At 35.0% G+C, this 72,089-nt stretch overlaps 1 protein-coding gene and 1 pseudogene across 1 annotated transcript; one reads left to right on the forward strand and one right to left on the reverse strand.

Annotated features, from left to right (window-relative positions):
* Positions 1 to 23,856: 23,856 nt before the first annotated feature.
* Positions 23,857 to 23,952, forward strand: LOC145573417 (small nucleolar RNA R71; annotated as a pseudogene).
* A 17,454-nt stretch (positions 23,953 to 41,406) lies between these two features.
* On the reverse strand, positions 41,407 to 50,806 carry LOC145572249 (uncharacterized). Its single transcript, XM_081631244.1, has 3 exons — positions 50,627 to 50,806; positions 49,969 to 50,194; positions 41,407 to 41,968 (listed from the first exon to the last, which is right to left on the reverse strand). Exons 1-3 carry the CDS (start codon positions 50,671 to 50,673, stop codon positions 41,675 to 41,677), a joined length of 567 nt encoding a protein of 188 aa, XP_081487370.1. The 5' UTR covers positions 50,674 to 50,806; the 3' UTR covers positions 41,407 to 41,674.
* Between the last annotated feature and the right edge of the window lie 21,283 nt (positions 50,807 to 72,089).

Below are 72,089 nucleotides of genomic sequence, written 5' to 3' on the forward strand. Positions count from 1 at the left end.
GGAAATGGTGTGGAAATGAAGGAAAACCACATCCCTTTATATAGGGGTGGTGGTGGTAATGGTGCCAAGAAGAAAAAGCTAAAGGAATTTGTCTTTCCGCAAACTCAGTATAAACCACCTTATGTTTTTGCATCCGAAATCCATAGATTATGACTTTTAAGAATAATTGTCTTTGTTCCTCAAATTCATGAAACATGGAATTTTAATCTTTGCCCTAGAGGATCCAATAAACATCCATTTAAATTTGATCGGTGCAAGGTTGAGCTGGTGTTTTTCAACTGCACCCGAGCCAACGTTAGTGCTGCAATTAAAAAAAAATATCAGTCTTTTTTAAGCCAGATTTTCAACTGCACCCAAGCCAACATTAGTGTTGCAAGTGAATAAGGTTCATCTTCTTTTAAGCTAGTTTTGAAACTGCACCCAAACCAATATTAGTGTTGCAATTGAGAAAAAATTCATTATTTTTTTAAACCAGTTTTTCAACTGCACCCAAGCCAACATTAGTGTTGCAAGTTAAAGAATTTCATTTTCTTTTAAGCCAGTTTTTCAACTACACCCAGGCAAACATTTGTGTTGCAAATGAGTGAGAAGTTCGCTCTCTTATTAAGTCAGTTTTTCAACTGCACCTAAACCAATGTTTAAGTGACCATTTAATTGAAAATCAATTAGGATTTTCATCCTTTTTAAAAAAAAGGGTATATGCATCTCATTGATCAAAATTTTGTGTCTTTTTTCAACACTGATTATCGTTTTACTTAAACTCAATCAATGTGGGGCAATCTGTAGACACCAAATTTTGATCTTATTGTTGTGGTTTATTATTATTATTATTATTATTATTATTATTATTATTATTATTATTATTATACCATTAATATTATTCTTTATAATTTTTATCATTATAATTGTTATTTTTACAACAATTATCATTATTTTGCTTCTTGTTTTTTTTAATTAAGTGGTAAGTATATGCTAAAATATTTTTTATAACTTAATAACATTTTTTTAAAAAAAGAATGAAAAAAATGAGTAATAATAATGATTTTATTTCATAAGTTCCAAAATACATGTTACAATTTGTACTTCTAAACCACTAAATTACAAAACTTTGAAGTACAGCTAACACTACATGTATCTTTACCCTGCTACTCCGAAGTAATTTCGAGCTTCACTTGTGGATTAGCAAGTAAATTAATGCAGCCATTAGGAGGATTAGTAACCCCACAATGTACATAAAGTACACCCGTATCATCCTCATGTCTTCCTCGAAGGAGAAGACTGACTGATCTTCCTGGTTTTCAGCTGATCTTCCTGGTTGTCTTGAAACATGGTGGCCGAAATTAATGGTGGTTTTGTTTGGTTTTTTCGAGTAAGGAGGGAGATAGAAGAAGATAAGAAATAAGTAGTGAATTGAGATTTGGATAAGGGTAATCTTCTTTTTATAGAAAAAGTGGGTATTTTATATCGTATTTTTTTGTATACGTATAACAATTGTATAGTATAAAGTACAATATTTTTGTCTCGTCAGGGGAATACATTAATTTTTTTTTATAAACAAGTATTGTTTAACCCTTTAAAGTATAATAATTATATTGGTATGTTCACTTAGAGTATTAGAGTACTTTTTTATTTTATCTAGTGATTTTTACGATTGCACAACCCCATTATTTGGTCCACTTACCTATAAAAAGCCCACTAGTTCAAAGACTCGTGCCCAACCAAGGTAGGGAAAGGACAAACATTCCTTTTCCTGCAATCAAGTTTGTCACACCTAAAAAAGTATTACATGTCTCAGTATTAAAGGGAGCTCCTTTTATATACACTTGTTTTACCGCAGACTAAAATAACATTGTCTTTTTGTCCCGCAGTTAATACTTGATCCGATAAGTACAAGTTCGTATCAAACACATCGATATTTATTTAAGGATAGTTGAGTATTGTATGGACGAGAGTAAAATAAAAATACTTGTGGGATGTATGAATAAAACGCGTAGAAGAATAATAATAAGTATATGGGAATAGTAAAATCAGCGCAAAAATCGGATCTTGCGCCTACTCATGATCATTTACATTTTGTTATCTTTGGTGAAAGAAGTTATTGGTTCTGGCATTTTGTTTCTTTTTTGTTGTTTTGTTTTTTTATTTAACTTTTTTTTATCTTATTTATTTTTTAAGACTTTCTTATTTTGGTCTAGTTTTTGTAACCTTTCATCAATTTTGATAAAACAATTTTCAATAGTGAAATAATGTTACCTTTTTTTTATCTCCCACGGTTAATATTGTATCCAATAAATTTCAATTTGAACCAATTGTATCAAAAATTATCCAACAGTAATTGGGACAGCTGGATTTCATACACATCACATACTGCATATTACTATTTAAAACACTATTGAAACACTATTTGACACTATTCGAACACTATTTAACACTATTCAAATAAGTATTTTCACTGTTACGTTTGTTTATGTTGCCGACGTTGTGAATTTAGGCCTCTGTTTTATTTGTTTTCCTGTTGTTTTGATCTAGTTTTGTATCTTTTTTTTACGACTGTGATACATATAAATTTGTGTTTTAGTAGAGTAAGACAAGATAAGAGTTCACTTTTTTTTTAAAAAAAAAAAAAAAAAAAGGCGTTCGGTTAAGGGAGTATATTTTACTTTTAACCACGTTAACTTAATATCGTATGACTTAATAACATAATAATTTTTTACTCTTAATCATGTCGACTTTTTTTTTCCTTGTATGATTTTTTTACATAATATATTTTTACTATGACCACGTCAATTTTATGTTGTATGACTTAGTATGATTTTACCTTATTTTATACTTTTTTAGTAAGGGTCATTGTTTGTAATGCTCGTGCGTATGAAATTTTGTCGTATGGTTAGATGTTCTTTGGTAAATTTATATGTACTGTCTAATAAGGACATAGGTTAATTTTTATTTTTATATATAAGCTTTGAAAATATTTGTCTGACCCTACGAGTATTGTAACCTTTTGTCTTTGAGTAACTTTCAGAGCTGAAATCTTAGAGAGTTATTTATTTTATAAGTGTTGTTTTTAGTACCTTGGTGAGTATAATAATCACTTAGTAGGTTTAGGTACTCTGTCATACGTATACCATGTGTGTATTTTTGAGTTTTAACATGACTTAGTTATATACATCCTTCTTTTTGTAATGTCGTGGCATTTTAGAACCTTTTTTTTTAATATCATTATTAGAGTATGTTTTAGTTATGGTTTTCTTTGTTTTATCAGTTTAAGTGTTGTAAAACTGATTAATTAGTTTGTTACATAAAAAACAAAAGAATTTAATATCAAGATCTTCATTATTACCAAAATCTTGATATTTACCATTTAAATCCTTGAATTACCTTTTTAATTTATTTTATTCTATTTTACAAAATTAACCCCTTTATTTTCCTATAAATACCCCCCTAATAATTATATTTATCAATCCTAATTCCTTTAGAACTCAAAATAACATTCTAGATAATTCTAGAAGATTAAGATAAATCCTAATGACTTTAGGAATGCAATTAATGGACCTTCCTCATGATCATTGCGTCCGCATATAAAACTCGATTTAGGCACAGTTTAGTATTTTGGCCATAACTTCCTCATTATAACTCAGAATTGGGCTTATAATATATCGTTGGAAAGCTCTTTTCATGCCCCATCCAACTACACAATTATTGGACCCATAAAATGGACCAAAATAAAATTTATTGGACGTTTTGCATAAATAGGATACGAAATGAATAAAAAACATGAATTGAATTATTTTATTAAAACATTTTAGAAAACAGGAAATTCATGAGACTCTTCAACATTTCACCTTACTTGATAATCAATGAGGTGAAAAGTACTCATCAGTTGGTATGGTTTTTAAGGAGACACAATCAGGTGTCTATAGGTATGGTGTCTCATTTCTTTTTTTCCATACGTTTTTTTTTCGAATTCTTAAATGTTTTTTGGATGAATTTTTATGGGTTTTTTTTGGTGTATTCAGGTCAATTTTGTTGGTATTTTGTTACATTTTTAAATTTATTTTAATGCTTTTTTTTTCGTTCTTCAATTTGTTTTTAAACATGTTTGTGTTGTAGTGGTGGTGTTGAAGTTGTGGTGCGAAGGGAGCAATAGGGTTAGGTTTGGGATATAGGTCGTTTTCTTGTGGTACACCTTTGTTTGCTTCCTCAAAGCACTTGATTTATGAGGCTGAGTTGTCTCTTTAGTTGGCTCCACTTTAACTTGATTTGGTTTTTTCGGACCGACTTCCTTCTCCTTAGTGGGCTTTGTTACACCCAAATTTAAAATTTTGTTGACTTTTGTTTACTTTGATTTTCAAAGGAAGTTGATCAAAGCTTGACTCGATGTAGGGAGATTTGACATGTTAATATTGAAGAGTCTTGCGCCATATGGACAATATCATAAAAGGATAATAAGTGCAATATCGGACCCAGTTAAGTAGCCCACGATCAAGGAAATATGTGGCATTTGCCTATTAAAGTTAAATTCAAAAGTGATGGTTGGCACCAAGGAGAAAAACCGTGTAGCGGTTGAAAGATGATCATGAGCATTTTTTCAAAAGTCCTTCTCTTATAAAAAGAGGAAGAATCTCAAAAGAAAAGAGTCAACTAACAAAAGCATTTCATTTTCTTTAAGCTTACTTTAGCCCTTTCTTAGTTTTTCCTTAACTTAGTAGCCAAGCGATAGTTTAGAATTACTTAGTATGTATTAAAGATCGATCGATCATTCCAACTGTATAGTACAAATTGTAGCCCTGATTTTATCTTTTAACTAATGAAAAGAATTTACCTCTTTTGTCAATGTTAACCTATTAGTTCTTTAGTAATTCAACTCAAGTTTATCTACTTTAAGGATAACCTCTTTACTTTATTGTTGTGTTACGTTAGCGAGGTTATCAAAGTATAACTAGTGATAGTAGGGGCACCCCTTTAATATCTTCGAACAAGAAAGGGTATTTGACTTGTTGGTAAATAAAAATATTTACCTCAATAAGTTTTTTGGCAACCACATACAGTGGGAGATCCTTAAACTAAATCCATGTTACTTTATGTATTTGAAAGTTAACCTAGGGCTCCTAAGTGTTCTGCACATAAGGGAACAAATTAGGAAGATACTAATACCATAACTGAGGATCATCAAGATCTAGAAAATCCACTTCAAACTAATGATACCATACACTATTCTAAACTACTCAAGCCTCACACACAAAGGCAAGAGGAATTACATCTCAACTAAGAGAAAATCATTCCTCCACTTGAAATTTACTCAATACTATATATACAAAATACGTCAATATTGTACAAAATCTAATGGAGGATTTAAAAGAAAACCAATTATTGGTCGGACGGTGCCCTTAAGCACTATAACTTTTTAATTTTGATCAAAATTAAACTTAAAAGGGAGTTAAGATCATAATTGGGCCCTCAATTCTTCATTTTTTCACCTTTTAGGTACTCAAATCTTTTTTTTCACCGTTTGGGTACTCTGACCCATTTTCCGGCAAAAAAAAATTTAATCCCCCAAACAAATGAGTACCCAAGGTTAAGAATTGAGTACCTTGGGTTAAGTCATGTGGGGCCCACCCAAAAAAAAAATCTCCACCGTTGATCTCCAACTCCGACCCCACTTTCCTCTTTCTCTCTCCTACTTCGACAACTATAGCCCACCTCCCAATTCCTTCCTTCTTCATACACACACATTTACTCTCTCTCCCCTCTTCCCTTCCACCCTACTCAAGATCCAAACACCCATTTAAAGCAATCAATTCAATTCCCCTGTTAATCCATCATTTTCTCTCTCTTCCTTTTTAATTCATCTATCCAACCTCACAACTTATTGTATTGCTGTTAGCGAAGATGTCGGCATGGAAGGTGTGGGCGGTGGTGTTAATGGTAGTGTTAATGGCGGGGTTAGCGATGGCGGATATGTCCGAAGAGATGAAGGTGAAGGGGAAGAAGGTTTGTACAAGAGGGTGGGAGTGGGCGATTGATTATAGTTTTGTTGCGAGTTAGGGTTTTGGTTTTGTGGGTTAATAACGAAATTGAAATGGTGATTTGTTGTTGTTTTGTCGAATAATTTGTGCTTGTGTTGTTGTTTGAATAATCTGTTGCGAGTAATGTCGAATTATAACACAGAACATAAACTGCAATTTCAAAAGTACTAAATTAAATCAAATCCAGAAATCAACATTAAATATATAGTAGTTAAAGAGAAGAAGGAAGGATTACATTGAGACGAGAAGATGAGTTGAAGATTTTGCCAAGACCAGCAAACACAAGAAGAAAATGATGCAGAGAATTAATATGAGGATGGGAATGAAGCAATTAATATGGGCAAAATCGCTGCTAACCATGCCATTCTTAGTAATCTTTCAATTTCTAACTCCATTTTCTAGATTTTTTTTTTTTATTTTGGGCAAATCGTGGATGATGATTTTAGCCTTAGAAAACTGAATATGTTTTCTGTTTTGCAAGGATGTATTCATGGCTTTTTTTGGCTGCTTTACAGTTAAATTAATTAACATTTTTTTTAATTTAATTAATTTTTAATTATGTATGGTTAGTGGTAAGTTAGTGGTGAGTTAGATGGCTTGAAATTTGGTTAGAGTACCTAAAGGGTGAAAAAAAATTGAGTACCTAAAAGGTTAAAAAATGAAGAATTGAGGGCCTATTTGTAGTCTTAACTCCTTAAAAGGTATTCAACAATATTAATAAGTGAATAAAAATATAATAATAAATATAATCAATGCTGGCTAAAGACCTGTGCAAACAGACCCTTAGCATAGGGCCTTGAGGCTCCATTTTGTGGAAGCCTAACTTTTAACGTTAAATTTTTTTTTTTTTAAAATAAAAAAAAATAAATAAAACCAACTTTGTCTTACTATCCTAATGGATTCAATTACCTTCCATCTTCTTCCTCCATTTACTTCCTCTAATTCAAATTCCTAGACTATTCTCCACCGTAAAGTGATCCTAATTTTCTTAAAAACTCTAAAATTTTCCAACTTCTTTCATTCAGTTCTATTTTGTAATTAATTTTCTTATTCTACCTAAAAATTTAATTTATCAATAAGGTTTTTGCCTTCTTCTATTAATTACAATGGTTATGAGAGGATTTTCTCATTCCTTTTGAATCATTTTAAGGGAGGAATTTGTTTGTAGTTTTTACTATTAAATACTTAATTTTCGTATATCAACAACATCAAATTTTTACTGCCATATATCTTCTTTCAATATGATATCATACTCAAATAAATTTTGAGAACAAATAAAAAAAATAATTAAGATTCATAATACGAAGTAATAGTAAATTGGATTTAAGGGGTTAAAAAGTAAAATCAGGGGAATTGCCATAGCCATTATTTTCTCAAGGGAATTTTTAATGGTACAACATCAGGTATGCATACTATAGAGTACAACTTTTTATTGCTTTATTTTTTTTTATATATATGAACTAATTGCAATTTGCAATTTTTGGAAATTAAGAAAATGTTTGAAGGCTACTTTCAAGTAAATCTTTATTTATTTTGATTTAGACGTTGTTAATATCTATATACCAAAATGTTCAATATGTTTATACAAAGTATATTGAATTACTAAATTTGCACAAAAATTATTAAAAATGTTCTAATCTTTATCTTTTCATTATTAAAATAATTTCTTATAAAATTTTGTACTTTAGATTAGGGCCCAATATTTAAGGTTAGAACAGGGCCCCTAAAACATTTAAAACGACCCTGAATATAAGATTAATGGGTGCTAATTTTATTCATTTTACTTTACATAATACTATCTCCGCATATGCGGAGATATAAGAGAGTTATTTGCTTTATTACCATTATGTTATGCAAGTAGGTGATTGATTATTTTGATAAATGTATAATGTGGACTATGAAAAAGATACCATGTGAGAGAGAATAATTTCTTTTTTAATCATAGAAGTGGGGAACATGAAAGAGAAAGAGAGAGAAATGGTACTCCATCTGTTTCATAATATTAGTCCCATTTAAAATCTTTTTACTATTAAAAATTTGAGAGAATTTGTAAAATTTCTCTCTATATATGAGAACAAACATAGTCATATGAGATTTAGTTTTATTCGTCTTCATGTGTACATTAGTAATATCTAATTTTTATAATTTTTGTTAGTGTGAGATTAAAGATATTTGCGATCAAAGATTTCATCGTTATACGTAAATGGGACTAACATTATAAAACGGAGGGAGTAAAATATTTTAATTGGGGTTTTAGGGAAGTGAGAGAAATAATAAAATATAGTATAAAATTACCAAATACGGAAGTGATCAATGCATTAAAAAAAATAATGGAAGGGATGATTTAAAAAAATGGAGAGAGTAATATAATTACTTATGTAAATATACTCAAACTTTGTTACTTAACTTATGTAGAAATTAGCATCCAAAGGAATCAACAACCATTAGTGTGTGATTTATGTCTTAAAATTAAATTGTAGATTATTATGCAATTATTTAGGAATTATTTTTTATGGGAAATTGAATATCAAGGTTACATAATTACACATATCAAGAGTTTTAGGGTGTTAAGTGATGACACATAAGGCAACACATAGTGCTTATGTGGCTCCAAATCATACAGAAAGAATGATGACACATGGCGGTAGCATGTTGTCCGTTTGAATTTTAATAATATTATAGATAATAAAGAGTTGTTTGTTAAGTACAAAATATAAAAAGACAAACAAGAAATGAGAAACTACCATTTTGGTTTGTCAAAAAAAAAAAAAAAAAATAAATAAATAATAATAACCTACCATTATGAACTTGATTTTTTTTTTTTTTAAAGAGAGTAATGATGAACTGACATGTGTCATTAATTATGCCAACTTTAATTTTAGTAACAAATTGAAAAATCATATCTTATATTTAAGGAAATAATCGATCTTTTATAAATATTTCAATTTGAATTGACCACATTATTGACAAAATAAATGTATCTTCTTAATTTATTTCTAAAAATAAGCTAAAAAGTTGAGTAAAAAAAATGCTTTTGATTTTTTTTTTTATTATAAGCTCACATCAATACTAAATTTTATTTTATTGTGGTTTGGGGATCACAATATAAAAATAGGTACATTATATGTAATGTTACTCTATCATAAAACTTTAAGCATTTTGAAGGGAAAAAACTTTTGATAAATGGCCAATTTTTTTACGAAATATTCAATTTTCTTAGCATTGTTAATTTTCACCTTGCTTGTCCACCTTGCACATCTATCTAAGTCTTTTATCGAAAGTGATCGCCAAAAGACACTAACTGCTAAAGGCTGGTGTAAGTATGATCGTGAAACAATCGTTTCCATTGTGAATTACTTGGCAACAAATGAGTCACTCACCATACATTGCCAATCGAAGAACGATGATCTTGGTATTCATGTCCTAAGTTATGGACAAGTTTATAGTTTTAACTTCAGGCCTAATATTTGGGGAACTACTCTTTATTTATGTGGTTTTACATGGAGTGATAGCTCTAAAGTTTGTAATGTTTTCAAGTATAGAAGAGATAGGTTGAGGTGTTGTGGAGATGTTCGTTGGAAGTTGAACGTAGGGGCATATCTAGTCCTAGTACCTTTGGTAAAGGTAATGAGGTTTTTTATCCTTGGGATTGATTGTTTTGAATTAATGGCTTGGCCTTGGTGTACCAAAGTTTAACGCTTTTGCTCATAAATCATATGCCTGCCTTATCTGGTAAACAAATGAATAAATTCTTAGCTATTCTATATTTGGCTTACAAGAATAATTTTGCTTTATTATGATATAATATTATGAGGTATTTGACTCGTAATTTCTCTCCTTAATTATAATGCCAACTAACGAATGATTGTTTAGTCTTATTGTATATATAACAATATATTTATCTCTAAGAGCATTCATAATGATTATAGTCAGGGACTTGTTTCCAATTTTCAAACTTCCTTAACTACTAGCTTGATCATTAGGAGATAAATTATATACTTAATTAGCTTCACTAATCAATGTAATACCTTAGAAATTTCCTCCTTTAAAACTCCCTTTTTACTCTTAATATAACTCATTTTAAAAAATAACAAAAATATTACCGCCACCATGGTAACAGTACAGCTAAGGATTTTCAAAGTCACATAATAATAATAATAATAATAATAATAATAATAATAATAATAATAATAGTAATTGTAATAGTAATTGTAGTAGTAGTAGTACTAGTAGTAGTAGTAATAATAATAATAATAATAATAATAATAATAATAATAATAATAATAATAATATGGGACGCGTTGTAGAGCTATTGGTTATGGTTTTCTTTCCTTCTCCTTTTCTCTTAAGGGGGATTAGAAAAGGATATTGTTGCGTTGCTGAAGCGGGTTCAAGCATTTGTAAGGACTCTGGATATAGATGCTCGTGCAGCTGCTCACATCTTTAGCAGGATCGGATTCGCTATATCTAGAGGAGTGGGGGCCCAGATTGTTTTTCGGCTCCCCACTAATTTCTTGTAAATTGATTGACTTTGTAAGTTTTTGGTAATAATAATAATAGGAAATCTACATGCAGCAACCAGAGTAAGGAGGAGCATGTATGCTCGTTAAAGAAGTCCTTGTATAGTTTCAAACAATCACCTCGACAATGGTACAAACTGTTTGACCAATGTATGTTGGGGCATGGTTTTTCTAGAAGTGACTATGATAGTTGTGTATACTTGAAGTTTTTTCTATAATCTAATTTTTTTTAATCATTACTACAATGTGCTCTTTTTTTCCATCTTTCTGAGCTCCGATCTGATATAATAACAGAGACTAGATGTGAGAAGAAAATTACTCTATTTCACATTTTATACTTGCACATAGATCGAATAACATCATATCCAACATACAAGTTACATGAAATTTAACATTACACTGCTATAGATATGGAATAAGATCACAAATGAAGATATATTCAAAGAGTCACAAATAGCAAAATAAAGGCAAATCATAGACACATCAAATCCCTAAAACATAAATTCATTATTATATGTCCGGGTGGACAAGTGGGAGATTGAAAGGAATGGTTTCCTTCGAACAAGTGTATTATTCCAACACAGGGTTCATAATTAATCACAGAGTTAATTATTTAGTGAAGTCAAGTGATTGGAAAGTCGGGCTCAAGGCCACCTCCAATCAGTGAGATTAATTATATTAATCTCACAGCCTTCCTTTGATAGAACCCAACGGGTCACACCCAAGTGTGCAACCGAACTAAGGCGAAGAATTAAGCTGAAGGTCTTAATGCATCAATTACGATAATTCGTACAATGACATCGGATTTCGAGCTAAGAGCATCGAAGCCGAACGTCAAACGTCGAGAGGATTCTTGGAATTGACGAGACGAAAAAATAATGAAACAACAAGCCATGCTAGGCTCCAAGCCTAGCACGAGGCTTTGATGTACCACATATGTGGGGCAAAATGTAATACCCCGTATTTTTATACGTATTTTCCTAATTAATGAATTAATTATTATTTTCTAAAAAGGGTATTTTAGTAATTCAACTTACTATTTAAATCTTGGAGCCAAAATGATATTTGAATTTTGGCGCCAAAAGTATTTTAAAAACAAATTATTATATTGGATAAGATTTATTATCCATTTATCCTATTTTTAAAACTAGATTATTTACATATTTCGGATATTTTAATTAAAGAAAAATAATTTTTTTAATTAATTAATTAATTATTATGGCCTAAATTACCTAATAACTAGCTAGGATTTCGTGGTTATTTATTGGTAAATAATTGGTATTTAATTAATTAATTATTTAATTATTATTCCATATTATTTATACAATTATTTTATTCCTTAAAACCCGAGCAAAATATTCCTAAATATATCTAGAGGAATCCGAAAATTAGAGCTATGGTAAGCTCCATATTTTCGGCCCTCATGAAATATTTTGGGGGAATTTAATTGGTAAAATTATATTTTTAATTATCTCCCAAAATCTACTATTTTCCTTAATTCTAATTCTCCATCTTTTTAATATCCAATCATCATATTTTCTTGCCATTCATTCTTCTTAATTATTTCCCAAGTAATTCCAATTTCCTTAATATTTTTCATGACATACATACCTTCCATCTTCAATTATACACAATCTCTTTAATATCAAAACTTTCCTTAAATCTTTACTCACTTCTCCAAGTAATCCCTTAAACCCTACTTACCATAATTCATCCTACATTTTCCTACCATAATTCATACACATGCTAGCCTATAAATACCCCTTTAATTCATGATCAAACCTCACACTAATTCTCTTCTTTTCTTCTCCTCTTTTTACACAAATCATCCTGTTTATCTTTGAAGCCAATTTTCGGGAACTTCTGGTTAGTTTTTGGGGTATTTTTGTTTCACAGAAGATTGTTCCTCTCGAAAAAATCCTTGAGGTTAGGCTCAAGAATCACCCAATTCGGAGTTATATCGAAGAAGTTATAGCCTCTGCAAGTTCTGCCTATTCTTTCCAACGAAAATCCAATTCTTCTCTTTTCCTTGGTTTCTTATCTTTTCTTCTTCTCTTCTCTTATTCAATTATTATTATTATTATTATTATTATTATTATTATTATTATTATTATTATTATTATTATTATTATTATGGGGGATTTATAAAAATTATTATGAGAAGTTTTAATTATATAAAATTAGATTTTTAATGATGTTTATGAAAATTAATTTAAAAGGTTCATGTACATATAGTTGGGAGGTTTTAATTTAAATATTTGTGATTATTTGTTAACCTTATATTGATTAAGGTTATATTTATTTGTAGGGTGTGTTCGATCAAGAATCTTGAGGTTCCTTTTGTGTGTTTTTGCTAAGCGAGGATCAATGTACGTTAGGTGATTAGATACCTTGAAAAAGATTGGTTTGAATGAGCATGTTTGAATGATTTCTTGTGATGATTGAATTAAATTGAATTGAATTATGATTATGAAATAAAAGTATGTTTAAATAAATTGGTTTTGATGAATAAATTGGAGTATTGATTTTATATCATGTTTTAAATTATTAAAATTATTATTCATGTTTAAAAGGTTTGATTTTAAAAGCATGTGGAATTAAATAAAAAGGAGTTTGAATTATTATTATTAAAAGTTGGAATTATTGGATTTAAAGAGGATTTATTGAATTATTATTATTTATGCTTTATAAGCATGTTAGTAATCCCACTATGCGGATTTGGTTTATTGTTAAGGCCTTGGACTTTTGATGACCGGGTTTTTCCTCAAGAATAGCCTTGTAACATAAGGAGACTAGCTTGGGGGGTGTGCACACTTGGGAGAGGAATTGGTTTTATTGGTTTATTATTGAGGAATTGGTTTTAAAATAATTGGAATTGGTTTTATTGATTATTGAGATCGGAATATTGAGAATTGGTTTTGAATCATGAGTTTGGAATTATAGGATTAACTATTGGAATTGATTTCAAAAGCATGTTTGCAAATAAATTGAGTTTAATTATCTTGCACTTATCGTAATGAGCATATTTGCTAACCTGTATTTCTTATGTGTTTTGGTTCGCCCTGTTTACCGTAATGGTAAGCAGTGTTGTTTCAGGTGGAGTGAATAATTGATGCATGGGAGTCCCGGGATTTGGTTTCATCTAAATTAGGAGTTTTGGTATTTAATTTGAGTACTCATGACATTGGTTTCTATTTATAGTTATTACTAATAAAGAAGAGTTTTGAAGTTTCCGCTGTAAAGTATTGGTTTTGTTTAGTAAGTTTGAGTAGCCTTGCTTAATCACGTGGCGGTAATATGCCTAAGTCTATCTCTACGGTGTAATTATACGTATTATACTAGTATTTCGGTAAAGGGAGATTTGGAGGTGTCACACAAAAGCCAAAGACGAATGCAATCAGCCACCAACAGTTCTCACAAGGCACGACGTGCTGTTGGCCTTGCTTGCGAGCTGGGCAGCCTAGTGCTACCGCAAGCAATAGCAGCGAGCAGCTGCATGGCGCGCCAAGCAAGCCCGCATGCTGGCAGCTCGCAGCAGGCCTACTAGCATCACGCGCCAGCTTGATCAAAGGAAAGAAGCAAGCTAAGGCAACATACTCCACACTTAGGCCGTGGCTCTGAGACAGTTTTTATTTTCGATGTTTTTTCCGATTTTTCGCAACGTCTTTTCGATTTTAGTTGTGAAAAATATTTCCGGCCTTTCCTACGCATATTTCCTATGTTTTGTCGGATTGTGGATGATCTTTCCGATGCGTACCTTTTTATGCTTATGCCACAATGTCAATCAAAATTACTCACATGAATATCAAGAATCTTTCAAGTCCCATCCACTCATTCTAATTAATTGCTAAACAAATTAGGAATTTATAATACATAATCATTAATCAAAGCTCGTATTGAATTGGGGTTTGAGGAAGAAAGATGAAAAGGGTGCACACGATTTTCACTTGTTCTCTTAATTTTTCAATGGAATGTCAAATATTAACACCATGTGCACACGTATCTCAAGGTTGCTAACTATTTTTTAACACCCTTTCAATGACTATAAATTTAATGTGTGTCAATCTGATCACAATATCCATTTTATTCATATTCTATCATACAACATTCAGTTAAATTCATTTAAACAAAAACAAAAAACATAGACATCAAATGTTATGAAAATGAACAAAACATTGAGTAGAAGAACATACTTGCCAAATCGAAAAAACTGATCTTGCCTACCAGTTAAGCACATAGTTTCAATTTGAGGTGGCACAACATGGAAAATGCATTCTATTTGGTATCGATGAGGAGGCTCAGTCGTCTTCTGCAATTCTATCTTTGTGAGCATTTTGCTGCCTGTAAATACAATCTTTGAAATTTTAAGGTAGAATTCACCTTCTCCAATGATTGAATGGTTTGATGTAGTATACTATACTGTTTTCTTTAATTCTTTTCTTTTAGTATGATCTATAAGATGTTTTTTATTATATTCTATTAATAAGTAAGCAATGACAAATTTAGCATTTTTTATAAGTGAGTTCAAATAACATAAATAAATAATATAGAAATTATTCATAAATTAACATATTACATGAAACTATATATATCCTTAGCACTTTGTCTTGAGAGCACAAAGTTAAAAGAGGCGAGGAAAGTGCAATTAAAAAAAATGTTTTGAAAAAGTAAAAAAGAAATCCCAAAAAGATTTTGATGTAGTAACGTCTTCCCTAGTTTATAGCATTGAGGACAATTCTCCATTTAAGCTTAGGGAAGTGTGTCTACACTTTTTGTATATAAATTTGTGGTGTTGTGTTGAATAACCTTGGGGGTGTTGGTATTTTTGTTTGAGAATTGGTGAATTTATTTTTATGTTGAGAACTGACCATTCTTAATTATGCTTTACAATTAGGTTTACTGCCAATTTTCAAATTTTAACCTACCTATACCTTTTTGCCTTTTACGTTACAACCCTTCAAAGACCTTTAGACCCTAATGGTTAAGGCACTAATAGGTGGAGAGAGATCAAGTGAAACCTATTGAGAGGCTTAGAATGCCAAGATGTCGAGTAGCTTAAATTCTTTTTATTGTTTGATTTTCTTTTGCTTCCTTCAACAAATCATGAGTTGTCACTTTGAAAGGTGGAAACGAAGCTAGAGAGAACACGGATGTTTGGTTGGAGTGAAAGAGGATTGTAAGTCCCTCATTTTTCTTTATTTTGGCAATAATTAAAATGTTTACCAACCTTTTGATATCCTTTTGCTTGCTTACCATAAAATAACTTATATTCTTGTACTCCTAGCTTGGTGATTTACTTAGTTTGAATTAGTCTGACTTAAGTTTTTTTTATTGAGGTCTTCCTCAAATTTCATATGTTAGAGGTATGGGTAAAGCTCTTGGAAAACCCTTATGAGAGCATACTCGTCCTCAAGACCTATATAGGGGGCCGGGTTTACATGGCTTGTCACTAGCTAATAGGTGACCGTGATTCCTACGGTAGTGAGTTAGTGTAAATTCTTAGCAGCTCTTCTACTTTTCTATGCTTTAATAAGTTCATCATTCTTCCTTGATTGGTTTGGTTTTGCTCGAGGACGAGCAAAAGTTTAGCTTGGGGCAGTTTGAAGAGTGTCATTCATGGAACTCATATAATAGTTTTTAGGCTATTTTTCCTAGCTTTTTATAGCTTTTCTTTTAAAATAATAGTTTTGTTTTGTTCATTTACGCTTTAGTTTCATCATTTCCTTTATTTCTTGATTTCTTGCTTTTTAGGGTTATTTTCGTCTTTTCTCCTTTACTCATTTCTCTCTTGTTGTTTGTAGGTATTAGACAAGACTCAGGACTTGATCTTGCTGGTAAGTTAGAAGAGACCTTTGGAGCAAGCTCATGGCATTCGAAAAGCTAAAGAAGAGAGAAAATGACAAATTCTAAGTTTAAGCTCTTGCGCTCTCATGTTGCGCTCTCAAGACAAAGTGGTGTTGAATAATTTGTTGAAACTATATCCCCAAATCCCTAGCACTTTGATATTTAAAATCTTTCTCAATTTTGTTGCTTGTTTTGTTTAGCTTAGTTCACACAACAACCTTGCTCGCGCTTCAAAATAGCTTGACCTTGGACTAAGACAATTGATCTCCCATTCCTCATGGTTTGACTCGAGCTTACCCTATCATTAGGTTTAAGTTTGAATTTCTAAATTGTTGACTTAGGAGGGCTAAGGATGACAATTTCTCCCTTTATTAGTCATTTTTGTCAAAATTACGCGATTACGAGAAAAGCTGAGGTCGTGCCTTGTTTTTATCGAAAACCAAGTGCTTATGGTGCTTGAGTGGCATCGGCCCACTCGCATAAGCACAAGCTAGTGCTTGGCGCACTATTAGTGTGCTCCACCAAGCGCGCATAGTAGAAGTGATCAACATTGGCCTGACCCGCTTGCCCTGTCCGATTCGGCGTGAAAATAGGCCGGGTTTAGGCAAGCATAAAAACGCATTTTTAGTTAAAAACCCGACCCCGACCCGAAAATAACCTGAAAAGCCCGCTTTAGCCCAACAAGCTCGCTACTTTTTTACAGGTTTGGACACGAGGAAATATATTAAGGCCCTACCCGACCCAATTTTTTATCACCTCTAGCACATAGCAGCTGTTGGTGCTGCCTAGCAGCCCACCAGCCATATACGCTGGTGCTAGCTAGGTGTTTAGGATAAAAATACCCCCAACACGTGGTCCAATCCCATAGAGACACGTGGCCCAATTAAAGGGCGAAACGTGTCCTTATAAGAAGATGACGCATGTCAAACACAAAGAGCACTTGAATGAGAGAAGGCCTCCTTACATCAGGAGGCCCAAATCCCGAGAAAGCCGCAAAACGGCGGCCCCATGGGACACGTGCCAACACCTGATTGCGCCGCCAATCTGAGCATGAAATTCTAGGGTAATAACCCTAAAGGAACACAATTCCCCACCCCTATAAATACCCCAATCATTTATGATGGGAGGGGTGGATTGTGACATAACATTAAAAAAGAGCATTAAGAGCTCCAACCTCTTTCTCTACTTTATTTCTCTAGCTTTTTCGTTTCCTGTCACTAACTTGATCGTCGGAGCGAATATTCTGGTAAACGGAATATTCGTTGTTTTGTAGGTGTTTGCGTCCGTCCGGCTAAGAGTTCGACTAGTATCCCAAGGGAATCACAAAAACCCCGAAACATACTCGTCCATTATGGCAAAAGATGGTCAAACACCCAATACGGGTCTCGGTTTTGGTCAGGACGGACACGTTGAGAATCTCATTGCTACAATCAATACTAGTTATCCTCTGACCGCTTCATTCCATAAGGCCAAGGATCCTCCGATAACTGCTGGTTCCTTGTAGGTCACTCTGAACAAGTTTCGAAAGGAACTTGAGAGTAAGATGCCTTCTGTTTCTAGGCAGCTTCCCAGAAGAGAAGGAGAAGGTGCTCAGAAAAAAGTTCAGAGCGAGGAGGCCAATGCTGAAGACGGTCACCAAGGGTGCCACGGACGAATTTGTCTAGGCTCCTTGAGAAAACACAGTTGGCTGGGGGGTAAACCAGACAGCCTTATAAGGAAGTAACTGAGCAATCTCGGCGTTGGTAGGATGCAAGAGAATACTTCTGCACAAGTAGTGAGACTGAGCAGCCTACTCGGACATAGCTTCCACTTCCACTATGCAGGATGATTTCTCCAACTACACCCTTTCCAAACATACCAGCTCGGCCAAGTGCAGCAGAAGTCAATCTCACTAATTCACTATACTCCAACTCTAATAGTTCAACCACTTCAGTATCAAATGCCCTAGCATTTTAATGCAATTATGCCGCCTAATCCCCCTGTCTACGGACAATACGGGAATATGGCCAGCCGTACGACCAGGCAGCATACCTGACAGGCTAAAGTCGTATCACCTAATCAAAAGAATTACCTAAGTCCTCTAACTAAAGTAGATAGGGAAGTAGGGTCGAACCACAGGGAAACACGTCAATTTATTCCAAATTAATTAATATAATCTAAATTATTAAGTAACTAAGTTATAGATATGACAAATTAAACTAAGGGAGATAAAAGTAGGGAGAAATCAATAAATAAAAGCCTAGGTTATAGGTTCACCAATAAACAATATTCCAGTGTAAAACATAATAATCAATCACCAATGCAATAACTAATCAGATCATAAAGGGCTTTCGCTACGTATTACAATCACAGAATTAGTCTACCGGTATTAAATCGCATCTCTCGAATCTTGACTTAACCATTTATAAATTAACCTGCCTATTGAAACTAAGCCTAAACATCAATTCTCATTTTTCGAATCTCGAATCAACATTGCATAACTCATACAATTAAACCAGGCCTAATCTAATTGCATAGCATTAAATCAATCAATAGGAAATTAATCAAGCATTGACAATCAACAATAATAAATTACCCATTCATATTATTTATAGATCCCTACAACCCTAGAAAATAAACTACTCACACATAATTAAAACTAAACTAATTAAAGCGATTAAAGAAAGCATGTTTAAAATCAAAGCAAAAATATTAAGCTAAATATGAAAACAATAAACTAAAATTAAACAAAACCAATAAATAATACCAAAACTAAAGCAACGAAAATTACACTAATAAAATCTAAAAGAGTCTGACAATTGAAAACTCACTAAAAACTAATCTAAAAAGCTAAGCTAAGAAAACTTACGTAAAGAACTAAAAACAATCATGAAAACTAATGGCTAAAAGAATTAATCCCCAAAAGCTGCAGGAACAAAACTAAAAGCTAAAGAAAAGTCTGACCTCCTATGATACTGCTACCCTCCTTTTATATAATTCAAGCCCACCGACTTAAATCTAAACTTCAAGACACTCGCCCGATCCGGCATTGGGCCGCCCGATCGAGCCCGCTTCCTTCACGCCCAAGATGCTGACTTTGGTTCTGGGCTTCTTTCAACTTTGGGCCTATAGCTGAAGTTGCATATTGATCGGTGGCCTAATTACTTGGTCCATATTTTCCTTCTTTATGATATCCCAATATTGGACTTATAATAAAATTAATACTCCCAACGAACCGAGCCCTTAGTCACCGAACTAAATACCTTTAACTTGGTCTTGGGCTTTAAATATATAGTCATAAAATACGCTCCGACTCTAATATCTTCGAAGTGGCTCAATAAGCTCGGGAATTATCATAATTCTACAAATTCCTACAAAATAATACCAACTCTACAAAAACACTAGAAAACGTATATTAGTAATAAAAATAACTGCGCAAAGCTCAAATAAGCACAAATATGACCCTGGGACGGGGAATAAAAATATATATAAAATAGACTCATCAAACTCTCCCAAGCTAAACTTTTGTTTGTCCCTAAGAAAAGCAATGAATAAATAAATCAATACTTCATCCCCAAATACAATTTAAATCAATAAATACGATTCAAGGTAAATTTGACAAAAATGTATCAAAGTCAATCAATCAAATCCATCCAACTACCAATCTTCCCTCACAATTGTCAAATAGAGCGAACCACAAGAGCATGTAGACTTCAAGACTAGTGCTCACACACTTTACTCTCATATATGTGGCGAGTAAAAGATATACTCGATCACTCTCCAACCACCCCTTTATTGTGAATAATGCCCTCCCAACTCACAACACTCGTGTGTTTAAAAAGACAAACACTTAACCTAATAGTCGACTCGAAATATGTCAAATCATTCTTTGCATTGATAAACAACTACTTTCACATTCACACAACTCTATGCACAGAAGTCGGAAGGTCTTCAAAGCTTGTAATGTAAGGCTAGGGTAAAGGGTAGGAAATTTGGGAAAATGTGATAGCAAAGCTATGCTTAAGGGAGCCAAAATCCTAATAAAACCAAGGTCAAAAGTAAATAATGACTAATCAATCTCCAACTCAACTCTACAAAAATTCACCAAATAAACCAACTAATATTAACAATATTTGCAACTCTTACAATAAATCACTCATAAAAAATATAATATTATAGAACTAGAGTAAACAAACAAACTTTGAACTATTTCTTTCTTTTCTTCAAACTTGAATTTTTTTCTTTCTTGATTTTTTTTTTTTAGCAACCTTCACATAGAACATTTGAACATTGAAACAATTTTTTTCTCTTTTGCTCCTTTTTTTTCTTTTTATTTTACATTGGAATTTTTGTTTTCAACTTTGAACACCTTTCAATTTTTTCCAATCAACATATAAGAACAAATAACTCCTCATATCCACCCATATTGTGCAAATAAATAAGCACACTACAAACTCCCTCACCTCACTCACTATTAGCTCCCCTAAACCAAGCTTGGGACTAGTAACTAATGGGGCTAAAATAGGCTTATAATGTGGCTAAATAAACAATAAAAAGTCAAGGTAACAACATGGGTAGCAAGAAGGGGACAAACGTATCTAAGTTCATCTGAAGGCTACCTAAAAGAACAAATGCCTTTGTCCTCCTCAATGTGCATAATAATGAGTCATACAAACATTACTCAAAGTTAAAAAACAATACTCAAATTCATTGACATACCAGGAACTAACACACAATTCCTAACCAAATCACTAGTCAAGCACTATATTCACAAGTAGTTGGGCAAAATTGACGCATGTTAAGAAATCAAGGCAATAAAACATCAAATCATGATCAACTAATCCTCAATATTTATCATCATATACCAAGAATCAAAACAATTTCAAAAAATTTTCATCAAGGGACACAGAGAAGCATGATTTATTAATCATTGGAACGTATTTTTAGTTTTTTTTTTAAGCAATAAATCTAACCTAGAAAACAATAAATCTAAACTAATAAAGCAATAAAATCTAGACTATGAAAGCATTAAAACTAAACTAGGCACACCAAAAAAATAAAAAGAAAAGGGAAAGAATAAGTACCTATATATACAAGAAATTCCCCCCAAGCTAAATCAGACAATGTCCTCATTGGCTTAAAGGGAAGCTAGTAACCCAAGTGACTACCTCTCATCATCAAACTCGTATCCACCACCATCCCAAACATTGTAATTCATCACTTTGGTTTAATTTTGACAAAAAAGAAACAAAGTGTTAGTAAGAGAAGAGGCAAAAACGAGTCATGTTCACTATTTTGCTCATAACGTTTTTTATACAAATGATAATGCAATTATTTCAATTACATTGGAAAGTAGACTTGAATATCTTTCCAACAATAGGTCACACGCAAAATTTCGTTAAGAAACGCAAAATTTATAGCGTTTTGAAGTTGGCCAGTTTTGCTGCCGCGCTCTCGTACCCGACCGGGCGAGCGTGGCCCGACCGGGCCTGACTCCCAAGTCCGACCAGGTGTCTTCGTGCTAATTAATGCTCAAAATTTCTTCTTACACTCAATTTTCTTCCTTTTTTCCCTTGATTGAGCAAATATCACTCGATCGGGTGGAACTTTCACTACAGGCTCAAACTCTACAACTTGTTTCTCAATCTCCACTTGTTCATCTTCAAACCTGAGCCCTACGCAATTTAGAGCTCTTTCTATAGCATCCACTTCATCTTTTCAAGTACTAGTTTTTCCTGCGGAAGATGCAACGCAAGATACCGCCTCCAAGGGATCTCTAACGAGAGCTTGGGGCTTATTAGAAAAATTATTTACATCAACCACACCAATACTAAAACACCTTTTCTCCAACATGGGGCTTTTAGGGTTATTATCTAAATTAAAAGTGATATTATCATCCCCTACATATAATGTAAGTTTACCACTTTTCAAATCTATTACTGCCCTTGCAGTATGAAGGAATGGTCTACCCAAAATAATCGGAATTTGCAAATCTTCCTCCATATCAAGAACAACAAAATCAACAGGTATATAAAATTTACCTACTCTAACAGGAACATCCTCTAAAACACCTAAAGGGTATTTCACAGAATGATCGGCCATTTACAGAGTAATATTGGTAGCTTTTAATTTACCCTTATTTAATTTAGAGCTCACAGAGAATGGCATAACACTTACACTAGCACCCAAATCACATAAAGCTTTATCAATCAACAGATTATCAATATGACATGGAATAGAAAAACTACCCGAATCTTTTATTTTAGGAGGAGATTTATTCTGTAATATAGCACTACATTCTGCAATAAAATCAACTGTCTCTACCTCACTAATAGATCTTTTTCTAGTTAAAATTTCTTTCATAAATTTAGAATATGCAAGAACTTGAGTAATTAAATCTGTGAAAGGAACTATTTCCTGCAAATTCTTCACAACCTCCAGAAACCTACCAAATTGCTTATCCAACTTACTCTTTAAATGTCTATTAGGGAATGGAAGTTTGATAGCAAGACCCTGCACATCTCCACTCTTATCCTGGGGTTTACTCTGCAAAGAATTATTAGAAGAGTTAGCTTTACCCTAGAGCCCTGCAGGGCTAGTAACAACATTGTTTGGTTTAACAGAATCAAGATTAGCAGTTTTTGTTGTAACAGGTTCATCATATTTAGGCATAGGAGGCCCATCATAGTGTGAACCACTCCTCAAGGTAATTGCATTTGCGTATTCTGTTGTTTGTACTGGCTATAATGGTAGGGTTCCCTGCTGACGAGTTTGCAGAGTAGAGGAAAGTTGCGCAATCTGAGTATTTATCATTTTATTATGTGCTATTAATGAGTCAATTTGCGCATCTCTACTCTGCATCTGCTTCTGCATATTGGCTAACATCGTTTTGATTTCTAATAGGAAAGAATCAGATGGAGGAGTAACAACCTGTTGTGGTCTCTGATGTGGAGGTTGGTAGTACCTCTTCTGTGGTTGTTGTACCTGTGGTGGAGGGTTAAACACATTCGTACCATTGTACGACATATTTTGATTATTTTTCAACCCTGCATTGTAGGTGTTAGAGTATGGACTAATTTGCTTATAGGTCTGAAAAGCATTAATCCCTCAAATGAACTCTTACAGTCATGTGCCCAATGACCTACAAGACCACAATTTTCACAAAATATTGCAGAGTTAGTACCAATAGCAGAAACATTAGCAACGGAAGATGAATTAGAATTATTAATATTGTCTAGTTTCTGGCTAATAGAGGTCAATTGTGCTTGCAAAAAGGATATAGAATCGACTTGGTGTTTTCCCTTATTTGCAATTCCTCTTTGATTCCCATATTGGGAATTGTTAATAGCCATCTCTTCGACAACATTGCTCGATATATTCACATCCAAATTCATAAATCTCCCGTTAGCTGCAGAGTCCAAAATCATTCTTCAATTATATCCAAGCCCATTGTAGAAAGCTTGGATTATCTGCCACTACACTAGCCCATGATGGGGGCATTCTTTATGCAAATTCTTAAATCTTTCCCAAGCTTCATATAAACTTTCATCAGCTTCTTGGGCAAAATTTAGGATCGAACTCCTTAACAAAGCTGTCCTCTCTGCAAGGTAATATTTATTATAGAATTCAAAGCAAGAGTACTCCAGTCAGTAATACCAAGCGCAGTTCTATTCAATCCATTATACCATAATTTAGCTTTTCTACATAAAGAAAAGGGAAAAAGAATCTCCCTGATTTTGTCCTGTGTGACCCTAGTTTGCCTAATAGTGTTGCAATATTGGCAGACCAAAATATGAAGATTTGGATCTTCACCCTTAGCTCCGCTAAATTGCTTCATTTCAATCATAGTAATAAACTGGGGTGGGAGCAAGATGTGGAAAATCTGTCAAGGATGGCTGCGAATAATCTAAGCTTGCGAACAGGAGGAGGTGGTGGTGCAGTCATCTCTGATTCTTGATCTGTACAAAACAAATAAATATGAGAAATTGTACCAAAGAACTTACGTTCTCTGAGACGAAAAAAATAAATAAAAAAAATAATCTAGACTCTAATAACAACTAGAAATTAAATAAAACTGTTTCCCTGGCAACGACACCAAATTTTGATAGGCAAAAGTCGTATCACCTAATCAAAAGAATTACCAAATTCCTCTAAGTAGAGTAGATAGGGAAGTAGGGTCGAACCACAGGGAAACACGTCAATTTATTCCTAATAAATTAATGTAATCTAAATTATTAAGTAACTAAATTATAGATATGAAAAATTAAACTAAGGGAGATAATAGTAGGGAGAAATCAATAAATAAAAGCCTAGGGTATAGGTTCACAATAAACAATATTTCAGGGTAAAACATAATAATCAATCACCAATGCAATAATTAATCAGATCATAAAGGGCTTTCGCTAAGTATTACAATCACAGAATTAATCTACCGGTATTAAATCACATCTCTTAAATCTTGAATTAACCATTTATAAATTAACCTGCCTATTGAAACTAAGCCTAAACATCAATTCTCATCTTTCGAATCTCGAATCAACATTGCATAACTCATACAATTAAACCGGGCCTAATCTAATTGCATAGCATTAAATCAATCAATAGGAAATTAATCAAGCATTGACAATCAACAATAATAAATTACCCCTTCATATTATTTATAGATCTCTACAACCCTAGAAAATAAACTACTCACACATAATTAAAACTAAACTAATTAAAGCGATTAAAGAAAGCATGTTTAAAATCAAAGCAAAATTATTAAACTAAATATTAAAACAATAAACTAAAATTAAACAAAACAAGAAATAATACCAAAACTAAAGCAACGAAAATTACACTAATAAAATCTAAAAGAGTCTGACAATTGAAAACTCACTAAACACTAATCTAAAAAGCTAAGCTAAGAAAACTTACATAAAGAACTAAAAACAATCATGAAAACTAAAAACTAAAAGAATTAATCCCCAAAAGCTGCGGGAACAAAACTAAAAGATAAAGAAAAAGTCTGACCTCCTATGATACTTGTAGACACCAAATGTGTCTCCCCAAAACCAAACCCAGTGATGAATACCCTTCACGTCATTTGATTATCGAACAAGGTGAAAGTGTGAAAAGTCTAGTGATGTGGATATTTTTATTAAAAATATCTCTCTTTCTATTTTTGAAAACATTTCTTTTCATACTCTATTTATGAAAATAGCCAGTCTAATTTAGTTCGGTCCATAATGTAGGGTCCAACAATAGTGTAGTTGGATCGGGCTCGGAAAGAGCTTTCCAGCGATATATTATAAGCCTAATTCCGATAAATAATGAGGAAGTTATGGCTTAAACTAAATTTGGCCCGAAATGAATTTTATATGCGGCTCAATGATCTAGAGGAGGGCCTATTAATTATTATTCCTAAAGTTATTAGAATTGATTTTAATCTTCTAGAATATTTGGAAGGTTCTTTAAATTCTAATAAGATTAGGATTAATAATTATATTTTAAAGAGTTTTACTTGGAATAAGTGTTTTATGATAAACCTGATTTTAACCTGATAAACACGGAATTTGCTGCTTAATCATGTTAAGAGGAGGATTCCGTGTACAAACGCGTTTTATCTTTTAATTAGCGCCAAACGACAGAGCCTGTCACCTGGCGCTAACATCTGTAGCCTGGCGCTAATCCTGTCGCTTGGCGCTGATGTCTGTCGCTTGGCGACAGATGCCAGTTTTATTCCGAATAGGACTTGATTTGTTTCCGGACTATTTTTCTATAAATAGGGGTCGTATCACCCCGTTTTTGAGAATCAACAATTCACAACAATCATCTCTTCTTTCTCTCCCTAAAAGCTAGAAGCTTATTCTCTCTCTATTCTTTTTCTAAACCTTCCCCTCTAACAAACTTCCACATTCACAAGTTCTAGACACACCTAGCCAAGTTCAAAGTTGCCTTCGCCCTGGACGTGAAAGGTTGATAATTTTTGAGGGTTTGGTCCCAAATCCCTATTTCAATTATTTGATTTAATTGTTTTATTTATTATTTTCCTTGAAGTTACTAACGTGTGTATTTTGTTATTAGAAAGAGATACGAGGCATCGAAGTAAGTAAATGCTTTAATTGTTATTTTGATATAGAAAGCATGCTTTGATTATTTTAATTCCTAGTGTCATGTTAGGATGCTTTTATTGATTTTTAATATCATGCATGTTTCTACAATGTTTCCTATTCTTTTCTAATATCATGATAGTGTCATGTTAGGAATAAAGCTTTGATCTTTATTGTTTAGTGGCATGCTAGGATTTGTTATTAATCTTGTTAGTATCATGCCTAGGATCTTGCTAATATTATTATGCTTTATTGAGAATATTATTTTGATGATGATTATTGATTATTATTTATTATTGCTTGATCACGCCTTCTCTTGCAGGATTAAAGGGAATTTGTACTTGTAATCACGCTAAATAAGATAATTAATAATCTTGTTTAGGCTAACATGATTATAATTCAAGTGATCGCCAATAATAGTTTTGTTCGTGCATTTATATTCAACCAACATAGATTAAACAAGTTTCGGGTTAATCTATTGATTGCATGTTAGTCAGAAGCGCACATGAATACGAGAAGAATAAAGTAGAGGCCCATTTTTAGGGCAGGTTTAATCTCTTTTAGGTTGGATTTGTACCTTCATCCCCGAACTTCCAATCATGGTTCCAGACCTATTGGAATTAACGATCTCCTGGATCGTTAAAGGGTGTAACCTTCACCTTGTGAATGGTTTACAAGTTCCTAAAACTTGTTGACGACTCTTTTGCTCTAGCTTCCTTCCCTTTGGACGCCACCATGCTTAAGTGTATGATCACAGTGGGGCTCAAGTGTGTGATGCTTGAAATATTCCCTACAATACTACTACCTCCTTTTATATAATTCAAGCCCACCGACTTAAATCTAAACTTCAAGACACTCGCCCGATCGGGCATTGGGCCGCCCGATCGGGCCCGCTTCCTTCACGCCCAAGATGCTGACTTTGATTCTGGGCTTCTTTCAACTTTGGGCCTATAGCTAAAGTTGCATATTGATCCATGGCCTAATTACTTGGTCCATATTTTCCTTCTTTATGATATCCCAATATTGGACTTATAATAAAATTAATACTCCCAACGAAGCGAGCCCTTAGTCACTGAACTAAATAACTTTAACTCAGTCTTGAGCTTAAAATATATAGTCATAAAATACGCTCCGACTCTAATATCTTCGTAGTGGCTAAATAAGCTCGGGAATTATCATAATTCTGCAAATTCCTACAAAATAATACCAACTCTACAAAAATACTAGAAAACGTATATTAGTAATAAAAATAGCTCCGCAAAGCTCAAATAAGCACAAATATGACCCTGGAACGGGGAATAAAAATATATATAAAATAGACTCATCAATACCTGGCCGGACCGGCCGCACAACCTCAGCCTATTGATTGGCAAATGCACTTTTTGAATCTTGGTGGCAAGACATCTCCGTTTTTTCAAGAAATTCTCAACTTTCCTCAACCAGCGAAGGTAAAGAGTGTACTTGTGGGTAAGGGTGTGCAGAAATGGACCTGGACCAGAAAACCAACCGGTACCGGACCGGGGATTCCGGGTCAGTCTTCGGTCCTCATAAATTGGCGATTCCAAGTTTTCGGTCCAGCCCGAATATAAACCGGAATGGACCAAAAAGTGTATTTTTGTAATTTTTTGGGTTAAAATTTTAAATTTTATGTTTAAATTTCTAAAATATTTAGGTACAAAACTTGTAATTTATTAATTCTAGGTGCAAAATAGGAAAGCACGCAAAAAAACATGACGTTAAAAATGTATGTATATAAGATACTAAAATGCAGAAAAAAAAAATATAACCGGTCCATTTCGGTCCAAAACCGGACAGGCCCGGAATAAAAAGGTCTGGACCGGAACTTAGATCGGTTGATTACGGTCCGATCCCTGTCCCCAAAAAAAGGCGATTCTGGGTTCCAGTCCCGGTCCGATTTTAGACCAATGCATAGCCCTACTTGTGGGCGCCTATGATGGTACGGGCAACCTAGAAGAGCACGTCACCTCGTACAGAAATCTGATGTACAGCAAAGTGTGGATGATGCCACCTAGTGCAAATGCTTCCCGCCACCCTCAAGGCCGTGGCTCAGGACTGGTTCAACAGTCTGCCGGCTGGATGCATCAATTGTTTTACTACTCTCAGTCTGTTATTTGTGGGAAACTTTTCTTAATACATTCCTCCACGGAAGACCAGCCTTAATTTGGAAACCATAGTTCAAGGAAAGAACGAGGGGTTGCGTTTGTACATCCAAAGGTTCAACCAGGAGATACACCAAATTCAAAATCTGCCGGATGAAATGGCCTGCTCGAAGTTCCTCCAAGGATTAAGGCATAATGGCTTCAAGTTTAACTTGGTCAGAAAAAATATTCGGACATACGCAGGTTTTCTGCAGGAGGCCGAATCCTATATTGAGGCAGCTGATTTTTGTTCGCTTACTAAAGTGGAAGCACCAGCCAAGGGGGCTGAGAAGAAACAATCTACTCAGCAAGACTCGACCGGTAAAAAGAATGAAGGGAACAACAGAACAAAAGAAGTATAGGTGGCCGACTACCAATAGACAAAGTCAAAGAAATCCACTTCGTACGAGCCCCATTATGAATACAACAAGGATTGCTATTCAATTCTGATGGAAATCAAAGACAAGTTCGATTTGAGAAGCCTCAGCCTTTGAGAGGGCCAATCTAGTACAAAAACAAGAACAAGTACTATCATTACCACAAATATGTGGGGGCATGACACGAACAACTGCAATAATCTAAAGAGGTTAATTGACAAACTGGTCGAGAAGGGCATGCTCAACTCGTACGTTCTGAAGTCTAAATTTACCTACTCTCAGACTCTCAGACAGATAACAAATCTAAGAAGAAGAAGAATAGAGAAAAAGAAACAGATGATGGAATAGCACTGATTTAGGGTTTGTGGCCGTTATATCAAGCGGCTTTGCCGCAGGCGGCCCGACCATGAAAGTAATTTAGCAAGATGCATGGAAGCTTGAGAATGTGATGCATACTGAAGGTATGAAGGACGAACCTTCCTAGAGGTAACGGTTTGCGAGGGAGACCGAGGCGAGATCAAAGCTCCTCACAATGATCCCATGGTGTTCATCTTGAAAGTCGCAAATTTGAAGGTCGACCGAGTGCTGGTAGACTGGTAGTTTGTCCGACATAATCAGTATGCTTAAAAAATTTGAATTTTCCAGAAGATTCCCTTAAGAATATCTCTCATCCGTTAGTTGGTTTTAAAGGGAGTATTACTCACCCGGTCGGATGAATTGACTTGCCTGTCTGGATCGGGAAGAAGGGAAAGGGAAGGGACATGGTCGTCTGCTTCCTAGTTGTCAAAGAGCTTACGGGCAACAATGACATCCTTGGCCGCCCTACTTTAACAGCAACAAAGGCGGTAATCGTCCCTCACTTAATGCTAATGAAGTTTGAGCGGACAGATGGAAAGATAGGATCCATTCAAGGAAATCAAAAAATGGCTTACGAATGTAATCAACTGGCTATGAAGCCAACAACGCGCAGACATGGGAAAGCGTCCGAGCGAAATTCCAAAGAAGGGTCTCTCCAATCATACCAGGTTGGCCAGAAGCGTAAGTCGATAAAAAAAGAGCAAGCATAGCAGCTAATGATCGTCGGTCAACCAAAAGAGCTAAGACTACAGCCGACCGGCGATCATAAAGACATAGTGCTCGACCCAGACCAGCCTGAACGAACGGAAAAAGTATGCATTGTGGCTATGGGCTTGCTTGGATATGACTTAGTAAATTGTCTAAAGAATTCAGAGATGTGTTTTCTTTTGAAGTTCATGAAATGCCGGGCATCAGTTCAGACCTGGCCGTTCACAAACTGGCTATGAATTTGGCTATAAAGACTATCCGGTAGAAAAAGAGAAATTATGGAGAAGAGAGGAATTAGGCGGCCGTAGTACAAGTTAAAAAGTTGTTGGACGCTAGTTTCATTCGGCAATGTTTCTACCCTGATTGGGTAGCCAATTCTTGTGAAAAAGCCGAATTAAACTTGGAGAATGTGTGTAGATTACACCGATCTCAACAAGGCATGCCCTAAGGATAGCTTTTCCTTGCCTAAAATCAACCGACCGGTTGATTCAACAGCTGGGCATGCCTTGTTGAGTTTTACGGATGCATACTCCGGATTCCATTAGGTCCTTCAATAGGTAGAAGATTAAGAGAAAACAGCGTTTGTAACCGAGCAGGGTTATATTGTTACAAGCTTATGCCATTCGGCTTGAAGAATTCCCCTAGTACTTTTCAAAGACATGTAAATACGGTCTATAGAGATTAGATCGGCCAGAACATGGAAGCTTATATTGACGATATGATTGTTAAGTCAAAAAGGCCGGCCGACCATCTGAAGGACCTCCGAGAAACATTTACCGAACTCAAGCGGCATAGGATGATGTTAAATCCCAAGAAATGTGTTTTTGGTGCTGAGTCCGACAAATTTCTCGAATTTTTTATTGACCAACGCGGCATTGAGGGCAACCCCGAAAATATCCAGGCAGTCTTAGACATGAAATCGCCGAGAACCATAAAAGAAGTTCAAAGGTTAACCGGCTGCTTAGCCGCACTCGGATGATTTCTGTTAAGATTAGGGGATAAGTGTTGTTATTTTTTCCAAACTACCAAGAAGAAATCCATGTTCGAGTGGACAAAGGTGGCCAAGAAAGCCTTCGTATAGTTGAAAAACCATTTGCATACCCTTCCTTGGCTCGTCAGTCCTCTCAAAGATGAGAAGTTATACATGTACCTTGCAATTTCAGATCAATCATTAAGTGTCGTCATGCTTACTAAAAGGGACAGCCATCAGATCCCCGTGTATTTCATTAGTCATGTTGTGCATAATGCTGAGCTCAGGTTTCCACCTATTGAGAAATTCGGCTTGGCATTGTTCATGGAATCAAAGAAGCTACGAGCATACTTTCTTACTCATTCAATTTTGGTCTATATGGACCAACAGCTAAAGAAGTCGTTCACAACATTGGAGGCCAGTGGTTGTATGCTTAAATGGGCCTTAGAGTTGAAAGGTTTTGATATCACGTTTGAGCCTAAAAAAGCAATCCAAGGGCAAGCCTTCGTAGACTTCTTGGCCAAAATGACACGGCTAGATCTACAACTGGCAAGGGATCAAATTTGGAAATTTTTGTGGATGGAAGTGCAACAGCAACCGGATGTGACGCTGGTATCAGATCATTTATCAATCTCCGAAAAGAAACGATTTTGAGTATGCTTTGAGATTTTAGTTTCAAGCCTCTAATAACAAGGTCGAGTATGAAGCCCTTCAGGCCGGCCTCAGAATATGTAAGGCAACCGCGGCAACCAAGATTGATGCTAGTTCGGATTCCCAGCTGATAGATAGTCAAGGGAATGGTGACTATGAAGCCAAGCAGCCGGCCATGATGAAGTATCTTCAGATGGTGAAGGATGAGGCCGAGAGCCTAGAACACTACACTCTACAACAAGTCCCCCAATCGGAAAATCACCTGGCGGACGAACTCTCCTATCTTAAGGACGAAATTCTTTCAAATGATCCGAGAGAGAGTTGGTCGATGAAGAGAAGGGCTGGCCTGGTTTGAAATGAAAGAAGGGAAGTTGTTCAAAAAAGATTTTTTGAAACCATACTTGAAGTGTATTACGCCAGAAAGGGGGCATGATGTACTGGACGACCTTCATCAAGGACAATGCGGATCACACATAGGCGGATGAGCCTTAGCTGAAAAAGTTACTAATCTGGGGTATTACTGGCCGAGTAAGAATTCGGACGCTATAAAAATGGTGAAAAAATGTGATAAGTGCCAGAGATTTGCAACCCTCATCCACCGCCCGGCAAATAGCTTGTCGGCCATAATTAGTCCACTTCCCTTTGCAAAATAGGGCATGGACATCTTGGGGCCATATACTCCTGCATCTGGACAGAGGCGGTATGTGTTAGTAGATATAGACTACTTCACAAAGTGGATTGAAGCTGAGGTCGTCCGAGGAATCAAATGGACAGATGTGTCAGCCTTTATTTGGAAAAACATCATCACTTATTTCGGTGTGCCACAATCAATAGTGTTCGACAATGGACCACAATTTGAAACCGTCCAACTCAAAAATTGGTAAAGTGACCAAGGGCATCACACACTGTTTTGCCTCGATCGAACACCCAAAGGCCAATGGCCAAGTTGAAGCGTACAACAAGCTGATCTACATTGGTATCAAGTGCAAGCTTGAGCAAGCAGGCAGCCTATCGGCAGATGAGTTGGTCAATGTGTTATGGTCCATTCATATGACAGCAAAAAGTTTAACAGGGGAAACCCCATTTTTATTGTCTAAGGTGCAGAAGTCGTGCTCCCAATTAAGATGTATGAGCCTACTCTCTGAGTAATGTTATATGATGAATTGGCCAATTAGGGGGCCATGAATACCGTTCTAGACTTCCTTCTAGAAGCTAGGGGCAATGCGGCACTTAGACATGAAATTTATCGTCTAAAGATGACGAGGGCATATAATCGCAAAGTGTCTAAGTGGCCGCTGAAGATGGGAGATTTGGTCTTGAGAAAGATGGAAGCGGTAGGCCGAGCCAATGAGGATGGAAAGTTAACCCCAAGTTGGGAAGGGCCTTACCGAATCAGAAAAGAAGTCCAAAATGGTACTTTCATCTCGAAGCCTTAGATGGTCATCCTATTCCACGTACTTGGAGTATGGACAATTTGAAAAAATTACCATGTTTAAATTTTGTACTTAACCAAAAGTTGTATATACAACTAGGTCTAGACGACCGAGCCATGTAATTAAATTCGTACGGCCCCAAAAATGTAATTTTGAAAATATTATTGAATTAGTCAAACATTGTTACTAATTGCTTGCAGTTTATTTTTGTACGCCTATTTATTTTGTATGAAATGTCGATTGAAAAGAAAAACGAAGTTTCTTGCAATATAGCAACTCGTCCTTAAAGAAGGGCACAATAATGAGGTCGAGTAAGAAGCTTGGCATGGGCATCCCTAGTCAAGCTACTACTCAGCCAAATAGCTTACAAAGCTAATCACTCTACCCGGCCTTAGAATGGTCGGACGGAAGAAAAACAAGAAGCGCAAAACTGCATAAGGTTTTCTTCCCAAAAAGGGGCAAGGGCATGGCCAGGCGTCCAAGCCCAGCCAACTCTAAGAAATAATCAAGTTGAGAAATTACTTGAAATTTCATGAGTACATTTGAGAGATAGTATCAAAGGACGACTGAATACAAGCCAATAAAACATCCGTCTAACCAAAGTTGATTCGGCATTTACCTAGCCCAAGGGCAATCATTGTTATGTGGACGACCTCTATTGGGTTAGGCGGTCGAGGTGCCTTCAACTTTTCAAACAAGTCTGCAATGGACTTGTTCAGATTCTCAACCTCAAGCTTGAAGGAGTCCACTTGATCCAAGGCTATTTGAAGAGCATGCTGGGATGAGAATAATTCCTCTCTCGGTTTCTGGGAGGCTTCAATGCCCTCCTTCCACTGATCGGTGTTTGCGACCTCCTCGTCTCGCTCCTGTTGGAGCGTCTGCCTAGCCACCTCTTCTCTTTCAAGAGTTCTGCCCATCTTGACAATGTCCTCTGTCTTCCGAGCAGCCTTGTCGGACAGAGCCTTGAGGGTCGTCTCATAGTGAATCTTCTGCAGAGCAACAGTACCCGTGTTCTCGTCGTACATACGAGTGATTTAGGCCCGGGCCTTCCTGATTTTCTCATTCTCCTTGTCCTTCCATTCTGGGAAGGCAATGAGTCTAAAAAAGAGCTGCATTCGAACAGATTTAAGTTAGTAAAAATAAAGTGAGAAAAATATGCCAAGTATAGAAACTCAAGCGGCCAAGTAAAGCCAGGGAAGGTTACCTCGGCACTGCAGTTGATCATGGAGATAAACGCTAAAGAACTTTATTTATAGCCGCTTACTCTCCCACGCGGCTAATGAGCGAGAGCGATATGGCGCTACGAGTTCGTAGCCTTCTCCCAGAGGGAGGAATCTCTTGAACTCCTCGAACCCACCATGCAAGAAGCCCAAGGCAGTTTCGTTAACAGTGCAGGCGTACGGATTTTTAAAATTGTCCACATTAGCCTCTTCGTCCGCCTGCTCAACCTTAGGGTTCTCCACCTCCCCTTCCTCAGGTTTAGGGGCCACCCCAAATTCGGAGGACAGCACTGTGTCCAATTCTGCAGCTTCAGCCAAGCTCCTTCCCCTGGAGCCCTAACCACTTTCAGAAATTGTGATGCCCTCAAGCACCAAGGAGCATTTACCCTTATCTTTCTTTCCTCTAGCGCCCGCCTTATTTCCCGAAGGAGGAGCGCTGTGAGGGGGCAGGTTGGCTGGTTCAACAATAACAACGCCAGTTCTAGTTCTGGCCGACCTGGTAGTTTGTGATGGGAGTTGTTCAAAAATTCGAATGGACGCCCCAGCGTCCTCCTGAGAAAAGGAGTGATGCCTCACGGAAGATGGCAACTCGGGCGGCATCATGACCGAGTTGATGAATTGGGGAAAGCGTAGTTCTGGAGTCTGTTCGGACGCTTCCCTGGTAGAAGAAACGTCTTGCCTCCTTTGGCACTCTTCGAATGAGACAGTCACTTCGACCACCGAACATTCGCTACCACTAACAGTGGTGGTGTTCGTGTTTGTGTTTGTGGTCTCCCCATTAGTGTCATTGGGATCATAGGAACTCGAGGATTTACCAGACTGTCGTCTAGATTTCTAGCAGCATATCGGTCGTATGTCTACATTGTGCACGCCATTTTTTACTGCAGGGACAAGGAACAATAGGTGGGGGTGAGTTGGTACGCACTAGAAATGAACCTACTCCACAAAGAAGACGGCTCGTCCTCGTCCACTCTAAACTCCTCAGACCTAGAGGAACGGTCGATCTCATGAGGAGAAACGGACGAAGCCGAGTGTTGAGCCAGGGTGAAAATGAAAAATAAAAGCAAGCAAAAGAAAAGGGAAGAAGTAAAAAGAGCAGGCGGTTACCTCTATCCGTGTAGAAAACTTGGAAAGTCCTTGAAAGTCTTGAAGGTTGACCGAAAAACTCAAAAGTCTGACCAGAAACCTCAAACACACGACTGAGCTCTCGAAGATTCAAAGAAAAATCACTTTCTCTCTCTGAAAAGCTCTGACGTCTCTCTAGAAATTCTCAAAGTTCCAAAGTGCCAAAATAAGGTGAAACCCCTTCTATATAAAGGCAAAATGGTAAAATCATCTTTCCCGCCTAAGAATTTAAACGGTTATTTTAGAAAAAGTTTAACCTAGAAGTTGAACGGTTAAAAAACCAATTCCGTCATTTCAGATGGAGAAGGATACAGACACTCTAATGGTGCGTCAAAATAGACGGCCAGGTCAGCAAACTTCGAACCGCCATCTCGAAATTTCGGGTGACAGGTGTCCTACCTCAAATGTCCTCTAAGGGAAGTCAGGCAAACCAAATAGACATCCAGCCCAAAAGAAAAATCCCCTTGATATACGGACGACATCGTCCGCCTACTAAAAAGAGTGCTCAGACTCCTGAGTACTCGGACGAGTAGAAGATTAAAGGAGGCGGCCTATAAGGAACGAGTCACCCCCTCTGAGGGGCAAGTGTTTAAGGTAAAAATACCCCCAACACGTTGTCCAATCCCATAGAGACACGTGGCCCAATTAAAGGGCGACACATGTCCTTATAAGAAGATGACACGTGTCAAACACAAAGAGCACTTGAATGAGAGAAGGCCTCCTTACATCAGGAGGCCCAAATCCCGAGAAAGCCGCAAAACGACGCCCCTATGGGACACGCGCCAACACCTGTTTGCGCCGCCAATCAGAGCACGGAATTCTAGGGTAATAGCCTTAAAGGAGCACAATTCTCCACCCCTATAAATACCCCAATCATTTATGATGGGAGGGGTGGATTGTGACATAAAATAAAAAAAAGAACATTAAGAGCTCCAACTTCTCTCTACTTTCTCTCTCTAGATTTTCCGTTTCCGGTCACTAACTTGATCGTCGGAGGTGAATATTTCGGTAAACGGAATATTCGTTGTTTTGCAAGTGCCTGCGTCCGTCCGGGTAAGAGTGCAACCAATATCCCTAGGGAATCACAAAAAACCCCGAAACACTAGGTGTTGAGCGTTGTTAGCATCACTACACGCACACGCATACAATGCGTTGTTGCTAGAGTTGGGCACTGCCTAACATCCCTAAGCCCGGCATGCTCTACATTTTTCGCACACATCCGTGCCATAGATACCCCTTATCTCACACACTCTCGCACACACCAACATACCCGGGCAGCAGCATTAATGTGAGCTGTGTGAGTAGCCTCTACTGTCCGAGACTTGTGGCTTGGCTCCAAGCTTTACCATGTAGTATATGCCCCAAGAATTTTTAATCTTGAAAATTTGTGTGACGATTTTAATTCCAAATATAATTTTTCAGAGGAATAAAAAAATTTGCATTTCGAATTAATTTCAAGTCAAACTAAAATTAATCTAAATAGGTGCAACATTAAAAATTATTGTCAAGAACTAATCTTTAATAATTTTAAGGCGATAATCACAATTAGGGTATGCTTCATAATTAAAATAACTCATTCCATGATTAAAATAATTATGATTTTTGATAAACCAACCAAATAAATCAATTAGCCATCTGCCATCCAATGTAAAATAATTTTTGGACCATACAAGTCTGAATTTTTCAAGCATCCAATCAATCATTCAAATTCAAACTTTGTTCATTTTAGGGTTTTAGTCATCAAGATTAAACTACTTATTCAATAAAGTTTCAATCTTTAAACAAAATGGAGGTCAATAATCATGTTCCAACAATAACCAAATTACTCAACACAATCCAATTGCAACATTCAATCTTTATTAATCACCCAAAATTTACCAAATTTCATGCATTAATTAGAGCATAAGTGCAGTAGATTAAATATGTAAATCATTCACATAATCAACATATACATGCCATAATTAATTAAGGTCCAAAGATTTAAAAATGAGAAACCCTATGGATTTTGGCCTTTGAAAGGCGTTTTCTAAACACTATTGGATAGAGATCGATGTAGAATGCATTTTTGCCAATAAAAAACTACTTTTTTGTCGACATATAAGTTCGTACCAGCATTAATCCAATTTTCATCCAATGAAAAACCGAAATCCTAATCTATTAGGTGCTAAACCAGAATTTTAATCCAATTTTAAATCCCTTTTAATTAATTATAATCGTAAAAATTAAATACAAGATGCTCGTGATACCACTGTTGGGGTTTCCGGTGTTCTAAACACTGTGCGGAAACCAAAACCCACCCCAGACCCATGTATAATAAAACAATTAAACACATAAATGGATCAACACATAAATAAGACGAGGCATTATATTGAATTACTAATTTTGCACAAAAAGTATTAAAAATGTTCAAATCTTTATCTTTTTATTATTAAAATAATTTCTTCTAAAATTTTTTACTTTAGATTAGGGCCCAATTTCTAAGGTTAGAACAGGGCCCCTAAAACGTTTGAAATAGGATATAAGATTATAATGGGTGCTAATTTTATTCATTTTACTTTACATAATACTCCCTCCGCCTACGCGAAGATTTAGAAGAGAAGGATTTCATTAATGTATAGGCCTTAATCCAAGTTCACCAAGGGATCGAGAGAGAGAGATAGTGAAGGGGGTAAAGAGAGGGAGAAAGAGAGGAGGATAGAGAGAGAGAGAGAATGGTTAAAATTAGGGGCTTAAGGAGGGAATTAGAGGGGAATTATAAAATAAGGGTGGGAATAGTAAAAAAAAATGGCACGTGACATGCACATAATAGGTCAACGCCGGAAAATCGCAAGTCAACATCGAAAAGTGTCATTTGGTTGTCTTCAACAATATATATATATATATATATATACACACACACTTGTGCCCCGTGCGATGCCTGGGTTGTTTATTGAATTTTAAGATAAATTTTTAATCTATATGTCAAATTTTAAAATATATCATTAATACAAAATTAGTTAGAAATTGATGTGCTTTTGTGACGATTTGCTATCTAGTAGGTATGTAATGACTAATAATAATGTTGGTGAAAATGTTTGATTTAATACATTAAAAAAAAAATTAAAATTAGCAAAAAATAAATTAAATAAAATAAATGTTCAAAGCCCATTAGGTTGACCCGAACCCAAAACTTTGGGCAAGGGTTGAACATTTCTTGACTCGTAGCCTGAAGTGACCCAATCTGAGATGACTCATGACCCGACTCTAATTGTCAGGTCTACATAATAATAAAATTCTACTCCCTCCAAAAAAGAACGACCCTTTTGACCAAATTTTAGTCCCAAAATGTTCATCCTATTTGCATTAATATACCATTTAATTTGTAATGATATTTGTGCAAAATTAGTTTCCCCATGTAAATTTGTTTTTTCTATGTACTTTTATTACTTTTTCTCTCTATTTTTTTACAAATCCTATGTAAATTTACCTTTTCAAGGTACTCTTATTAGCTTTCTCATACATTTGTATTTCCCACTTAAGTTTCTTAACATCTGTAAAAAATGTCTAAAAGGGTCGTTCTTTTCGGAACGGAGGGGGTATTAGATTGTAAAGTATATTATTTTAACCGATTAGTATATATTATAAATGGATGTTTTACGCTTTGAACTACTTCCTTCGCTCCAAAAAATATAATGATATAAAAAATAAATTTATATGATAACTTTTTAGAATTATAATCTAATAAATTTTTAAAATAAAATTATAATTCAATTTATACATCTGAAATATTGGTTTTTTATTGAAAATAAAACTCTAAACTAACAATTTATCCTAAAATTCTATTCAACTAATTTTTTTATCTTATGAAATATATTTAAATCTATCCAACGTGCTGCGACACTTGGCGAAAAGTTGGAACGTCAAGTGTTGCTGTCTCGTGGCCTGACTGAAAGTTATGGTCATATGAATATATATATATATATATATATATATATATATATATATATATATATATATATATATATATATATATATATATATATATATATGGCCATAAAATTTTTAAAAGGTCTTTTCTAATAAACTTTTTTTTTTATTTTTTTTTCGGGGCGGCTTCGAGTCGAGTCGATCGGGTAGGTTTTTCACACCCCTAATTGTAAGTATAATGGTGCATGTGGGATAGAGAGATAAAGAGAGAAAAACAATAAGTAGTTGAAAATTAATGAAATGAGAGAAAGAGAAAAAAAAAATATGATTGAGAATTAATGACAAAAGATATCAATAGTACAAAAGAAAAGAAATAGGACAACAACTCATCAATTAAAAAATAAAGAGGTAAAAGGAATTAAATAAGTTTTATGAGGGTAGTAGTGTCAAAAAGTACAACCTTTAAATAAAAAGATTTTAAAACAGACAAAATATTTTGGACACCACTAAAAGGAATACAGGCACGCATTTAAGGGACGGAGAGAAGACTGAACTTTGGTAAAAGATACAGATAAGGTATTAAAGTTTTCAAAGTTGCAGTTGGAGTACTCAAATAGGCCTGGTAAACCCCCTTTTTACCTTGTATAACCGATTTTCTTTGAAAAAAAAATGAAGGGAAATAAAGTCCTTTAATTTCTCTCACTTTCTATTACCCTTCTTACTTTTTTAGGTTTCTATCACCATCTCCTTCATCATCAACTTCAAATTTTATCTCCTTTAAAAATTTTAAAAATTCCCCCTCCCACTGTGGAACAAATTTCACCCTCTGTTGCCCATAGCACACTAGTTAGCTACTTCAGATCACCTCCTACCCACTGTCGATCCCTCTCTCTCTCCCCTCCCACTATTGCCCTCCCCTCTCAATTTTTTTTACTGATAGAAATATGGTGATATTTTAGTAGTTAGGATGAGAATTTGAGGTGGATATGGTAGTTTTTATGTGAATTCTAGTTTGGGTTGGACTCGGTTGATGAAGGCCGGCGTTTAGGGAGAAGGAAGAGAAAAGGATCGGATAGGGAAGAAACTAACAAGGGAGAAGAGAAAGGGGTGAGGGAAGGCTATTGTTGGGATGTGCTTTGTTAGATGGTCGAAGGTGGCCGGGGGTGTTTTTTTTTTGAAAAAAAAATAAAATAAAATAAATAAAGAAGTAAAGGTAAAAAGTAGTAAACTTTGCTCAAATTGTTAAAATTGAGTTATATTATTGTATAAATTTTCTTTGTGTTGAATTGTGAGACTATGGGCTATAGTGTTAGGAAGGGCTAGCCCACCATAGAAATAAGGAGAGTGAAAGGGTTTTTTTTTTTTTTTTTTTAATGGAATAGAGAGGGGTTATTTCATTAAATATAATAGTCATTTGACATTTACAACCATCCCTAAATGGATCTAAATTCTCAATAAAGTATCAAAAACCCCTTAACTAATGGCATCGCTTCTGAACTACTCCTAATAATTTTAGATATCTTTGCACCGTTCTTGACAAAGCTTCATTGATGTATGGTCGCAAAGTTATAAAACTTGAATGGTCATCAAGATCGGCAAATTTACAAAATGAATCTGCTAAATCTGTATCCTTATACCAACAAAACCGCAATTCCACAAATTTGCAAAACGAATCTTCCAAATTTGTATCCCTGGACACACGAAAAACAAACAAACAAACAATACTAAAAATCCCACCATTAGAGAACTGACTAAACCCTACAAGAAGTGACTGGCTATAATCACGATAGTGTTGGTGATCTTTATTGGCTAAAAACATTAAATTGAAGAAGAATTTGGGACTTACCATCAATTCTTACCATCGATAAAATCAATGGCAATCCCTAAGTCTTACTATGGAGGCTAGGTTTGAAGAGAGAGAACAAAGAATTACAATTATCCAACAAGTAGATTAAACTTAGGAAAGTGAATGTTTAAGGGATGGGGAAAAGAGAAAAAAAAAATAAAAAAAAAATTTAATAAATTAATATTTTTTTAAGAAAATAACGTATAACCGGTTACGTGTAATGGCCGGAAATATTACCTTTGGTCACCAGCTAAATACCTTATTTGCAACGAATAAAACTTCAGTACCTTAATTGCTACTATCACCTAAGTTCAGTACCTTGTAGTGCTATTAACTCAACTTTTCATCACTATTCTGATTCATCATTCATATGGATAAATATTTCGCAAATACACTTTTGAACTGATTGTATCAAAAAGCAATCAGTCATTCTGAACTACTATTACCACTAGGAAAGGGAAATCAGTCTCCAAGCTCATGTTTTTTCCTGTTAGTATTATCCTCAGGTGGCAAGGATACATACTGGAATATCTTTTCAAGCTGTACAGCATCCACCTGAAATCTCTCAGCAACCTCTTTTAGACCTAGAGGCCCATCATGCTCATCAGCCTTGCCTTGATGAAGACGGATTATGTGGCGAAATTGAGCCACATTTAATGTCCCTGCAGCAACAGGCCTTTCCTCATAACGTCCAGTCTCAGGAGTCGTATTTCTTACTTTTGGCAAGGGTCTTTTAGGCTTCTGTACCACATGAGCCTGCACCATATGAGCAGACAAGCTTTACGTTAAGTAACATCAACTAAAAACAGTTCTTTTAGGAAGCAACACCAAGTGGGTTGATCAAGATAAACTGAGAGCTTTTAAGTCATCAGGATCATCCCAATCACTCAAAAAGGATAACACTAGCAAACCCTCCTCCCCAACAAGCACAAAGAAGGAAAATAGGCAACAAAAGCATTCTCTAAAGAAAATAAAGAAAATTTTTCTGTTCCCTTGGGTGTTCTACAATACTCGATAATTTATACATATAATTTATATCATCAATCACCCAAAGTCCAGAACTAGTTTTGCAATTCACGAAGAAAAAAAAATCTGACAAGGTACATAAAATTTCAATGCCATTTCCATTAATCCTTTGGCAAGTCAACCTAGTCATGTGCCCAAAACATCTACACTAAAATGAGAAAGGTATGCAGAAAATTCACACATTGCAATCTACTCTAGCTTGTTGCTGGGACAGTTAGCCTACTTTTGCTTCAGTCAAATACCTGATATACTCTACAGGCTAGAGTCACAATAAACCAGATGTAATTAATGTATTACGAAAATTCTACCATGTCAAAGGTAAATCCTTGATTAGTTAGCCTTGTGGTATTGGAACTAATTTGGTACACTGAAGAGCCATGATCACTAGCTAAGTCGGGCAATGTGGAGAGCATGTCATTTGCGGTATACCATAAAAGCATTGATTGTTATAGCGCAATTTCATACTTCCTCAAGGATGCAAAAGTATTAAGAAAGCAGGAAAGAGTGTGATTGGACCAAAAAAACCACGTGAATTACAAACAAAACTTAAGAAAAAGTTACAAAATGTAGCAAGGATAATTGGGTATTAAAAGTGTGAAAGGAGAAATTAGATTTCTTTTTAAAATGTTTAACTTTTTTAAAAGGCAAACATTGCAATATTTTTCAACAGGTGGAAGTATAGATTACATTACTCTTTTCTTCTATTATCAAGCTTGTATAACCAATGTGACAACTTTCAAGTGTAGGGAAAACATTAAATTGTATAATAGGCTAAAATAATGGAAACCCATACCACCAGGGTATGGATTTGAAACCCCATAACAATGTGAAATTTAATGCCATCCTTTTTTTTTTTTTAGAAAATATGTAAGCCGAATTTTATTCGTTCTTTATTAAATACTTTTCACATATCTATACTATTATTTTAAAACAGGAAAATTTAAGGAAATTTAAAGTGTACATGTGTCCTTTTTTTCATGTTTTTTTTTTTTTTTTTTTTTTTGGTAAAAAAATAAATAATTAAAGTTAAAAAAAAAAAAAAAAAAAAAAAAAAAAAAAAAAAACTTTGATGTTCAGTTTATTCCCCAAACAACACTTCATTTAATTATTAGTTTTCGGTAAATTTATACTCGAAGGGTTGCATTTGTTTTTTATTTAATTTCTTTTCATGAAGGGTTGCATTAATTTTTAATTTTATATTTTTTAATCAAACTCCCATTTTCATTAACTATTCAAATCAAAATGCATTTTACTTTCTTCCCAAATTAAATTTCAATTATGAATGTAATCACTCTTCCCTTCTTTCTACCCCAAATCATTTTTATTCATCCCAATTTTCAATAACTAAAGCACTAATTATTACTCTAATAATAGATACTTTCTTTTTTACAAAGGAAAAATTGCTGGGAATAATCCTACCTTTTGAGCGTCCGCGATAAATAATCCCATTTTTGGGATTTTTTTTAATAATCCCACCTTTATACCCAATCCGCTGAAAATGGTCCCGGATGACCAGTAACCGGTGAAAGAGGTAATTTTTTCTTTTATTAAGTTTAATGTACACGTGTCTCAATTTGATTCGTCTAAAACTTCTAAAAAAAATTAACAAAAAAAAAAATTAACAAAAAAAAAAAGTAAAAAAAAAAACCAACACCACTTAAGTTTCAGCCACCACCATCCCCACACACCACCCAAACCCACCGGAACCACCACCCCATCCAACCCCGAAACCACCGTCACCAAGAAACCACCGCGCCGACGACCAAGATCCCCCCCCAGCCAACCCCAAAGGTGGGATTTCGAAAAATCGAAACCCACCAAACTAGACCCTAGAAGAAGAAGGCCGGAATTGTGACAGAAATCGGGACGGGGAAGGGGCGAGGTGCCGAAATCGGGAAGGGGAGGGAGGCGTGGTGGTGGTTTTGGCGGCAGGAATCGCGATGGTGGTTTAATTGATGGCTGGTTTCGTGGGTGAGGGAGGCGAGTTCGTTGGTGGTTTGGGCGGCTGGAATCGGGGTTTAAACGTGCGTGGGTTTCGTGGGAGGGAAGGGGTTGGTGGTCAGGTAGTAATGGTGTCGCCAGCGTCGTGTCTGAGGGCTGGGTGGTCAGAGACGGCGAGGCAGGGGATTGGATTCAGGGGCGGGGATGGTGGCTTGAATTGGTGGGTTCGGTTTTTTAATTATTTTTTTTTTAAATATTTTATTTTATTTTTATTTTTTTGACCAATCACAAGCCACCACGTGTCATGTAACTTGTTACAACAGGTTACATGACCGGTTGGGACCATTTTCAGCGGATTGGGTATAAAGGTGGAATTATTAAAAAAAATCCCAAAAGTGGGATTATTTATCGCGGACGCTCAAAAGGTGGGATTATTCCCAACAATTTTTCCTTTTACAGACCAAGTTAGCAAAAAAGGTACAGTGCAATTCATGAGTTTTTATATATTTTTTTAACTTATTTTTGCTTATTCATTCTAGGTTTATGTCAACTTGTGAAGTTTTTGGTTTAAATTGAATATTTTTTGTTGAAATATTTTCGCAACCATCAAAGTATGTTTTTTTTAAAATTTTTTTTTTTTTTTTTTTCTTTTTTTTTTTGGGAATAAATTATCAAAATTATAATCATGTGTCAAATTCAATATTAATATTGTATCTGTGATCATTCTTCTTTTTTATAATTTTTTTTTTAAGTTTTTAGTTTGCATTTTTCCGTTCCTTCTCAATCTAAGTATATATACTGTAAATCAATTTTTAATGCACTTTTTTTGGGCATTCTACCATTAAATTTCATTAAACAAAGTAGATCTTTTTTTTTCGGTTTTTCCTCATTTTGCCTCTTAGTCAAATAGTTTAGTCACTAATTAAATTTAAATCCAAGATCTTCCAAAATGTTGATTTCCTATTTTGCTTCATGAAATTGGCATATCAAATGTTGAATTGACTGATATTTTGAAAACTACGAAGAGCAGTAGCATGGCTAGCTTTCAATGTTGTTCAAGAGTTTCAATCCAATTTTTTGCTAGGATAATTTTTCATACATATGTTTGTTATTAAATTCCCCCCCCCCCCTCTATTTTCACTTCTGAAGGCATACATAACTTGATCAATCCTTCCATTAAAAAAATTATAGATAAAAATTATCTGAGCATCGCACGGGATGAATACTAGTTTTTAGTCTACAAAATAGAGGCTCAAAAGCGAAACAAAATAAGGAAAAAAAAAAAAAAGCCAAAAGAAACTAAACAAAACAATACCAAACCTAAACCAAAAACAATTCCAGAACATTAAACAAAAGCAAAATTACAATTACAATGTCTTCACACCATAGTTATTCAACTAAAACTATGTAACCTACAGAATATTCAGTTCATGAAAGAACCTCATTTACAAACAAATCCTCGTGAAGTCCAAACGTTTACAAAGCAATTATGCTCTAGCTGATCGACTACTACACTGGAGAAGAAGGAAACTTTAAACTGTGATGAGTTGCCAACCCACCGTATATAGGTGGTAGTCGTTCTTTTGCAACTTCTATATCCACTTTTGTGGGGGTTATTAGGGTTTGTATCTATATTAAAAAGGAATGTGAATCTTATGTACTGACGTGGGTATGGAATTCTAGGGCGATTAGGTGGAGTTGGAATCTCCCTAGTATGAGGTTCCATGACAAAAGTGCCGTACCAAAGAATGGAATGGATTTTAACTCCAAAAATCCATTCCACCCCAATCCAATTTGTCCAACCAAAAGCCCCTAAAGGCATAATCAATAAATATTATGCACTATCTTATGTTTCAAAAGGCATTCTCCATATATCTATTTTTCTGCTTTTACTACAAAAGTAGCCACTCCTGGGCAATCTTGAAAAGTAATTCTACATAAAATAACTCATTAGCAAGTCAGCAAATCTCAAATATAACTAATGCTATTTGTTGGTCTAGTAATCAGCTATAGTGAGACTATAAAAGGAAAAATGAAGTTGGACGTCCTTTAATTAGCCCCTTGGCTAAAAGTTCATCAACATGTAAGTGGCTTATTAGTCGTGCAGTTTTAATGAATACGTGACATGGTTGTATAATGTTAGTGTTGATACCTCTTATTGGCCCCTTCACAAAACCCCTAGGAAAACATCCTCAATGTATCAATTTTTTAACTATAACTTCCTTAAAACACTCCCCTGGCTTAAAATATCTATTGTATATGGAATGTAGATGCAAATATATGCAACAATATTCATTCCTTCTCCTTATCCTTTAGACTTCATGCTTTCATTCATCCTGATACAGTCCTCTTCTTAAAAGGAGGGTTTCCATAGAAAGACTGAGAAACATTACCTCATTTTAACAATTTGTTAGGCTTCAGTACAATAGCATGCATGATCGAAGCAATGATGCACAGACAATAAATAAGGGGATGCAATCACACAGCTCAGGCTGTTTTGCAAAACAAGTAATGGGATGGATCTAACATTTTACAAAGCAAATTCATACATTCACACTATTGGATTTTAACCTTGATTGTACATTATTTAGTTTAAGAACTGTACTTACTACTTCTGACATAATATGACCACACTTACCATGATATGACTATTTAAAGGAATACTTCCTCCGTTCTTTTTTAATTGACATATTTGATGTTTAACAATTTACTTTGAATAGCTTTTGTGATTTATAGTTATGATAAAGCATAGTCATGTAAAATCTTGTTAAAATCATCTCAATATATCATTTCATAACATTAACCTTTTACAATTTTTACTTAAGGAATAGTTACAGATATTAACCGTTGAACTTGTGCATCGGCAAACATGATAAATGAAATGTGCCAACAAAAAAGAACAGATGAAGTAATTTACTTTAGCTCTATGTTTAAATAAACACTTTGATTTTTTTTTTTTTTTTTTTTTTTTTTTTTTTTGAGGCCACTTTGATTACTTAGTAGAGTACAACTCCTTTTTTCCTAGAATAAGATTACCCACCTTTCTTTCTTACTTGTCCATTTTAGGTATGGAACCACATTATTTTCCTTGTAGTATCTTCTCAATCTTCTTTCTCCTTGATAAAAGATTACCCACCATCTACAATCACATCTAACTATACAATTCAACCTGAATAAATCAGAACACTCACCTATACCATATTGCATACAAAATCACCAAGAAAGTCCAATCCACTAGTTTAAATAAACGTGAAATAAGATGAATGCCCCATAGGCCCATACCCACATTAAAATAAATTAGAACTGATTAAAGCCTCTTCCAAGTTCTGTGCAAGGTCAATTTTGACAAAAATAATACATAACAAATGAAAGGTATTCACAATAGCAATCACTGTTAATGGACAATTAATTGAGAAGAATATGATTTTATTATCAAAACAAAAACAAAATATGACTAACATTGTTTATGAAGGACTTTTCTATATTAGAAGCCTATAAACTTTCCAAGCCAAAATAGCTAAATTCTCCAACATTCAAAAAGACTTCTACTAGTCCCTAGGATTTGTAAGACTCAAACTTTTAACTCAATAGATCTCCCTCATTGAGTTTGCTAAGGCAGGAGAAACACTTAACAGGAAATAGAAATTCTGTAACTACTAACTAGTGCTTCCGGGGTAATAAATGGGTTATAACCTTTCTTGGTTAATAACTCGAGATCAGCTCTCATAAAAGACTCAATTTACAACTTGAGTTGTACGAACAAAAAAAATGCTAAAAGAACACTTTTATGCCCAGCTAGGCGTGCACCAATCAGATGGAGACTAGAACATGAGGCATATGAGTCCTACATTCTCCAGACAAAGCTCTAATATTCCATGGGTCCAAGAATTCCACACAGAGTTATTTTGATCTCCAGAATTCACCTCTTTTAAATCTACTCTTAAACCCTTATGACTAAAGACAAATGTGCTTCATTAATAAACAAAGATCTCACATACATGGATCACTGCTTCTAGATACCTTTTATGACCAAGACCATGACAGTTATTGTTCTCGTACTTCCCATTACAACCTTGTTCACCAAACTAGCAACTGCCCTTTGTCGTCCTACGTGCTTGTTATTTAAGATAATGGCTGTACAGATTGTTCTTCTTGGCTAGGCTCAATGCTTGCTTAAGTTACATACAATTAAATAAGCACAATTTCATCCCCATTTTGTTCACTATAATTAATCAAACTGCCAGCTTGATTGAAAAATATGAAATGGCCCAACAAGACAATCAATAAGAAATTCACAACATGCATCCATGCTCTACAATTTTACCCTCAAAGATCAAATACCTTTGGGCTATCAAACAAGGTTCACTTATTGAGTAAATCCACTAATTCCACAATACCATCCTGAAGGGTATGCAATGCCTATATAACCCTCTTGACCATATTTATAAAAGTTCAAGGAAAAAAAAGGTTAAAAGGTATCCTTCAAGCCGTTCAAGGTTGACGAAGCAATAACTATTTAACTCTCAAAGAGAGCTAAAGGCTTCTAGAAGGGGAGTAGGTGACTCATTAAGACACTTATTCTTAGAATTCTACTCCTCCATAATTTGGTATTAGATATAGCATGATAAATAGCTTCTAGGACAAATTTAAAATTTACACCACCATCTTTAGCTAAAACAAAAAAGAGGGTGCATGAGGATGATTCAACAGAATATGCATAGTACGACCAAAGGAGTACACCTTTATTTATGAGATGAGAGAGATAATTGTTGAAAGTTCAACTTTTTAATTTTCAGAATATAGTACTGCTACTTATGACAATTCAATCTTCAATACTTCACTGTTGAAAACATCAAAAACTTAACACCCCCCCCCCCCCAAGTAAAAATTAAAAAATAAATAAATAAATAAATAAATAAATAAATAATTCAGTATGTGAACGTGAATAATATATTAATATATCTAGGGTAATGCAACTCTACCCCAAAGTTTGTGTTTCCATAAATTTTCATAGCATCTCATAACTAATCAAAAGAATTTGATGAGGGGATTGAAGTTATGGATAATAACAAATCACTTAAGCGCAAAGTTGCATCACCATAAATTTAGTACTCACCAATTCTAGCAATTTATACATAAATCCATTACAAATATTGATATTAGCTACCATCAACTAAGCTAATCAAAAAAGAAATAATGTCATTCTATCATCCTCAAACTTGCAAAGGTGCGATTTAGCTTTATCGCATTAATCTAAAAGCTGTGTTACTTGAAATTTCATTTCAACTGAAGTTCAACGGCTTCCCAAATTCAGTCTTTAGACACAATATTAGTCCTGGAGGAGGCAAATTGAACTATGATCTTAGGATAGCCCCATATACATTCTTCTTTAGAAAACAACTCTCTAACAAAGTCTCAACTCATGGAATATTTTTTCAAAAACAGCAAAGTCAGACACTTGGAAATATACCCGTGTCAATGAGTACCTGAGTCCATCTAACATAGTCTAAAAGCACCCCCAATGGCTTCCCAAATTCAGTCTTTAGACATAGCATCGGTCGCAGAAGGAGGAAAATTGAACTATGATCTAAGGAAATCCCCACATACATTCTACACTACTTTTCAAACCAATACTTTAATCGTTCAACAACGATAGTTCACAGATAATTCCTTTAATCTTTACCTTTGTAAATAAGTAAATAACAACTATAGAACACAAAGATCACAAGTCCAGCATATAAGCAACTAAACATGTAGAAACATAAAAGAAAAACGTATCAAAGCCTAACCTCGCCCATTTCAAGCTTGCCACCAGGCTTAGAACTGATTTTTCCAACCATTTTATTGAGCATTGCTTCGTAGCTTGGATCTCTATCTTCCAACACTTCATCAGTTCTCTTAGAGTTGTCATCGTCAACGCTATACCAGGCCCGTCCCTGAGCCAGGGCAAGAGGGGCAGCCGCCCTCGACCCAGGGAGAAAAGGTCCATTTTTATAGTTCCCTCCTAACAAAAACCTACACACATTTGTCTCAATTATTGAATTCGGCTTGAAAAATCACAAAAAATAAAAAATAAAAAATAAATTTTACAACCCAATTGTCAAATTTAGCAACAGAATCGCTCGTTATAAACTTATGATACTTCAAAACTTCAGCAATTATAACCAATAGTTCAGTAATCCACATTCTCCTTAATCAACAAATTAAGCTCCATAAATCACATAAATTATTTTCGCTTAAGAATATCACAGTCAATTCACACAGCAAAAATCTAGAACAAAAATCACTCATTATAATCATTCGTAACTTCAGTAATTATAACCAATAGTTCAATAATCCAAATTAGAAAAACCCTAATTTGAATAATTAATTAACACAATTGTAACGCAATACCTAGACTGAGAAATTAATATTCGATGATAAAAGAAATTAAAAAATAATCTTAACTTAGAAGCTGCTGCATTGGAGGGGAGAATGCTCAGAAGCCGTTTCATTGGAAGAGAGAAGTCGGAAAATGCTTCAATGGAAAACTCGGAATATGCTTCAATGGAGGAGAGAGAGAGGAGCAATGTAAAAGTGAAGGCGAAAGAAAAAATGAAAATAGAGTTTTCTGAGTAACACGTCACAGCTTTGACTTCTGGTGTCATAAAATACAGCTTTATATTTGCAAAAAAACGTGGTGAGTTTAGGAGGAGTGATTAACCTGGTGGTGGTGAGTCCAATGACGTTGCCCAATATCGAGGGTAGGAATGTCATTCCACGTGATTAATTGGTTACTTTAGCCTTATTCTTTTGAGGTTCTGGCAGAGCAGAGCAGACCAGATTTCAGCAGAGTAGAGCAGATTTCGACATTATTATTACTATTACTATTACTATTACTATTACTATTACTATTATTTAGTGCATATACCATTGATTTAGGTGAGTGAAAACATAAATAAATGTGTCCCATATTTAACATATGTTAATAGTAGAAAGATAAAAGACAATAGTTTAACATCTTCAAATTATTACAACCGCATATCAAAATAGGAATATAATTAGACAAGAGTTTAACATCGTTATGAATTAACCATCTACTACCATATGATCGTCATTTTCATCATCTTCATTGTCACTTTGATTTTCGTTGTTATCATCTTCATTGTCGCTTTGATCTTCGTTGTTATCACATATTTTAAAGCACACAATTTTTTTTGCAGTTTTTTTTATTCTTTTTATATCATTGGTTATTATTATTAATAAAATTATGTATTTAGTATTATTATAAAATATTAAGTATTGCCTTTCAAAAAAAAATATTAAGTATTACTATTCCCTAAAAAAATTATTAACTGTTTGTTATTATTATTCTCGGTAAATAGTAGAAATTGTTATTATTTTTATTTAAAAAAAATAAAAATTGTTATTATTATTATTTTTTTTTTTGAAAGAATTGTTATAATTATTAGAAATTATTAATTAATAATATTATTAAATATTAATTCTTAATATTTGAATTATTAATTATTATTATTGATGATTATTATTATTAATTATTATTATGAATAAATATTTATTATTATTAATATTAATAATTATTATAATTATTTTTAATATTAATAATTATTATAATTATTTTTAATATTAATAATTATTATAATTATTTAAAATAATAAATTACTATCATCAATACCATATTAATTATTATTATTGTTATTATTAATTATTATTGAAAAATAGAGCAGGGCAGATTTCTTTTAAGCAGAGCAGAGCAGCTCTAACGAAGCCTTCCCTGGTTTAATGTTTCGTACCAATGCATTTGTTAACATGGAACTTTATCATATACTCCCTCTGTCCCTATTTTATTGCTCCATGTGACTTTCTCGGTCTCCAAAACGAGTCTTAGAATGCACATATCTTTATTTTCATACACGTAAAAATTATAAAAACGTGATATTAATAAAATATACAATAAGTCAAACTTTTTTTTTGACAACAACAATAAGTCAAATCTAATAAGATCACTCATGACTATATTATCTCTTATTGATTAACAGCAATCTATGGTCAAAGTTAATGAAGTTTGACCCAAAAAATGATTATGAAGCAAAAATAAAGGGACGGAGGGAGTACTTCCTCCGTTCTTTTTTTACTTAACTTGCTTTGACTTTTGAACTATTCATCACCTCTACTTTGACCGACTTTGATAAATTAAATATATGCAAGAAAAAATATATTGATGTATTAAGTTATTTCATATGATTTGTCTTATTCTTTTGCAATTTCTGAATTATGTAAATTAGGGTTTTAACTTAAGTTTCAATTGGTGAAATTTTTGGAAGTTTGAAAGGGGAATTTTGCATAAAAGGTCTATTCTGACAATTTTTCCTTATTATTTTAAAATAATTAACATTATAATAATTGATTTTCATATAATACTCAAGAAATATAGTCAAAGTTAATGTATGAAAAGTGAAAAAGTCAAAGTGTGTCAAACTGTCAATTACTCCCTAATATGTTTAATTATCAAAAGGTATAAATATTACAAATGTTGATATTTAAAATTATAGAACAAACAATTATAACAAGTACACACATGACTATGTATAACTTTATGTATAAAACACAAATTGTAGTGTAAAATCTATAATTAGTGTAAAATTCAAATTAGGGAATTTATATTAAAACAGAGGATTTGAAGCAGTTGTATGTAGGGATGTCAGTGAGGCGGGTCTAGTAGGAGACCCGCCCCATCCCCGCCCGATGGCTCTAGCTTTGGCGGGTCGCTGGGCGGGGATGGGGCTAAAATCCATACCCGCCACGGGTGATGGGGCGGTGATGGATTTTAAGCAATACCCGCCCCATACCCGCCTCTGTAATACCCCGTATTTTTATACGTATTTTATATAAAATAAGTATTTTGTGAAGTATTTAAATAAATTAAAATGTTTTATTTATAGTATTTTAATTATTTATTTTAATAAGTTTGGAAATATTTTATAAAAGGAAAGTTTGTTTAATTAATTATTTTATTTAAGGGGTTTAATTTAAGAAAGTTTTATTTTAGTAAAGTTTTATTAGGAAAGGGATTAGGAAAGATTAAAAAGGGAAAGTTTAGGAATAAGGGTTTCTAGAGAAAGGGGTATAAATATTCAACACTTGGAGAAAATCAAACTTTGCCCAGAGTGGAGAAAACCTAAGGTAAACTTTCTCTCTCTTCTCCTTTATTTTTCTTTTCTTTTTCTTTCTTTTTCTTTCTTTTTCCCCTTCCCCTTTTTCGGCCTTCACCACCGCCGGCCACCACCACCACCGGTGGGCCGTCGACCACCAGCAGCACCAGCCGGCAGTGGTGGCCGGCCAGCTGTCCGGCCCTCTTCTTCATTCGAAAAAAAAAATTAATCTTTGTTTTAAATTTTGATGTAATCCTAGATCTAATTATTAAATATGGGTTTTGTGATTAATATTATGATATTTGATTATAAGTAGTATGTAATTTAATTTCCAGATTTTAATTCTAATTAAAAAGCCCCAATTTTGAAACCCTAGATTCATAAATTATTAATTATTGAAGGATTATGATATAGGATGGTTTAAACCTTTGATTTAAGTGTTTTAAAGCCTAATTACAGCAAGTTTTCATTAAAATATAATGCTGGAATTTTTGGTAGTGCATTAAAAATCAAGTTTCTTTAAGGAATTTTAATTACCCATTAATTGGGATTAAAGTATGATGTTTTAAATATAATTTCAGCTTATTTTAATTAAATTATGAGGGTTTAATAATGGTATATATTGCTGGAAATTTGTGTAGAGAGGATTTGAATACTCTTCTATGATTTTAAATTGTAGGAGACTTCGAAGTGAGTGATTTCTATTAGTCGTGGCGATATTAAGATCGTATTCAATGTACGTTCGCGTACTTAGCATAATTTTGATGATGTAGTAGCATGCTAAATGTGTTTAATTGATTACAAGTAGTATCATGCTAGATTTGGAATGAAAATTATGATTTGGTTGTTATTGGTGATTGAATTATGAAGCATTATTTGTTTGTGATGGATTAATGGTTGGAAAATAATAGTTTGGAATGTTGAATATAAACCACACTTTTATTTATGGCATGATAGAAAGCATGTTTAATTAAACTAAATATTTAATTTGGTTTGGAATATTAAAAGAGAATTTTATTATGGTTCATATAATTTTTATTGATGCTTTAAGCATGATAAGGGAGCTATGTAAGTATCTATGTACACGAGGAATAAATTGTATGTTGGTGCCTCAATGCACTTAAGGTGTTTTTAACACCGAGGGATAGGATTTTTGGCGCATTAAGCGTTTAAGGTGTCTTTGACACCGAGGTAGATTTAAAAAGGGATCAACATTAAATATTATGTGGTCACTAATTATTCAAGAATTAAATTAAAGTGTTTAATTGTTTGAATAATCATGATGTTTGATGTGGTTATGATTTGAGAGTCATCACCAAGTTAGTAAATTGTAAAGAACGTAAAGTGAAAGAGATTACGCACCAAAACTCTTGGAACGTATATACCTTGAGTATGAACATATGGGGAGAGTTATGCGACTTTATATTTAACCATAACTTCTACTGGGAGTACATGACGTTGTATTTTCCTTTTATTATTATGCGCAGGAATTCCGCCACTTACGAGTGGTTCTTTTATACTGGCACGGTTAGCTCCCATGTTAGTACCCCTTTATTGGGGCAGGTTAGGGGGAAAACCCGTTCGATACGTAATCAAAACTAAATAAATTATTTGGTTACTTAGTTGAGAAGTTTTGTTGAATGTTGTATGCTTTAAAAACAGGTGCAACAAGGTAAGTTGTGTGTTGATTGGTAAATGCATGTTAGTGTGTTTAATTACGCTTATGTACTCAGCTTTGCTGATTGTGTGTTTGTGTGTTTGTTGGCCTTGTCTTTACCTTGGCCCTATGATGACCCATTTTTAATGGAGAGTAGTGGAAACAAGTAGAGAGAAACTTTTCAGGTGATGAACATATTTATGATGGGCATGAGTGAAGAGAGAATCATGCTAGTTTCCATAAGTAATCGATGTGTTATTGCTTTTATTTATTTTATAATATTTCTATTGCGAGACTAACGTAAAGGTTTTAAATTGAATTGGTTTGTTAAGGGCCTACAATGGTTCCAAGTTGTAGGTTTGACTTTGTTTTACTTTGGTTTGACTTTACTTTCATGAGTTGACTTTCTAAGTTGAGTCCTTTTAAAATATTTTAAAGGAGAGTCTTCCGCTGTGTGTCTTTGATAGTTGCCTTAGCCGTTTTCACGGTGGCGGTAATATCTTAGATGTTCCTATTTAAATTTTAAACAGGGCAAAACAGGTATTTTAAAAGAAAGGAATTTCTAGGGTGTTACAGCCTCGCCCCGCCCCGCCCCATACCCGACCCATGTGTTCATAATAAGTTAATAATATACTTGACTAATGAAGTTTCTAGACTTCTAGAGAGGAAAAAACCCTAACTCTAAACTCATAAACTCATTCTCAAATCTCAACCCTAGCCGCATCACACTCCTCTCACCTCTCTCCTCTCTCACCTCTCTCCTCTCACCTCTAACGGTCTCACCACCTCAAAATCTCGCCGATGAAACTCAACGCTCCGATAAAGCTCCGATCTGCAATTATTCGGTGCGCTCTAACTCTTTTCTTTTCCCCCAATTATTTTGATGAAAATAATTTGAAGAAATTAAGAAGCCATTCAGATTTTGGATGCTTAAAATTACAAGTTTGATTTTGTATGAGTTAATTTGATTTGCGGTTGTCCTAGAAATTGATTAGCCATATTTCTGTCCTAGTTTCTAATTAATCTAATTCTGAATGTTTAATTTGGCTCTCATTCGTTTGATACTTTGAATTGCTTGGTCTTATGATTTATGAGTTACTGCAAATTTTATTTTATATGCTATACTTGTTGCTAATTTTCTATAATGTAATTACTTGTATTTCTGAGTTGCATGATATTGATATTAGTTTAGAAAATGTTTTGATAATTTCATTTAATTTGAAGTTCTGGACAGAGGGCATACTTTTATTTTTATTACCCTTGTTCTGGTCTCTTTGGTTGCGGGTGGTTATTAATCTTATTTAATAATAATAATAATAATAATTATTATTATTATTAGGGAAATTCTCAATGGTAGCCTCGTGTTTTTGCTTTTTCTCAATGGTAGCCAATTTTTTTTTCAATTCTCAATGGTAGCCTCAAACTTTTAAAAAGTTACAAACGTAACCTTATTAACCTAAAAACGTTATTTTCCCGTTAACTTTAATGATTTTTGGTTACATTTAAATTTAGTCAGTAATTAAAACTCCCACCAACCCTCATTTAACTCGAAAAGCTTTTCTTTCTCTTTCACTCATCTCATTCATCTTCTACCTTGGTTCTGCGTGAGTATTGCGAATTCTGGGAAGTTCTTTGGGAAGGATTTCGGCAATTAAGAAGCGATTTTGTTATCCTTTGTTTGGAAAACGCAAGGTATGTACAATTATTCCTTCTTATTTTGCTTAATTTTGCTGTTTGATGTTGTATGAGTTGTGAAATGGTTAAATCAATTGAAAATGTTGGTGTTGAACTCGAAAAAATTAGGGTTTTTTTTGCTGAATTACGCAGTTGTATGTTGTTATATGTATAAATTGTATGTTTTTTTTGTTTGGGTTTTGATGTTTGGGTTATTTTTTGGGTAAAATTGCATGAAATGCGCAAGTTTGTATGTGTTTAGGGGTAAAATTGCATGTGTTGTGAGAAAGCTTGTATCTTGTTTTTGTAGATCATCTATATTCTCTTTTTTGAATTTTTTCATACTTAATTGTTGCAGAATGGATTATCCAGTGGTGCTTAAGTTTCAATATAAGCATACTAATGTTGAAGTTATTATAGATGACATTGATAAGGCTTCTCTGATTGATGTGATCGTAGACTATTTGGAAATATGTAGGATAGAGGAATTGGAAACACCTAGATACCCTAGGTTTGAGTATTGTTGGAAGATGAGACAATATGAGCTTAGGAATGATTTTGAATTCATGGATATGTTTGAGAGGCTACCTGGTAAAACTCTGATTCATATTTGGGTTGATAATGGTGAGTGTGAAACAGACATTGCACAAGCTGCATTTAATTTAAGAACTAGTAGGTTAACAAAACAACTACATGAACAATGGGTAGAGGAAGGAAGAAAAGCTGTCAATGAACCTAATCAACCTGGGAAAGTAGTAGAATCTGGACCAAAGGAACCACCTATTAGGTATGTGCTTGGAGGAGGTGGAGATAAGGACAAACTAATGAAATTAGTACCTTGGAAAAGTACAATGCAGGTTAGGGAAGATCAAATTTTGCATCAGCAATTAAGTGATATGCAGATTGACCCTGACATGACGACAATGGCTGACATAGAAATAGAAAAAGAGATGTATAGGGAATCTAGTAGAGGAAAAGGTAGAGGAAGTAGAGGGAGAGGAAGAGGGGAGACAGGGAGAGGGAGAGGGGGGAGGGAGAGGTAGAGGTAGCAGAGGGGGCAGAGGGAGAGGAAGCAGAGGGAGGGGTAAAAGTACTGGGTACACTTTTGAGCAGTGGTTGGGTATGGACAATCCCGGGGTTCAAAATCAAACTCAAACCCAAATGCCTGCTACAGATCACATCCCCAACACTGAATTACACACACCCCCAGTTCTTGTGGTGAGGAGGAGCCCAAGAACACAAGGAAAGAAAGCCCCAACCCCTGTTCCAGAAAATGCTAACCAATCATCACTAGCTGAAATTCAACCCAATGATCATGCACACCTAACCCAACCCCCTCTTCCCAATGACCATGCTGAAATTCAAACACAAGAAAACCCCATTGTACCTTATGTGATTCCTACTCCATTCAACCCTACACCTGAAATAGGGCAGCAAGGAAAGACATCAGGGTCAACTAGGTCTTCCCAAGCTTTCACTAGTATTAAGAGGAAGATTCCTCTTACAACAGCTAGGAGGAAAGGGATAGTAATAGAGAATTCAGTGAGTGAGGGGAGCAACAGTCTTAGTCAAGGGGTTGGGAGTAGAAGGAGAAAGGAGGTCACTGTCAATTTAGGTAATGACATCCAGATAGGGTTTGAAGATGATGATGAAGATGATTACATCCCTGATGCTGATGCTGATGATGATGAGGGAGTGTTGATGGATGATGATGATGATGAGAGTGTTGATGATGAGGATGATGAAGAAGAGATGGATAGGGCTATTGCAATACATGACAACTTTGATCCTTTCACTGATGAGGTGTTTGATGATGGCAAAGATGATGACAATTATTTCATCAACTTATATAGGAATGGTGAGCTTTACAAAGATGCAGAATTTGGCAAGATTGTCCTTAAACCTTGGCTGTTATTTACTGATAAGCAACATGTGAGGGATGTGGTGAGGGATTATTGTATTCAAAGTGACTTTTCAGTCATAGTTGAGAGGGCAACAAATAGCAGGTACACTGTCAAGTGTAGTGCAATGGGGTGTGAGTGGAGACTGCACTCATCTAAGTTACCTAATGGAATGACATGGGCAATTAAGTCCATAAAAAATGCTGAACACACTTGTTCTGGGTTAGATGTGAATAATCCAATGGTGAACTGTGCATGGGCTACAAGGGTACTGATGGAAGATGTGAGGGCCAACAATGATATATCAGCAAAGTCCCTAAATGCTATACTTTTCCAGAGGTATGGTGTTCAAATGGCTCAGAGTACACTTTATAGGGTGAGAACACATGCTTTAAATGAGATTTCATGGGTCTCATGATGAAAGCTATGCCTTACTTCCCAAATACTGTGAGATGATAAAGAGCACAAACCAAGGATCTGTTGCTCACTGTGCATGGGTTGAGCTAGCAGAACAGCCTAAGAAGCCACTAGTGTTCAAAAGCATTTTTGTTGCATTCAAAGGTGTCACAGATGGTTTGAAAGGGTGTAGGGGGTTGATAGGTGTTGATGGTGCACACCTCAAGGGGAATCATGGAGGTGTTCTGCTCTCAGCTGTAGCCTTGGATGGGAACAATGAGTTGTTCCCATTTGCTTGGGCAATTGTAACTGCTGAAGACTCAGACAGCTGGATGTTCTTTGTCTGGCATTTGAAAAACCTGTTGCAAGACTTGGGAAGGGGAGACAGTTGGTGCATCATTTCAGATAGGCAGAAGGTGAGCTTGTAGTGCTTTTCTGAAGTTATTTTTTGTTTATAATAATTGCTTGTTACACACTTAACCTGACTTCATTACTATTTGTAGGGGATTGATGTGGCATTGACTGAGTTTTGGTCAGAAGTTGATAGGAGGTACTGTTGCAAGCACCTTTGTGCAAATTGGAAAAAATCTTTCCCAGGGCCATTGTTATTCTCTTTGTTTTGGAAGACTGTTGGGGCAAATTCAGAATTCACTTTTAGGAAAGCAATGGAAAAAATGCAGAAGGTTAACCCAGCTGGAAGAATTTGGTTTTCAAAGTTAGGTGAACAAAAGAGGTGGACCAAACACAAATTCAACCCTGAATTGAAGTGCGATGTCAATAAATCTAATTTTGTAGAGAGCTTTAATGCCACTCTAGGGATAGACAGATGCAGGCCTGTCCTTACATTACTTGAAGGTATTGCATTATACATCAAATTACATCACTTGCCATATTGATATGTATGTTTAACAATGATTGTCATGATTGTAGGCATAAGAAGAAATACAATGGTTAGGATAGCCACAAGGAGACAAGTATGTGAAACTTGAGAGAGGCAGGACATTTGCCCTAACATTGTCAGAAGGATTCAGCAGCTCTGTCAAGACAGCAGGACTTGCATACCATACATGTGTGGTGAAGGAGAGTATGAGGTAATGGATGGTAAGACTATGCTGCTAGTGAGCCTAAACAAACACACTTGTTTGTGTAATTTCTGGTAGCTAACTGGAATACCATGTAAGCATGGTATTAGGGCCATAATTCATGCAAGGTTAGACCCACACTCATTTGTAAGTGAGTGGTATTCTGTGAGCAAGTACAAAGAAGCATATAGCTCTGGTATTATATCTATACCAGATGTAGAACAGTGGCCAGACATCAACATGCCAGCAATTAAGCCACCAAAAGGGCCATAGGGAGGCCAAGTAGGGAGAGAAAAAGGGCTGATGATGAAGATAGGAAGGGCAAAAGGGCTAAGACAATCAGATGCAGTAAGTGCAATGCATTTGGCCACAATCATTTGACTTGCAAAGGAGGGTTGACAACAAAGCAAAAGAATAAGCAAACAAAGCAACAGCAGAAAGAGCAGCCTGCAACAACTTCTCAACCACTAACAAGAGGAAGGTCAAGATCTGTTGGGCCATTAGCTTCTTCCCAGCCTTTTTTATTCCCACTCAAGTTCACAGATATGTGATGTTTCTGTTTTAAAGTGAAAACAATTAGCTTTGAAGTCCTAGTTATGTGTATGACATTATTACTGTGTTTTTACTTTGTATGCAAATTTGGTCAGACTTGTGATAAACAAATATATTTGCTAATTTATGGTAAGAATTGATTTGCAAATTCAAGTAAACTAGCAAACAACATTTTTATTCAATTATCAACTGGGATGCTTACAACCTTAACTACCCTTAACCACCCATACATATAATCAGTACCCTTCACCAACCATACATATATTCAGTACCTCATATTCATGAAAAGAAAAAGGAAAATCAACACAACAACACTCTTCACACACATCTTCAAGCCATCTTCCATGGCAGCAAGAACATCTGACCCAACTCCTTTGCTCCAGAATACAACTTCATCCACTTCATTCACCCACGAAAAATATCCACATAAGTTGCACTTGTAATATGCTCTCCCAGGATTGGTTCTTGTATCAGATATCCTAATGTCTGCGTACTTTAGTGGATAGCAGTTGCACCTTTGCATCTTCGTCCATTGTTCAGCCATTGACACCAAACTGAAGTTTGCAGGAGAGAGAAAGTGTTTGGTGAGAGAGAGAGAGATACAGAGAAATAGAGAAACAGGGGATAGGAATGGGGTTTTATAAAAGAGGGAAATATTTGTTTTGGAGGGAAACTTTGGAGCCAAAAATATGGGTAACCTAACCTTAGTACACATATGTAACCAAAAATCATTAAAGTTAACGGGCAAATAACGTTTTTAGGTTAATAAGGTTACGTTTGTAACTTTTTAAAAGTTTGAGGCTACCATTGAGAATTTCCCTTATTATTATTATTATTATTATTATTATTATTATTTTTTAATTAAGTCACATTGAATTTGCAGATTATGGTGAATACAAGGATGATGAATATGCTAAATTGGTGGGAGAATTAGAAGAATAAGCAGAAACATGGGATATTGATTCCAATAAAAGTAGAGTTTGCACTGAATAATTGAAGGCTTAGATTTCTTATTATGTATTTTAATATTTGTAGACTTGTACAGTAGTTTTTTTAATATTTGTAGAGTTACATTTATTAGTTTGGAGTGTATTATACAAAGTATAAGTTACTGTTTTTTTTCTTCATTATGTTAGGTATGTACTGCTAATTTTTTTTATTTGAGCTGTTAGCTGTAGCCTGTAGACTGTAGTACATTTTTTTTTTTTGGAATAGGTTTAAATATGTTATTTGTGGTGGATTTAAGGTGGGGATTTGGCGGGTACGGGGCGGGGATTACGTAGGGCTGAGACGGGGATGGATATCCACGTGGGGATGGGGCGGGGGTGGTTTTGGTGTTAGAGCCGCCAGGGCGGGGATGGGGATAATTTTCAGACCCGCCATGGGGATGGGGGTGGGGATGGAAATGTGAGGCGGGGATGGGGATGGGAATGGCAAAACCCGCCCCGCCCCACCACGTTGACATCCCTAGTTGTATGTAGGTTAGGAAAAGTTACTAATTTGGAGGAACAATTAAAAAAATGTTTGTAATTTTAGATAAATCCCTGAAAGAATCCCAAATGTGACGAACTTCGGCGTATAGATTGTATAACCTCATAGCAGGAAAGGATGACCAATTTAGAAGACAATTTATTTAAATTTGTCAAGAATACTGTACTAATGATTGAAATTGAAAATGATAGTGACATGTTGACCTGTGTTTAAACATTTGTTTGATCATAACATTTAAGAAAATTGAATAATTGTAAGGATTTGTAATTATGCATGTAATTTTAGGAAAAAGTTAGGGGTTTAAGCCCAATGTAGGGTTTTTTTTAATGAAATAATTGAAAAATATGAAAATTTTAAGTTTTCCAAAATAACAAATTGAAACATGACAATCAAAATTGGTAATTTAAGATGTCATATAAAACGTAAAAGAATTTGAGGGCAAGGAATGGAAGCAGAGCAAGATTAGCGCTAATCGAGTAAAACACCAAAAGTCTTAAAAGAATTTGGTGGTGCTTTATCTATTTGAGGGCAAGGAATGGAAGAGCAGAGCTTTTTTACTCAAGTTCGACAAGCTTCGAGTCAAGCCCGAGCCCACCAGTGTCGAGATTGAACCATAGGTTCTATCGCGATTTAGTAATGCCTCAACCTAGTTATTATTATATAATTCTAAAGCTAGATTTCAAAGAAAAAGTAGCCATGAAGATTTCATATTTTATTCACCAATATTATAATTTTTAAGACTTAATAAAGTGAGAGTTAAGGATAGCTCAAGTAGTTAGAGGCTTAGAGCTCCCCTCCCGGTTTTAGAAGATCGTAGGATTGATTCTCATCATCTACCCTTGTAGATCTCTAAACACCAAAAAAAAAAAAAAAGAAGGAAAAATTGCCACCATTAATCCCAACTTTGCTCCATCCGCTGATATTATTGTATGTTCATTCTTATGCTGAAAGATTTTCATTTAGATATCAATATATGTTCATTTTCTAACAATGTGTTCAAAATTGTTCTAATGGAAGTGATTTAAATGTTCATTTAGAATACAATACATGTTCATTTGGATTTTATACATTTTCATTCTCATATATTGAAAGATTTTTATACTTTTTTTAGTGTGTTCAATTCTGAATTCTAATTGTAATTCATGAGTAAATGTTCAATTTTGAATCCATAGATTTCATATACTTTATTATTATTATTATTATTATTTGAAAAACTTGATCGATCTCTCATTGTACAGGATAATCAACTAAGGAAGTTGAAGGAAACGACATATATATTGTGCTGAGATTATATTTTTCATGGGAAACACACAAGTATATGATTAGGGTTGCAACAAGGAGGATATATATATATACACACTTTATTATATCAAATGTAACAAATGATGTTCATTTAGCAAGACACATATGTACATGTGGTTCAATTTCATGTTTATGGAACAATTACATGTAATAGTATAGCTATATAGAAATGCGTAATTATATAAAATTTATTTTATATTGGAAATTATTTGTTAACAACATTTTATTTAAATAAATAGAATTCTAAGGCGTATGTATTTGCATACATCTTACTATGAAACTTACACATAACTCTTGAAATGAACATTTGATGATACAAAAATGGACATCTATTGAAACACGAATAAACAAAAATGAACATTGGATGATGCAATACTTCTAAATGATTTGAACGCTGTAATCCTTATAAATAAATTTGCTCTCATTTTTATTTATAGAAAATTCTTAAAATTCAATTCAAAATATATATTAATTTGAAAAAAAAACTCCTTGTTATAAAAATGAACATCTTATGATACACAAATGAACATTTATCAATACATAAATGAACATTTTACAATAATTTGCAGAAAATTCGTAAATGAAAAGGGTCTGGGGTAGAACACATGCAGAGGGTGGGGGGGGGGGGGGTCTAGGCAGTGTTCCCTACCGTGGGGTGTAGGTAAAAATTTGTATAAGTTAGGGCATGTTCTAATTGATTGAACTGAACTGAGCTGAACTGAACTGAATATTTTATGAGAGAAGGAAATTAAGAACTGAACTGAAAATAAGCCGAAGAGAAAATACCCTTAATCCGTCCTAAATCCAAAATCAACCCAAAACGTAATTACTAATACCTACACCCTAATGTAGGTAGTACTACCTACACCCCTACCATAAATATATATATACACCAGATTTCCTCATTTTATAAACTTCCTTTATCATCTTTATTTTCTCTCTAAGAGTTTGTGATTTTATAATTTTTTTTGAAAGTAATATAATTATGGTTGGATTATGATAGAGTTTTTAATTCTCTAGTGTTGTGTTGAATTGATTTATGGTATGTTCTTAAATTATAAAATTATTGGACTCAAAATGTTAAAATTATGTAAACTATTGTAATTTTCTGGATTAATTGAGTTATTTTGTAGGATTACTTAAAATTTATTTTTTCTTTTTGATAAATGTTCATTCTCATTTTGATAGATGTTTATTCACATTTTGATATATGTTCATTTACGATACTAATATTCTATCATTAACATATTAATAGATGATAATTAGAATTTTATGAAAGGTTCATTTCTATATGCATCTTTAATTTTTGCGTGAATGTTCATTTACGATTTTCTTTTTTTTTTTTTTTCGGTGTGTATGGTTTGGTATATATACATATGGAATACATGTTCATTTATAATCATTTTCATATTAATGTATGTATAATTAAATTTGATACATATTCATTCTTTTTAGATTATATGTTCATTCTCATATTAAAAGATGTTCATTTGTAATTTAATACCATATTTATTCTTATATTTAAACAAGTTCATTTAGTTTTATACTTGTTCATTCTCACATTATAATATATTTGTATCAGTTTAAATACTTATTTGTTATCATATTGAAAAATGCTCAATTAAATTTTAATATTTGTTCATTCTTGTAATGAAAGGTGTTCATTTAACTTTAGTAATTTTTCATTTTTTGGTAATGTGTTCATTTTTGTATATGTAAATATTTATTTAATCATCCTGTTTAGTTTATAATGTGTTTTGATTGTTATTAATATTTTATTTTAAAATATTTTGATATCTTTTAACATAGGACAATGAAATAAAATAAAAAGTTGAAGACGATCACATATATATTGAGAAAAGGATTGATGTCCAAGAAAACACGCAACACCACAAGAGTAGAAGGGGGTACAATTATTGTATAACAAGGATGATGATTCTATATAAATTTTATTTATATCAAATGTATTAAATTAAAAACAATGTGAATAGTGTGTTTTGATTGTTACTTTATTAAATGCGTGATATATTGGATTAGGGGTGCAACAAGAAGGATAATTCTATATTATTAGATGTATTTGATTTAAAACTAATAAGTATGTACAACTGAGAAGTATGTTCATTTTTATATTTAAAAAGTGCAAGCAAAATCTTGTGTAAATTAATAAAATATAATTGTAACAACACATTTTAAAATCACAAATACAAAAAAGAAATTAAGATGAATATTGCACTATGCGCATTGACACTATTGAACATTTATGGATACAAAATTGAACATTTACTAATACAGAAATGAATATATTATAGATGACTTGAAATATAAAAATAGCAAAGTGACGTCATCGTGATTGGGGGGTTGCAGACAGCGCTGCCTATATAGAGTTGTAGGTAAAAATTTGTACCCAAAACGAGTCTTACGTGAAAATGACCCAATTACTTCCTCCTTTTATCTTCCCGCTCCAAATCATCTTTTTAAAAACTCCTCCTCTATCTTACTCCGAGTACGAAGCGAGTTCTCTTTCTTGGAAATTCAGAATAATGAGCCGAAGAGAGAGAAAACCAGAGGCAACAACAATGGCGGAGGACACAGAAATCGAGGTCCCTTCCACCTCCATTAATGGCGCTCTCATCTTCCATGTCGTCTATGACGTCCTAGGTTTCTTGCTGTATATGCACCAGCAAATTCCCTCGTATGCTCTCTCTCTTGAATCCCTCGTATATTTTAAATTAAGCCAATTGATCATTTGAAAATTCCAATTTCCAGCTCTTTATTGTGTAATTTGTGAAATTTAGCATCAATTATCTAATTAATTTCGGAAAAATGAACTTTTTTCATTCAATTATGTCGATTTTGTGGATAAATTTCTAAAAGTAATTAATTAGGGATTATATTTTACATTGTTCATGTTGAATTTATAAACTTGAGATAAAATCAGATCTATGTATTGCTAGGGTTGATCTTTTACTGTTTGTCTTGTTGCGATTATGCTTTAATTGCAAAAATCATTGGTAAATGTGATTAAGAAGATTATTGCTAGTTGCAATATGAAGCACAATATAAATGCTTCTTAAAATTCATTTAATATAAAAATTTTTCTGAGCAGATTTGCTAGTGTAGGGAATATTTCAAGCATTACGATAACCCCAAACTTGAACCCCACTGTGATCATACACTAAAGTACGGTGGCGTTCCAAAGGGAAAGACAAAGAGCAAAAAGAGTCGCCAACAAGTTTTAGGAACTTGTAAACCCAAAAGACAATCCAGAAGGACCATCAACTACTCCATAAGGTCTTGAACCAAATAGGGTCCGGGGATGAGGGTACGAATCCAATCTACAAAAGAAAGGACCCGCCCTATAAAATAGGCCTCTACTTTGTTCTGCTCGTATTCATGTGCGCTTTTCGAATAACATACAAACATTATATTGAACCTAACCTGTTTAATCTATGTTGGTTGAATATTAATGCACAAATAATACTATTATTGGCGATCACTTGAGTTAAAATCACATTAGCCTAAACCAAATTATTAATTACCTTATTAAGCGTGATTTCAAGTACAAATTCCCTTTAAACCTGCATAAAAGGTGTGATCAAGCAATAACAATAAAATAAATCAAGCAACATAATAATAAACAATAACAATAATGATAATAATAGTAACATGATATAATAAAGCTTAAATATAATAGCAAGATCCTAGGCATGATACTAACAAGATTAATAACAAACCCTAGCATGTCACTAAACAATAAAGATCAAAGCTTCAAACCTAACATGGTACTAACATGATATTGGAAAGAGTAAAGGCATCCTAAACATGATATTAGAAAGCAATAATAACATCCTAACATGATACTAGGAATTAATCAAATCTAAACATGCTTTCTACGTTGAAAGAGAGTAATAAGATTACATACTTTGAAGCCTCGTACCTCTTTCTAATAAAAAAATACACAAGTTAGTAAACTTCAATGAAAATAAATAAAGAATTATTAAAGAATCAAATTGAAATCAAATTAAATAAAGTTTTGACTAGTTTTGGACCAAACCCTCAGAAATTATCAACCTTTCACGTCTAGGGCGAAGGCAACTTCGAACTTGGATAAGAGACTCTAAGTCTTGTGAATGCGGAATATTGTTTGAAAAGCTAGTTTAGAAAAAGAGGGAAATAATAAGAATTAAGGATAAGAGTTGATGATTGTGAATGATTTTTGAAAACAGGGATTCGGACGCTATTTATAATGAAAATAGTCCAGAAAAATCATAGAATTTGATAGAGAATAAAACTCCACGCTGTCGCCAGGAATCAACTCTGTCGCGAGGCGACAGGGTCTGTCGCGCGGCGACAGATTTGTCGTTTGGCGACAACCTGTATTAGCGCGTTTTTTCTTCACGCGGAATCCGATCTTTAATCAACTTGATCTACGGAATCCGTACAGAAGATAAAATATATATTTTTAAGATAACAAAACGATATTTTATTCCAAATAAAAATCTATTAAAGATAATTAATTATTAAATCTAATAATATTAGAATTAAAAGGAAACTTCTAGAAACTTCTAGAAAACTATAATTAATCCTAATAATTTTAGGAATAACAATTAATATTGGGCCCTCCTCTAGATCATTGGGCCGTATTTAAATAATTAACCAAGCCCAGTTTAGTATTTTGGCCATAACTTCCTCAATATTCATCGGAATTGATCTTATAATATATCATTGGAAAGGTCTCTTCGAGCCCCATCCATCTACACTATTATTAGACCTTAATTATGGACCAAACTAAACTGGTTCGGCTATTTTCAAATAAACAAAGTCATTTTCAAAAACAGAGAGAAAAGAATTTAATTAAAACTAAACTGCAACACTTAACTTTCAAACCACTTTCACCTAATTCGATAATAACACAACGTGAAAGGTATTCATCACTAGGTTTGGTTTTGGGGAGACACAAATGGGTGTCTACAGAAGCCCCCACTTTGACTGAGTTTGGAGAAACTTAAGTTTCGAAAACGAAAGTCAAAGTAGCGATAGGGACGGAGAATGATTCAAAACGTTCTGCGATTCCAAATCATTCTTATAACGCCGATACCTGCAAACTAATCATTAGTTAAACAGATAAAAGAGTTAAGAAACGCGTATCTTGCACCGTCGAGCACACGTCTCTGAAAGTAACCATTTGTTGTTGCTTCATTTGTTGTTTGTGACAACCTCCACAGTATCTCGTGAACGCCATCATTGAAGATAACCGTATGTCGTCGCCTTCAATATTCTTGGTGACAATCCTCCACAGTATTTCGGGAACATCGTCGAAAATAACTATATGTCGTCATCTTCAGGTTGTGGCCGTACGTTGCCACGGCAGTGCATCGCCGCTGTAGACAATCTCTTCTTTACCTTGAGGGACCGTCGAAGTTGACCTTGCTTCGCCATCTCCGCTATTTTGTGACACTACCTCGCCACGACCGTGCTTCGCCACTAGACACCTCCTCTCTATGTTGAGACATTGCCAAAGAATCATTTTGCCTATTGACCCTTAATATACCGTTGTTTATCATCGCTTTTGTATATTCGTGCCAGTACTTTGGTGCTTTTGCCTTTGTAAACCATTATTTCGGTGCCTCTATTGAACCATTATTTTGGTGCCTTGCTATGAGCTAATACTTAGGCGCTTTAAGTTAAGTGAGACGATCTTCATCAAGTCGATCACTTAATGCATTGTAATCAAGCTGACTAAATCATGTCAATTTTGCTTAAAGGGGCTAACTGGCGTACCAAGGAACCCAAACTACTAAAATAGACCCACAAAACCATAAGGAAGGGCCCAGCACTCTGTCGCCGCTCCAACGCTGGCCAGAGACACCTGTCGCGAGGTTTTGCCTCTGTCGCCGCGCGACAGGATCTGTCGCCTCGCGACAATTCCATCGTTTGGCGACAGAATCGGGGTTTTAAAACCCGTCTTCTTCTTCTTTCTCATTTCGCTGCTCTGCTTCAAAATTCTCGCAAAAACTTCAAAATTCTCGTTCTTGCTCGTTTTTCAACCAAATTCGCTCAAACTTGTTGCAAATCGAAGCTTTTCTCATCTATTTTCCAGATCTATGTAAGTTTTGCTCAAACTCCACTCGGTTTTTGATGAACTGTCCGTTCTTGTTCGCGTTTTTTTTCGAAAATTCGAAACTCATTTTGCTTAATTTGCTTTGTTCGTTAAATTTTACGCCTTGAATTTGTTTAATTATGCTTGTATATTACCTTGGGAGTATTTTGAGACTTGTTTGACTCAATTTGGTGAAGAAATGAAGGATTCACCATTGTTGGACCTCTTAAGGTCGTGAATAACAATGTGGGTCGTTTTTTGCACTTTTGCTGCTTTTACTTGTACAATTTGTCACAATATTCATCATATGTTTGCAAGAAATTGTTTATTTTCTTAAAGAACATTTCCATGCTCGTTTGAAATTCTTGCTCTGTTTTAGTACTACGTACTCTGTTTTGCGAACATAGTATCATGCGGCCTAGGCGAACTTTAGGTACTGTAGAGCCTTAAACTTAATTACTTTTACATACTTTAGCATGGCTAGACGACGTGGTTCCGGTTCTCGGTCGAGGGACACGCGTCGAGAGGACGAGCCCACCAGCGAGGGTGAGGACGTGCCTTCTACTTCCAGGCTGGGTCTCATGCCGGATTGGGACGAGCGCACCCTGTTTCATGCGCCGGTTCATCATTTGTCGGAGCGGATCCGACGAGGTCTTGCGAGTGGGAGGACCCGTAGCCATGGCTCGGGTAATTCCACCATCATTTCTCTGTACGACAACTTCATCTGCCGCGATGAGGGGCTTCATCGTCTTTGGGAGTCATGTGGATTGACTCCCCTGCTGCAGGCCACCCGGGCCATGTTTCCATACGATGGGGGTAACCTCGTCGTTCGAGCTTTGGTGGTGTTCTTTTGGGACACCACCAACACTTTTCACTTTCCCTGGGGTGAGATGACAGTCACTCCAGCTGACTTCAGCCTCATTACGGGGCTAGAGTTTCAGTCTACTCCTCTACCTTTCGATGCCGGTGTCACTGTCTATTCGCCGAAGGTTCAGGAGTTATTGGGGCCGATCGTTATTCGGGCCCAGGCTGAGGCTCAGTCGGGACAGCTGAGTTCCCGATGTATTCGTCGCTGCACGCTGGCTGCAGCCTTTGAGGATGATGCGACCACCCGAGAGTAGCGGGTGCGCATCTTTGTACTGATCCTGCTATCAGGGACATTTTCCCCTGATCGAGGTAGTAGAGGCGTAAGGATCATAATGCTTGGACGTACGACGCAGTGGTCTACCTAGGGGAGAGGGTAGCCATCCAGCACTCCTCAGATACCTTTGTTGTTCCCGCTCCTCCACCTCGACATATGTTCCACGATGCCTTACAGCGGGATCGTGCTGGTGGACCTACTCGGGGTACTCCTTGGAGGTCCTACGTTCTCCTCGAACAGAGCTATGAGGAGGACCTGCTACCGTTGCTAGCGCCGGCTCCCGTCCTTTCGGAGGAGGCAGCGGTATGCTTTCATTTATTTAGTTTATCTCTTTTTTAGGTAGCCCCCAAGTATTTTTCTAATCTTTTCATTCTTAACAGGCTGGCCCTAGGGAGTTCATCCCTCCGGGGATGTCCATACGCTACCAGGGCACGTATGGGCCGATCGAGGAGCTTATTCCGCCAGCTCCAGAGGGAGAGCAGTTTGTGGAGCGGTCTATTCCTCGTCACCAGACTCGAGTAAGTAGCTTTTCCCATACCATCCTTATGTTTTCTTTATAATTGTTACTGACTTGGTTACTTTGGCAGTTTTCTCGTGAGGTGGTGACTGTTTAGGGTAATTTTACCCCGCCAAGTGGCCCAATCAGAGGGCGACACGTGTCAACCCCAGGATGGTCCAAAGTGGACCTATCCCTGCCCGACACGTGTCATCCCAGATATTTGGGAAAATGTCGGCCTTCAGGCCCAAATCCCGAGAAAGCCGTAGAACGGCGCAGCCCACCAATGATTAGGGTTTGATACCCTAATCAGGGGCACAATTCCCAATGACCCTATAAATAGGGAGATTCCCCTCTTTTGGAAGGGAGGTTCACATTTTTGAAGGTATTCATTGAAAACCGTCCCTTTGATAGAGACAACTGAGCTTGGAATCCAAGCAGATCCCCACCTTAATTTCCGCATCTTTTACTCTACTTCAAGTTACTAACTTGAGCGTTGGAGGCGGAGCACCATCCAACCGGTGTCTCCGTTAATTTTGCAGGTACAGAGCCGGCAGGATCAGTCTTCGAGTTGTAACTCTCCCGAGGGACAAAAAACCCCAAAACATTTGGCGCCGTCTGTGGGGAGAGTACCTCAAGATGGTTCAAAACTCTGTACCGATTCTCAATTCTACCTCTCTACGTCCGGGTACCCAGACGGGTAACTTGGATGACTTGCAACCGGTTATTCAACCGGTCGGGTTCGAAATCCCCCAGCCTCCACCTCAGCCTCAGCTAGAGGTATTCACTGAGGAGGAGGATGAGGAGGAAGATAATGATGTTGAGACTTACATCTCTAGGGATGGATCTCTCATCTCTAAATCTATTCGTTCCAGGGATCAACTGGAGCGAAATGAAGACCAGGCGGGCCCAAGCAGGCGCCCACCTGGAAGGCCAGACGGGGAAACCCAGAAGGCCAAAGGTCAA

Source organism: Chenopodium album, chromosome 12 (assembly GCF_948465745.1).
Source record: "Chenopodium album chromosome 12, dcCheAlbu1.1, whole genome shotgun sequence".
NCBI lineage: Eukaryota > Viridiplantae > Streptophyta > Magnoliopsida > Caryophyllales > Amaranthaceae > Chenopodium > Chenopodium album.

Coding starts and splice junctions, on each gene's coding strand:
- LOC145572249 (XM_081631244.1), bottom strand. CDS start 50,673: ATGAAACGGCTTCTGAGCATTCTCCCCTCCAATGCAGCAGCTTCTAA. Junction 50,195..50,626: donor TCCAATGCAGCAGCTTCTAA/GTTAAGATTATT, acceptor AAATGTGTGTAG/GTTTTTGTTAGGAGGGAACT. Junction 41,969..49,968: donor GCAAGCTTGAAATGGGCGAG/GTTAGGCTTTGA, acceptor CATATGGTGCAG/GCTCATGTGGTACAGAAGCC.